At 39.1% G+C, this 66513-nt stretch overlaps 1 protein-coding gene across 2 annotated transcripts; it reads right to left on the bottom strand.

Moving 5' to 3' along the window:
* Positions 1–6060: 6060 nt before the first annotated feature.
* On the bottom strand, positions 6061–41172 carry TSPAN3 (tetraspanin 3). Of its 2 annotated transcripts, none has more exons than XM_081136133.1 (7): positions 40895–41172; positions 24762–24953; positions 24454–24528; positions 21997–22098; positions 20680–20832; positions 19359–19442; positions 6061–6919 (listed from the first exon to the last, which is right to left on the bottom strand). In XM_081136133.1, exons 1-7 carry the CDS (start codon positions 40955–40957, stop codon positions 6827–6829), a joined length of 762 nt encoding a protein of 253 aa, XP_080992259.1. In that variant the 5' UTR covers positions 40958–41172; the 3' UTR covers positions 6061–6826. The 2 variants fall into 2 exon arrangements, with proteins under 2 accessions (XP_080992259.1, XP_080992258.1); XM_081136132.1 differs by having other exon boundaries at positions 40424–41128.
* Positions 41173–66513: the final 25341 nt, after the last annotated feature.

Raw genomic sequence — 66513 nt, 5'->3', positions numbered from 1 at the left:
AAAAAGTCATTAAATTTTTAAATGTCTGACAGTATATATGGAGGTGTTTACTGCAGGGAAGCTGGAATCAACCTGAATGATCATCCATTGTACATTGGTTAATCATGGTATTAATATATCCATCCAGCTAACAAAAAGGAATGACAAATCCTATAGTCTGACAGAAACAATACTACACTATGTTGTGAAGAGAAAAAGTGAACTTTGTAAAACAGGACTAAGTTAATAGTAAAGCAAAACCACCATCATCACAAGTCTGTTTTTGTATATGTGGAAAATACAGTTGATCCTCAAACAATGGGGGTGGTTAACAGGAACTGACCCTAGCCACCCCCAGTCAAAAATCCACTTATAACTTTTGACTCCCCCAAAACTTAATATACTCCCTTGGTATCTATGGGAGATTGGTTCCAGGAACCCCTACAGATACCAAAATTCATGGATGCTCAAGTCCCTTATATAAAATGGCTTAGAACAGTGCATATAGTTAGCCCTCTGCATCTGCAGATTCCCAACCTCTGATCGAAAATACTGTCTTTGATCCTGGTTAGTTGAATCTGTGGATGTGAAACCCAGAGATACAGAAGGCTGACTGTATATATATTGAAAAAATAATCTGCATATAAGTGGACCAGTGCAGTTCAAACCAGTGTTGTTCAGGGGTCAACTGTAGTCTGGAAGGATATACAACACATCTAAACTTGCTTACCTGTGGGTACTTTTTTCTTTATAGATAACTGTATAGTTTACTTTTTTTAAAGTACTTTTATTCTTGTTAAAAAAATTAGAAATAATTTTTAAAAGACAATAAGACAAGCTCCAATAGATGAGAAGCAAAGCCACTACAGTAGCAATAGCACAGCTAGTACTAGGGAACAGGGCTCCTCAGAGAAACACTGATTCTAGGAATGGGGCATAGTTGGAACACAAGCAGCAACTTGAAGGGGTTCCCACTGGCCAAATCTGAAACTATCTGGGAATCAAAAACAAAATAAAACAAAACAGAAAAAGGACAATAATGAATTATAAACCATTGAAAATATGGGAATCCATCAGTCTATGATGAATATAGATACATAAAAATAAATCAATGTGTTAGAAGGTATGGAGGACAGAGTGATCAATGAGGAAAACTGTTTTACAATCATCATACTAAAGATGGAATCTAAAACAGCAATCATCACAGTAAAGATTGAATGAAGCCAGGATCAGTAATATTTGCTAAATATTGGGAGAAGTTTAGTGAGGAACAAGATATGTATATGGTCTTACAGTATGTCTCCAGAGACTGCTTATGAGCTGGAGTAAAATAGGAACTATCCATGGAGGAGGTGGGAAAAAATGTGACCAGGTATGCCAAGTATTAATTTGTTGCCTCTTAGCTCCAAACTCACCTTCCCTTTCCCTTCCTTGCCACAATGAGCAAAGCTAGGACTGCAAACTCCATTTCTCATTTAACAGCTGGCCAACAGGGGCCTCTGATGGGATGGCAAGGCGGGAGGAGACAATTTATGGCTTAAGTCCCCTCAGCTTTCTTCACAGCAGGACTCTCTGCTCCTACAGCTCGGTAGTAGGCACTTCCTGTGAGTTTATTCTGCAGCACTGGGCAGGGAGCTTGTTCTATGCCACTCCTGTGAGCTCTGACTCAAGTCTTACAGGGCTTGAGTTTCTAAGTTCCTTACTAGCCCCTCTTTCTTTGATCCTCAGAAGTAGCTGTTTTCTACTAAACTGCTTTAGAGTTTTGTTTTGTTTAACCCCTTTTAGTAGCTAACCAATCTTTCACACAGTTAACAATATACTTATATTAAATTTTTCCTGTTTACATTTTCCTCTCACTGGGCCCGGAATGATATACCAAGGTGATCTAAATTAATATTACCATGAAGAGAAGATGGCATTGTAGCCTCCTATTGTGACTGATGCCCACCCCAAGAGAACAGGCAGTGTTCCAGCCATGTGGAATGCAAAACCTAATCTAATCCAATTAGAGGAGTTAAGCCTCAAATAACTATCAGTTGAAAGAAGGGACTGTGGATCTCACTTAAGATTCCAAAATGGTGGTGGATTAAGTGGAAGCTACACTGATACTCTCCCAGGACCAAACTAGAGTTACAACTAAAATAGAGAAAAATCATCCTGAATAATCAACTGAAGACTAGCTGGAGAACACCATCATAACCAAGGACCTAAAGTGGAGGCCACACAGAGTGCAGAGGCATGAGAAGGCTGGCTGGACTCCCATAGGCAGCAGCTAAAGTTCTGGAGGGATATCTCAGCTGTGGTGGGTTCCCACTGAGAACTCTGGGGTCTAAACCCCAAGCTGGGCTCCCCAGCCCAGAGCACCAGAACTGAGAAAGGTACCCACATAACAGCTGGCAGTGAAAATTAGCAGGGTTTCTCTATGCCAAGGAGAGATGGCTGGGAATGCACACACCCTCTTAAAGGGCCAATGCACAAAGTTTTGTGTGCAGCCACTCACCTTGGGCTCTGGCAGAGGGAGGGCAGAGTGGACTAGAGCTGTGTGAGGACAATCCGGGGTTGCGAGCTCTGGGGATAGAGCTTGGAGGGCACCCATCTGGATTCCTGTGCTGGGTCATTCCCCCCATACTGCAGGGAATATCCTTCTCTTGCAGACCTTTACCATCCTGGCAGCTTTTGCCTGTGTGGGGGTGGAGTGGGGGGAGAATTGGCTCACTCTGTTGGAAAACCTCGAGCCCCACCCTGTGGAGTTTATGTCTTGCTGTGGTCTACAGACTGAGGCTCATTAAGAGAATAACAATCACCCTGCAGGCAGAGGCAGATCTCTGGGTGCTTTGAGTCTTTGCCTGATCTGCTTCTGGGCCCAGGTTTTGGAAAAGCAGACCTTAGTGCACATCTTGGTCCTTTCCAAACACACCCAGCCCCAGCAGAGGGAGCCATAAGCTATGGATTGCTGATAGCTCCAAACAGGACACCCAAGGCCTGTCACAAACAGCATGTGACATTGGCCTGCACCAGAGGCCCTCCACAAAGACTGGGAGTCCTAGCAGATCTACCTAATACATAAAAGCAAACCCAAACAGGCAGCCAAAATGGGGAGATAAAAAAACAAGCTCCAAATGAAAAACAAGAGAATTCTCCAGAAAAGCTAAATGAAATGGAGATAAAAAAATTATCAGATACAGAGTTCAGAATAATGACTATAAGAATGCTCAATGGTGTGAGAAAAGATATGGACTATGAAGGCAATTAAGGATGACATAGTAGAAATAAAAAATACATTGGAAGAAATAAAGAGCAGATTGAGGAAGCTGAGGATCAGATCACTGAATTAGAGGGCAGAATTGAAATGATAGTCAGAGAATCAAAAAGAAAAAAATTATTAAAAAATAGGAGGAAAGCTTGAGGGAGCTGTAAGACAACATGAATGTAACAATATTCATATCATAGGAGTACAAGAAGGTGAAGAAAATGACCAAGGGATAGAGAATCTGTTTGAAGAAATAATGGCAGAAAACTCCCCTAACCTGGTGAAGAAAAAAGTCACACAAGTTCAGGAGGCACAGAAAATCCCAAGCAAGAAGAACTCAAAGAGGCCCACACCCAGACACATCATAATTAAAATGCCAAAAATGCAAAACAAAGAGAGAATCTTAAAGGCAGCAAGAGAAAAGCAATTTGTTACCTACAAAGGACCCCAACAGCTGTCACCTGACTTATCAGAAACTCTACAGGCCAGAAGAGAATAGCATGAAGTATTCAAGGTAATGCAAAACAAGGATCTGAAACCAAAAGTACTATAACCAGCAAGGCTATCCTTCAAAATAGATGGTGAAATAAAGAGCTTCCCAGATAAAAAAGGGCTAAAGGAGTTCATCACCACCAAACCAGCATTGCAGAAAATGTTAAAGGGACTGCTATAATTAGAAGAAGAAATATATAGAGAGAAACATAGGCATAAAGAATTAAAATGGCAATAGATAAGTATCTATCAAAAATAACCTTAAATGTAAATGGATTAAATGCTCCAATCAATAGACATAAGGGAGCTGAATGGATATGAAAACATGACCCAAATATATGCTGTCTACAAGACCCACAAAAGAACAAAAGACTCACACAGGCTGAAAAAACACTTCTGGAGGACTTTAAAGGAGAGATCAACAGCAATACAATCGTAGTAGGGGACTCTAACACCCCACTGACTTACTGGATAGATCTTCCAGACAAAAAATCAACAGTGACTAAGGAAACAGTGACTAAATGATACACTAGGTCAGATGGATTTAATTGACATTTACAGAACATTTCACTCCAAAGCTGTAAAATATACATTCTTCTCAAGTGCACACGGGACATTCTCAATGATAGATGACATGTTAGGACACAAAATGAGTCTCTACAAGTTCAAGAAGACTGAAATTATATCAAGCATCTTCTCGGATACACTGCTGGTGGGAATGCAGACTGGTGGAGCCACTGTGGAAAAGACTATGGAGTTTCCTCAAAAAAATTAAATATGGAGCCCTGGCTGGTTTGGCTCAGGGGTTAGAGCATTGGCCCACAGACTGAAGCATCCCGGGTTTGATTCTGGCCAAGGGCTAGTACCTCAGTTGCAGGCTGGATCCCAGGCCCTGGTCAGGGTGCGTGCGGGAGGCTACTAATCAATGTGTCTGTCTCATATTGATGTTTGTTTCTTTCTCTCCCTCCCTCCCTCTCTCTCTTCCTTCCACTCTGTCTGAAAAGCAATGGAAAAAATACCCCCGGGTGAGGATTAAAAATAAATAAATTATATATGGGCTTGCCATTTCACCCAGTGATCCCATTTCTAGGAATATATCTTAAGAAAACTGAAACACTAATCAGAAAGAATTTATGCACCCCTATGTTCATAGCAGTGCAATTTACAATAGCTAAGATCTGAAAAGAGCCCAAGTACCCATCAGTAGATGAGTAGATGAAAAAACTGTGGTACATTTTCACCATGGAATACTATGCAGTTGTAAAAAAGAAGGATCCTTTACATTTTGAGACAGCATAGAGGGCCCTGGAGAGTATTATACCAAGCAAAATAAGCCAGTCAGAGAAAGACAAGTATCACATTATCCCACTGATATGTGGAATCTAATGAACAAAACAAACCGATGAACAAAATAGATCCAGAGACATAGAAGCATGGAACAGACCAACAAATCTCAGGGGGAAGGTGGGGTTGGAGGGGTGGGTGGGAAGAGATTAACCTAAGAACTTATATGCATATATGCATAACCCGTGGACAAAGACAACAGTGAGGGGACTGGGGGGGCAGGTGCAGTGTGGAGGGAATCAATGAGGAGAAAGGGGGACATCTGTAATATTTTTAATAATAAAGATAAATTTTAAAATAATAAATAAATAATAAAAGAAGGGACTGTGTTCTTCCCAAATGTCTATGTAAGCAATTTTCAACCGTAATGCTGCAATAATTTTTAAAACATGCAATACCTGACTAGTCAGGAGCACTGACCACTTTTCCCTTAATTGTCAAATAAAAAAGTGACAACAGTCAATACAAGAATAGCAGTCTGGTGTGAATGAATCCAAATTATAGCTATTTTTATTTTGTCAGATCAGCAAAAAATATATCTTTTGGTTTGCCGCACAATTTTAGTAATTAGTTTATGTGTGTCATGATATGAAAGAAATTGAAAATCACTGGTCTATGTCATAAGGTAAAAAACTATGGAAATGCTCCAAATTAAGTAAGAACAAAGAGACATGACAACTAATTCACAGACCGGATCCAGAACTGAAGGCCAAAAAAAGTGGAAATTATCTGCTTCTGTGTATGTCTGCTATACGAGGACTCCACATGCCTTGAAGGCAAGGACAACATCATCATTGTAACCCCAGCATCATGCACAAGTAGATTCTCCACATTTGTGAGATATATGGAACTGAAAAGCATCTGTGGGTTTTGAATGTCAACGCCTTTAGAATTTGGCAAGAGATATAATTAAAATACATGCAAATCATGATGAACTGAAGATGGCACCAATATATAAATCATTGAAGTACTCCCAAATAATTAAAAACTACATGTTAAGGGGTAATACAGAGTTTATTGAATTAGATTTTTCTATTTACAACTGAGATCACATCTACATGCTAGTCTACATGGGTACATTATTTCTAACAAATTTAGACTTACAATGAATGGGCTGGATCATACAGACACATACACACACACTCTAATTGTTTTAAAACAGTAGTGCACACATAATACTCCTTCTATAAAGCCAGCTTTGATTAAAAACCTTTAGTTTCAAAGATCAGTCTGATTTTGAAGATGAACCAAAGTACACTTTGTATGATTCCAAAATCTATTTCAGCCATTTTGTATAGTTGCTGTCCTACTGGGATATGGTATATATATTTTTAAAAGGACACTGCTAAGGGTCACCATCTGGTATTAAGTCCTCCTCCCCCAAAAAACCTTTGGCAAAGAGTTGTCCATTGTGGTCTTTAAGGACCCAGTGGTACTTCAGCAGCAGTCCCATTGCTGCTTGGAGGTAACAGAAGCAGTCCACGTCCTCTTTTAATTCTACCACACTATTGCAACTTGCAAATGGTTCTGAAATTAGAACATATAACACCATCCTTAAAAACTTAGGGACGTGGAGAATCAGCTAGAACAGGGGAAAAGTCATAAATGAGTAGGAAAGTAAGTGGGCACATGAAGAATCAAGCTGTTCTGTCTGACACATGTGCTTTAACTAAATGAACTCAGGAGGCCAAGAGCAGTGGAACTGCTCAATTCACCTTCCAAATCAGAACAAGACTAAAAAGCACAGGCTTGAGTTTTCTACTATGCATAGGTTCCGCTGGTGATGAGGAGCTCATAAGCAGGATCTCTATTCCTTCTGCACAGTACGATGCATGCACACAGCATGCCCAGCAGCTGTGGGAAGAAAACAATGGAAAAGAAAAGCTGAAAACCCTCATATAGCAAGTATATATTTATTTGTTGGCAATGAAGCTGTTTCAAAGTCCAGTGACCTCAAATCATCAAAAAAGCAACAACAAGAGGAAGAGAAGCAACACCTAATGAATATATTATCCCTTTAGGAACTAAGTACCAAGTTTTAGCTTCCCTCACATCTAAGAACAATTTGTGAAGACAGCAAAGAATCAAGGCTCTCCTACTACCATCCCCACTCCTAATCTAGAGCAATGCTGTACAAAAGAACTTTCTCTATCTGAGCTGTCAAAATATGGTAGCCACTAGCCACTGCAACAAAAGAATTGTTTTTTATTTTATTTAAATTAATTTAAACTTAAACATATGTGACTACTGGTTACCACTCTGGACAGCAAAGTTCTAGAGAGTAGAATGATCAAGACTATGTGTTGAGGAAATTTAATGGTGTTCTTTTCAGGCATATGGATTTGGAGGAGACAGGCTTTATAACAACCCACAAAATTCAGTACATGAGTAGCCCAAAAGCTCTATGGTAGAAAATCAGTCCCAATACCAAATAATAATAATAATAATAAATAATAATAATAATAATAATGATGTAGTATGGTTTTGTTTCTTTCACAATTATTTATTATTTTTTTAAATCCAGATTTGGCTCTGTGGTATTACAAACATATTACTTTGTAAAGGTCACTCCTCCATCATTTTATTTCAATAAGCCCTAATCCTTCTGTAGTAGCAAATTGGAACTGGAATACTAATAAAATCATGCCACGTTATTTTGGATAAGCAAGGGTGTTAAGTTAGATTTAAGAGAAAACAATTCTAGAATTTTGACTTGGCTTCTTACAAAATATAATATAAACTAACAAAATATAAACTAACAAAAGAGCTAAAGATGAGTAAGTTAATTTGCTCTTCTAACTTTTCATTGAGAGTGGAAGGTCTGTTATTTGATTTTAAAAGGCAGGGCCCTCTGTACATATGGGGTCAATCTAATTTCAACACAATGTACCTGATCCATAAACAGACGCTCACATTCTATCCATTCAGGGTATCTACTTGTTGCTTGAATCCATCAGTTTCATTACATCAGTATTATCTGAGTGCTTACTAGTGCAAAGCACCTTAAAGCATTTTAAAAGTGGATATTGTAGAAAGTTTACTAAATATCTTAAGCCAATTCTAGACATGTTTAGTACTTAATTCCTAAAGCAATATATTTCAGTTCATGGTACAGCAAAACATTCTTAGAACTGCTAAAAAATCAAACACGATTATGTTTCTAGACAATGTCAAATTGAACAATAAAAATGCTAAGCTCAGAAACTACTAATTTGCTAGGGAAAAAAATTATCCCTTCCCTCACATTCCTTTCAGTTGGTTAACTTCTACTAAAGGAGTCGGCATTCTGAAAATGGGGCCTGAAATAAGTATCATTTCTTTCCTCACTTTTATTTAAATTAAGTCAACTTGTATTGATTTTAAAACAATTTTAAAAGCTTGATAAAACCCTGCTCATGCTTGGGAATGAGCATCTTTAAAAACATTAAGTTATATACAGTAACTTTTTTTTTTGGTGATGAGTTCGAGTTCTTTATAAATTTTGGATATGACTCCATCTGATGTAGCACTGGTAAATCTCTTCTTGCAGTCAGTAAGTTGTCTTTTTGTTTTCTTGATGGTTTCTTTTGCTGTGCAAAAGCTTTTAGTTTGATGTAGTCTCCTAAACAATAACTTTTTTTTAATCCTCACCCGAGGATATGTTTATTGATTTGAGAGAGAGGAAGAGAAGGGGGAGAGAGAGAAAGAGAGAAGAGAGAGAGAGAGAGAGAGAGAGAGAGAGAGAACATCAATCAGTTTCCTCCCATATGCTCCCCCAACCAGGGATCAAATCTGCAACCTAGGTATGTGCCCTGACTGGGAATCAGATCTGCAACCTTTTGGTATATGGGACAAGGCTCCAACCAACTTAGCCACCCATCCAGGGCCACAATAACTTCTAATAGTCCCAATCTCATCACTAAGTATTACACACCCATTTCCAAAGTTTTGGCTATTCTGAAATGTCACTGAGTATTGAAATTTTCCAAATAACAGATTTTTGGAAATATCATACAAATATTTTAGGTCCAGTGTTATTTCTTGTAATGAAAGTTTGCCCTACAATATTCAAGTCATGAGAACTAATCTACACTTAGTAGATTATAACAACAAGCAAAACATGATTACTAAATACAGAGGCAAATAGTGATTACGAAAACCATTAAGGATTAAAATGTTCTATGATTCACTATGTAGATGGCATTATGATGAAATTGGTATTGTCATACAGGTTATTTTAACTGTACACTGGAAACATCCTCTTCTGAGAAAAAATTAGGAAATACCTATCAAAAAGTCACTAATACTCTGGCTCCTTAATTTCATGCCTACAATTTTTGCTGTAGACTTTGCACACACATGAAGAGGGTATTTACTAGTTGCAGTTTTTAATAGCAGGACTTACATAAGTGCCCTTTAATGTAGATTAGGTAAAGTGTGCCACAAAAATGAAATACTATGCAACTATAGCAAGATACTAATGTTTTTAAAAAGCAAGCTCCAATCAACAAGGAAACAGTGACCTTATACGACACAATAGATCAGCTGGATTTAACTGACATTTATAGAACATTTCCCCCCAAAGCTGCAAAATATACATTCCTCTCTCAAGTGCACATGGAACATTCTTAAAGACAGACCACATGTTATGACACAAAACAAGTCTCTACAAGTTCAAGAAGACTGAAATCATATCAAGCATCTTCTTGGATCACAACAGCATAAAACTAAAAATCAACTACAATAAAAACACTCAAAAACATTCAAACACATGAAGGCTAAATAGCATGTTATTAAATAATGAATAGGTTACCAATGAGATCAAAGAAGAAATAAAACACTTCATGGAAACAAACAAAAATGAACACACAACAACCCCTAATCTATAGAGCAAAGCAAAATCAGTCCTGAGAGGGATGTTCATAGCACTGCAGGCCTACATCAAGAAACAAGAAAAATCTCTAAAAACCTATCTGAACTTACAACTGAAAGAACCAGAAAGAGAACAACAAAAAAATCCAACAGTAAGTAGAAGGAAAGAAATAATAAAGATCAAAGAGGAAATAAATGACACAGAGACTAAAAAAAATACAAAAGATCAATGAAACCAAGAGCTGGTTCTTTGAAAAGATAAACAAGATTGATAAACCTTTAGCCAGACTCATTGAGAAATAAAGAGAGAGGACCCTAATAAATAAAATCAGAAATAAAAGAGGTGAAATAACAACTGACACCACAGAAATACAAAGGATTGTAAGAAAATACTATAAACAACTATATGCAAATAAATGGGCAACCTGGGCGAAATGGACAAATTCTTAGAAACGTACAATCTTCCAAAACTCAATCAGGAAGAATCAGAAAACCTGAATAGGCCAATAACAACTAATGAAATTGAAGCAGTAATCAAAACACTTCCAGAAAACGAAAGTCCTGGACTGAATGGCTTCACAGGGGAGTTGTAACAAACATTCAAAGAAGAACTAACACCTATCTTCCTCAAACTATTCCAAAAAATTAAAGAGTAAAGACTTCCAATCTATTTTTATGAGGCCAGCATTATCCTAATTCCAAAACCAGATAAAGACACTACAAAGAAAGAGAATTACAGGCCAATATCCCTGATGAACACAGATGCTAAAATCCTCAACAAAATATTAGCAAATTGGATCCAGTAATATTAAAAAAGATCACACACCATGACCAAGTGGGATTTATTCCAGGGATGCAAGGCTGGTACGATATTAGCAAATCAATAAATGTGATACATCACATAAACAAAGTGAAGGATAAAAATCACATGGTCATATCAATAAATGCAGAAAAAGCATTTAACATAATCCAGCACCCATTTTTGATAAAATCTCTCAGCAAAGTGGGAATAGAGGGATCATACCTCAACATAATAGAGGCCATATATAACAAACCTATAGCCAACATCATACTCAGTGGCCAAAAAGTAAAAGTGTTTAACCCAAGAACAGGAATAAGACAGGGTTGTCTGCTTTCACACACTCTTATTCAACACAGTACTAGCCACAGCAATCAGACAAGGAATAAAAATAAAAGGCATCAAATTTGGAAAGGAGGGAGTAAAACTGTCATTATTCCCAGATGGCATGATACTGTACATAGAAAACCCTAAAGACTCCACCAAAAAACTATGAGATTTAAGAAATGAATTCAGAAATGAATTGAATTGAAAAGAAATGAAGGATACAAAATTAACATCTGAAAATCAGTAGCATTTTTGTACACCAATAATGAACTCTCAGAAAGGAAAACTATAAACACAATCCCATTTACCACTGCAACAAAAAAGATACCTAGGAACAAACTTATTAAGGAGGTAAAAGACCTGTACTCAGGAAATTATAGGATATTGAAGAATGAAATAGAGGAAGATACAAACAAGTGGAAACACACAGAGTGTTCATGGATTGGAAAAATTAACATCATTAAAATGTCAATATTACCCAAAACAATATACAGATTCAATGCAATTCCTATTAAATTATCAACAGCATATTTTACAGATCTAGAACAAATATTCCAAAATTTTACATGGAACCCCAAAGGCCCTGAATAGCTACAGTAATCTTGAGAAAGAACAGAGCTGGAGGGATAATAATTCCGGATATCAAATTATACTACAAAGCTATGTAATCAAAACAGCCTGGTACTGGCAAAATAATAGGCATATAGATCAATGGAACAGAGCAGAGACCCCAGAAATAGACCTATGTCATTATAATCAATTAATATTTGACAAAAGAGGCAAAGGTATACAATGGAGTAAAGACAGTCTTTTCAATGAATGGTCTTGGAAAAACTGGACACACACATGCAAAGAAATGAAACTAGACACCTTACACCATACTTAAATGTAAATCACAAAACCATAAAAATCCTAGAAGAAAACACAGGTAGTAAAATCTCAGACATCTCACATAGCAGATTTTTCTCCAATACATCTCCTAGGGCAAGAGAAACAAAGGAAAAAATAAACATATGGGACTACATTGAACCAGAAAGCTTCTGCACAGCAAAAGAAACCATCCTCAAAATGCAAAGGGAACCCACTGTATTGGAGAACATATTCACCAAGGATACATCTGATAAAAGGTTAATTTCCAAAATACATAAAGAACTCATACAACTCAACAAAAGGAAGACAAACAATCCAATTATAAAATAAGCCAAGGACCTGAATAGGCACTTCTCTAAAGAGGACATACAGATGGCTAATAGACATATGAAAAAATGCTCAAAGTCACTAGTCATCAGAGAGATGCAAATTAAAGCCACAATGAGGTATCACTTCCCACCTGTCAGAATGGCTACCATCAATGTATCAACAAACAACAAGTGTTAGTGAGGATGTGGGGGAAAGGGAACCCTAGTATATTGCTGGTGGGAATGTAGAGTGGTGCAGCCACTGTGGAAAAATTAAAAAATTAATTCCTCAAAAAATTAAAAAAGAAACTGCCATTTGACCCAACAATCCCACTTCTGGGAATAATAAATCCTAAGAATCCTGAAACACCAATCAGAAAGAACATATGTACTCCTATGTTCACAGCAGCACAATTTACAACAGCTAGGATCTGGAGACAGCCCAGGTTCCTATCAATAGATGAGTGGATAAAAAAGTTGTGGTATATTTACACAATGAAATACTATGCAGTTGTAAAAATGAAGAATTTCTTACCCTTTGCAACAGTATGGATGGACCTGGAGAATATTATGCTGAGTGAAATAAGGCAGAAAAATACAAGTATCATATGATCTCACTTACATGTGGAATCTAATGAATAGAATAAACTGATGAACAAAACAGGTCCAGAGGCATGGATGCATGGAACAGACTGACATATCTCAGAGGAGTGGGGGGGGGGGGAGATGGGAAGAGATTAACCAAAGAACTTATATACATATATGCATAGCCAATGGACACAGATAATAGTGTGGTGAAGGCCTTGGGTAGGGCAGGACCTGGGAGGAAGGAGGCTAAGGGGGGGAAATTGGGAGACATCTGTAATACTGTCAACAATAAAAAAAAAAAAAATTTAAAAAAGCAAGCTCCAAAGGTTACACACCATATGAATCAATTTATAAAACATTTAAAATGACAAAATTTTAGAAATGAAAGACAGATTAGTGGTTGCCAGGTTAAGGGGCCAGAGGCACAGGAGACAGATGGGTGTAGTTACAAAGGGGTGCCAGATGGTACCCAGTGAGATCCTTGTGACATTGGAACTGTTCAGTATCTTGGTTGGTGGTGTTCAATACAGAAACCTACACAGGTCATAAAATTGTACAGAACTGAATACATGCACATAGACATGAGAAATCTAAATAAAGGTGGTAAATTGTATCAGTGTCAATACCCTGCTTGTGATATACTGTAGTTGGGGAAAAAAATGTTACCACTAAGAGATAATAGGGAAAGCATACAAGGGCTCTGTCTGTATTCTTTCTTAAAACTGCATGTGAATATACATTTATCTCAATTTCTTTTTAAAGGCAAGGTATAAAATTGCATCCTATAAGCTTCCATTTGCATAAAAATATATATATGATTGTCTAATCACAAATTACTTCTGGAAGGGTATACAGGAAACTGGTAACAGTGGTTGCCTTTGCAGGGAAGATGTGAGAACTGGGGTCAAGACTGAGAAGGAGGCTTACATTTTACTAAATTTGCATTATTTTTTTTTATTTTGTCAAATGGACATTTTCAATTTAAAATATCTTCAAAACGTTAAGATTAATTTCCTGCCCTGGCCAAGTGGCTCAGCCAGCTACAGCATCCTGCTGTACACCAAAAAAAAGGGGGTTGCAGATTCAATTCCTGGTCAAGGCACATACCTAGGCTGCAGGTTCGATCCCTGGTCAGGAGTATATGGGAGGCAACCAATCGATGTTTCTCTCTCATATCAATGTGTTTTTTTCTCTTTCTTTCTCCCCCTACTCCTGTCTCTCTCTCTTCCTCTCTCTCTTAAAAGAGCAATAAAAACATATCCTCAAGTAAGGATTTTAAAAGGATTAATTTCTTCCAAATAAAAATAAAAACTAAAAAAAAAGCCTTAGCTGTAACAGGGAATAAAAATTTTATGCTACTCTAACCATGAAATGGAAGTAAACTAAAATGTACTAACAGACCGATAGAAGGAACTCACATACTGAGAGTTTCCTTACACACATTTTACAGGTTTCAGCATTCCCAGCTTCCTCTTGTACAAAAAAACAGCCTTGACCACGACTTCAGTTGACTCAGATTGCCCAACTCCAGGAATCTGGCTAGCACTGACCAGTTCCAGTATGCTGACATTAACCAGACATATCAGGACCATCAAGGACACTGCCTGCACATCCACAGGCCTCTCCTCCTGATCTCTTTGTTCTGCTTTCTCTCTACCTTCCTATGAAAACACCTGCCTGAGCCCTGGCAGGTGTTGCTCAGTGGTTAGAGTGTTGGGCTATGCACCAAAGGGTCATGGATTCAATTCCCAGTAAAGGGCATGTACCTGGGTTGCAGGTTTGATCCCCGGCCCCAGAAGGGTATGAACGGGAGGCAACCAATTGATGTCTCTCTCTCACATCGATATTTCTCTCCCCCCTCCTCCCTCCCTTCTACTCTCTCTAAAAAATATCAATGGAAAGAATATCCTTGGGTGAAGATTAACAAAACAAAACAAACAAAAACCCTGCCTGCACTGAGATGCTAAGATGGGCTTTGGACAAAAGTCTCCCATCTTCTCTCGATGCTGGCACTGGAATAAACCTCTTTCCTTTTTCACCAGCATTTGTCTTACCAGTTTGGTTTTCGTGGCAGCAGGCAGTGAAACCTTGGTACTGGTTACATAGCTACTCAAAAATTAGCTCCCCAAACTTTGGTTTAAGTTTTTAAGGAAGAATTAATTGGAATATATATTTTTAAAGAATCTAGCCACTCAATTCTAACTATATGTGGCTTCCATCTGAAATGTTATTCACTTATGTGTTTTAACTCATTTTAATAAATAATTAGTAGTCAAGAAGCAGGAAGGAACAGAAATACAGTTTCAACCTCCTTCCTTCACATTTGGCATACAGAACAGAAAAAAGCACCATGGCCTTGGGAAACTGTTCTCTAAAAGCATGCTCTCGACCACTCCACTTGAGGACATGCTAACTTCATGAGGCTTCAAAGACTGACCATTCCCATTTTTCCCATATTGCCTGTGCAGAGAGCCTTACCCACAGCAGATACTTAAGAGCTTGCCATATCAAAACCTAGATGTTTTGTCCTTCATGAATTTCTGATATGAAATTCATAATTAATCATTTGTTAACTTAAAAGGATAACTACTCTCAAAAAAGTAAAATATCTTGCTGATTAATAAGCTAACAAGATAAGGCGTATAGTAAAAAAATTTTAAATCTCATTATTTTATATTCAAAAACCCTGTTATAATAATTACCTAGTATTTTGCAGATTTTTCTTTCTTGATCATTTTGGTCCTACCCAAACCAAGATCATTTAAGTAGACTAGTGCAAGGGTTGGCACATGTTTCTTAAAGGGCAGTACAGTAAATATGTTAGGCTTTGTGGACCAAGAGACAAAATTGATCTGTTGCAACTACTCAACTTTGCCACTGTAACACAAAAGCAGTCACAGACAATACATAAACAAGTGTAGCTCACCCAAAAAGAGGTGGTGAGCTAGATTTGGCCCACACAGATGGGCAACTCCTGAACTAGAGCCTTTTATTGGTAAAAATTAAGCTTATGAAAGAACTTCTTCTTAAATTCACCTTTATGCATTAGAACGTCAATGAAATGTACCGTAATAGTTAATACCACAAATCACACTAAAATCAAAGGAGACAATGCTTAAAACAGTTTTGATACTCAAAACACTATCAAAAATCAACTTTCAATCATTAACATTATTTCAAACCATATTTACTATGATAACTCTTAGAGCTTCCCCACTTTAGAACCTGAAGGAAAGTGCTAATATTTCAATGGTATTACACTGTATAACTTATTCAGCTGAAGTGTCAATTAACTGTCAGGTTTCATAACAGAATTTAGGAATTTTATCTTTTGAGAATCTTAATTCTTCAATTTGCAACTGGAGTACAATAGAGCTGTGGGTCAAGCTTTTGTGATAGTCATAAGTCATATTATCCTCACTCACCCGCATTTTCATGACCTTTAAAATGAAGGACACAGGAACTAGAGAATCTCCAAGTGCCCTTCTAGGTCTAACTTTCTCAGGATTGGTATACAAACACAAGAGCTTACTGATCTTTGAATTGTTTCTGCCTTTGCCAGGTTTTCTACACCCAAGGTACCAGGGCACATTAGATTTTGAATATCAGAAGTTTAGAACATTTATAGGTACTCTTAAAAAAAGAAAAATTAGGGAAACTTCTTTTATTACCTAAAATGAATGGTTTTTCCTTAAAATAAAAGTTTTTTTTTTCATTTTCAAAGCCACTAGAGGTTTTGAGTCTGTGAAAGCTCTGAATCCCTAACATCAAATATTTATCATACCTCACCCCTACTTCACTCCATATATAAAAATTAACTCAAAATAAATTAATAATCTAAATATAAGAACTAAACTATAAAGTTCTTAAGACAAAACAGGTAAAAATATTAAAAAAAAAAAATCCTTATCAGCTATTACTTAAGTCAGGGTGATTTAAGTATAAAATATGTGAACCCTGAGAAAAAAAGACAGCTACTAAAAGGGGCTCCAGTGGTTAACTAACTGTGCTCCAATTAAAAGAAATAAACAGCCTAGCAGCCATTTCTACACAGGGGCATCTCATGCAAACTGTGCTTCAGGGAAAAGCCTGCACTGAACTACCTGCCTCTGAACTGAACTGCCTGGCTACACTATGTTTCTGCCATGTGAGCTAGCCCTTATAAAAGAGTTCCTCAACCAATAGGACTGAGGCTTTCCCCATCCAATTAGAGCTGAGCAGCTGTATTTCCCCCATCAATATCTTCACTGACCAATCACAATGGCTCCATTCTGATCAATCAGGACAGTGCCTTTTGGACCAATCAAACTGCAAAGATTTGGAGTCCTCTTTTGCATGAGGATGGACCAATCAGGGGCCAGGGGTGAGATAAGCCAGCTCCCCTCTGGCTCTGGGAGCACACTTTTCCTTTCCACTGAAGATTGCATTTCCCTGACTGAGCTGAAACACTGAAGATATTTCACCAGAGCAGAGCAGACCAGAGCAGACTAGGAAAGAGCAGAGCTGTCTAGCCAGACAGGGGCCTGGCCCCAAGCTTGCCTCACAGCCAGGCTGTTTTCACAGTTATGCTGTATCACTATTGAGCTGTTCCACAGCCATGCTATATCATAGTTGAATTGTTTTGTACTGGATAGTTTCCTTCTTCACCACACCCCAAATTGGGAATTCCTGTTGGCATTGTATTGGTGCCAGTGAGCATCTCATGACAAATGCATATGAGAAGAGACTAGTTAGAATATTTATTAGTCCCCACTAAAAAAGTTAATGAAGAAATATCTGGCTGGTTAATAACCTTAACTAGATGAGGGACATAACTAAAGGGACAATTTTCATCAGTCTTCTATACACATGTTGCATATTGCATGATCAAAAATCACCATACAGCCCAGCCGGGCATGGCTCAGCGGTTGAGCATCGACCTAGGATCCAGGAGATCGGGGTTCAGTTCCTGGTCAGGCACACGCCTGGGTTGCGGTCTGCAGACAATCAATGACTCTCTCATCATTGATGTTTCTATCTCTTTCTCTCCCTCTCCCTTCCTCTCTCTGAAATCAATAAAGATATATATTTTTTAAAAAGTCACCATACAGTTCCAAAGCTTTCTTTGCTGCATGCTAACATGTGCAGCTTTCTTACTATACATAAAATTATTAAGAATGCACAGGTCAGGATTTCACTTAAGAAAAGAAGACTCCTTCAAGTTTCATTATTTTTACCTAAATAAATGTGTTTGTACAGACAATCAAAATATGAAACACATCCCTACTGATGAACAGATTACTGCTATGCCAAAGTAAATGTTAGGAAGGCAAAGATCAGAGCAAATAAAAAGCTAGGCTTTTTAATGAATCATTTCAGGGCTGTTTGAATACTAGCAAAGTAAACAATCACCCTTTTGCCCTTTTAAAAGACACTGCCCATTAAATACACTAGTTTCTGTTCAAATAGAGAGAAGCAATCCAAGCAACTTATAAACTAGCAATCAAATTGGTTTTATCTAACAATTAAAATATATTCTCTAGGCCTAAAGCATATTTCAAGAACAACTAAAAGAACGCTCTAAGAAACAGGTTGGATGCAAAGGATTTTCAATCATTTTCAAAAAGTTGGCTATTCTCAGTTTTAAGACTCTTCTAAAACATTCCTCTGATAGACTCTCTAAGATATACTGAATATACCTGACAAACTAGGCATGTAAGTAGTTGTGCTGAGCATAAAAATAGCTGTCTTTTTTATTTACAGGTAGGGGTGAGGGATAAGTGTGTGTGTGCGTGCGTGTGTGTGTGTGTAGGGAGGGGGTGGTCTGGCAGTAGATGAAGTTAAGCGATAATTAAGCAATTACTCCAGCTACTTTGCACATGCTGTTGTTAAGGGGGAAAAGGCTATTTTTACTGGCAGTAGTTGAGAAAACAGTTCCCTCTTCTACCAACAATGGCATGGTACACTTCCAGATATGTCAAGTGATGTCATGGACTCCTTGATGATTATCTGCCTTAAAAAACTAAGTTTTAAATACAGAAGGGGTTAGAACCTCAGTTTTTATTTTAAGGCCTTTTCTGTAAAGCAATATGATTGCTCCTATAAGATACTAGAGTTGTAGTACCAGTTCTTGATTTATGTATATAAACATATAAAACCCTTGAGGACAGAAAAGCAAGAACTGAAAGGAGAAAAAATATTTTTAAAAGACTAAAATAAAGCTATCCCCAAACTGAAATAAAGCAATACAATTCTTAAAAATTCTTCAAAGTTCTATTAAAATATCTCCCAAGAATACACTACGACAACAGTTTGCATTTTGAACAGGTCACTCACTAATCAAGTCAAGAAAATAAGACAGAGTCCTCTCACACATGGTCCCCAAATCCAGACCTCTGGTTTCCTGAAACCATTCTGGGTCTAGGTCTAAAGACAGGAAATAAAAGATGTTGGAAACTGGTGCCTGGTATCTCAATCATTTTCAAGTTATCTACATACACTTAGTGATTAAAACCATTCAGGGTTGACATCAGTACACTCTGATCACAATCGCTTGGCTAGCTGTGCTTACCTGAATAGCTGCAAATGCCAGCGCTGCCCAGATAACATGCATCATGATTTCTTGTAGCTTCTTCACAACTAGAGCCTCACACCCCTGCAACACACAAAGTCATCCTTATTAGATGTCTCTTTTAAAACTGAAAGCGACAAGGTCACATACTACTACTCTCTGGCAGAAATGAAAATGACAGAAACTAAAAGACAGAAAAAGAAGACAATGCATTTAAAAATAATTTACAGTAAAATAAAATAGCTTTAAAGACAAACAAAAGTCATGGAGATATAAACTACAGCATAGGGAATATAGTCAATAATAGTGTAATAACTATGCAGGGTGTCAGGTGGGCACTAGGCTTATTGAGGAGATCACTTTGTAAGCTATATAAATGTCTAACCACTATACATACATCTGAAACTAATATAATATTGTATGTCAACTGTAATTTTAAAAAATTTTGTTTTTTTAATTAAAAAAGACATAACTATAGTCTGAACATAATATAACTTAAATCATAAAATAAAAAAAATTAAAAGCAGGAACTCAAAAGAATATTTGTACACCCGTTTTCATAGGAGCATTCTTCACAACAGTCAAAAGGGGAAAGCAACCCAAGTGTCCATCCATGAATGAATGCATAAGCAAAAGGTGGACTATCTATACAATGGAATATTACTCAGCCTTTAAAAGGAATGAAGCCCGGCCGGGCATGGCTCAGCGGTTGAGCGTTGACCTAGGATCCAGGCGATTGGGCTTCGATTCCCGGTCAGGGCATATGCCCAGGTTGCAGGCTTGATCCCCAGTAGGGGGCACGCAGGAGGCAGTCGATCAATGACTCTCATCATTGATGTTTCTATCTCTCCCTCTCCCTCTCCTTTCCTCTCTCTGAAATCAATAAAGATATATTTTAAATAAATGAATGAATGAATGAATGAATGAATGAATGAAATTCTGATTCATGCTACAATATAGATGAACCTTGAAGACATTATGCTGAGTAAAAAAGTAAGCCAGGCACAATAGGACAAGTATTATATGATTCCTTGTATGAGGTACCTAAAAATAGTCAAGTTCATAGGCAGAAAGTAGAATGGTGGTTGCCAGGGACTGGGGGAGAAGAGAATGGAGAGTTATTTAATGGGTATAGAGTTTCAGTGTGGAAGAGGGAAAGAGTTCTGGAGATGGTGGTGGTGAATATATTCAATAGTACTGAGCTGTACACTTAAAAGGACAAACAAAAGAGGGTAAAAAAGAACTTCCAGGTAGAGATGATTCACAGAGAAAAACAGGTTACCAGGCTAGATTCAAGTTTTGGCCAAGAAACTGAACTTACCTCAGCATAAAGGTTGGAGGGGTGGGAAAGGCTGCCATTACAGCTGCTGGCAGTCTCTCTGCAGCAGCTAAGAGGGACACTCTGATTTTTGGTTTCTTTGAACCAGTCTGTATTTTCCCAGTCTGAGTAGTTGTGAATTCCACAACAGCGCAGCTTTGGAAAGGAGAACAGAGATATTACTCCTCACAAAATACATATACTTGTGTTGAACTTTAGAGTTTTGTGTACTGCAGAACTTAAAGTTACTCTAAACAGTGATATCCCTATAGAACTTCCTGCATTGATAGAAATGTTCTATGTCTGCATGTCCAACACGGAAGCCACTAGCCACATAAGGCTATTAAGCACTTAAACTGTGGCCAGTGTGACTAAAGAACTGAATTTTTCAGTTTAATTTAAATAGCTGCATATGGCGAGTGGCTCTAGCACCTCCATATGAAGAGCACATTTCCCACAAGAGGTAGTTTATAGCTAAGAAAAATCTTCCTATCTTACATGTGAAATACCTGGTTCTGAATTAAATACTATTTCCAATGACAGAGTGTTTAAAATATTTTGTCTAAAATGTCTGTGATTTGCTTTAAGATAATCTAGCAAAAGATATGTGGGAGTAACAAGATGAAACAAGACTGACAAAATGCCGACAAATTTGAAGGTGGTTTTATGTGCATAACGATGTACTATACTATTCTTTCTATCTCCGTATATGTTTCAAATTGTCCATAATATTTTTTTACAGTTTTGTCAGTTACCTTTTCTGGTCTTGCTTTTAAAAGATATATGAAGCCTGGCCGGGCGTGGCTCAGTGGTTGAGCATCAACCTAGGATCCAGGAGATCACGGTTCGATTCCCGGCCAGGGCACATGCCCGGGTGGCGGGCTTGATCCCCAGTGGCTCCCCAGGAGGCAGCCAATTGATGATGACTCTCTCATCATTAATGTTCCTATCTTTCTCTCTCCCTCTTCCTTCCTCTCTGAAATCAATAAAAACATTTTTAAAAAGATATATGAAGAAGATCTCCCACCTCCTTTTAAGTTGTCTAGATTCCCACCTTCCCTATGACATGTACCTCTCTTCCATTATCACCTCTCTGGTTAATTAATTTTATGGGGAAAAAGTCAGATGCATTTTTATCTTTGACTAGGTGATGATGGGAGAAAACCTTTCAAGGATGAAGATAAAAATATTGAATACATTATGAAGTTAACCATGACTGTGAAGGTACATGGCTAATTTACATAATAATAGCAGAGTAAGTTTCATGTTGACCCAACAGTGATTGGCCCTCAAAACCAAATTCACCTCAAGAGAGCTCACCTGTCTCTGTACATAATCAATAGCCCGGCTAGCAGCATCAGGATTGGTTCCATTGTAGGTCTTATATACTTTCTGGATGCTGTGGTCAACCTCATTTTCCACCTAAATCAAAACAAACAATTTGGTCCCTCTAAAATACTAGTAAAAGTAATATTAGTCAAGGCTCTAGCTAAAATACCTAAATGGTGTATCTGCAAAACTGCCAGATTTCTCTGTAAATTTCTTATTAGAAAAAATTTTCTCCTTTTCTGCCTCTATACAGATTCAAGTAAAAATTCAGACATTTTATATCACATAGATTAAGCATTCAAAGAAAAGATTGTGTGCAAGATGGTAGGCTAACAACCCACTCAAAAGGGAGAAAGCAGTTGAGCACTGACACAGATGTTCTAAATGATAAATAGACTGCCCTCTTTTTTCTTTTTTGTTAATCCTCACCAAGGATATTTTTTCCCCATTGATTTTTTTTTTTTTTTAAAAGAGAGTGGAGCCCGGCCGGACGTGGCTCAGTGGTTGAGCGTTGACCTGGGATCCATCCAGGCGATCGGGGTTCGATTCCCAGTCAGGGCACATGCCCCAGCTGCGCGTTGCAGCCAATCAATGGTTCTCTCATCATTGATGTTTCTATCTCTCTCTCCCTCTCCCTTCCTCTCTCTGAAATCAATAAAGATATATTTTTAAAGAGAGTGGAAGGGAGGGAAGGGGGAGGAAAGAAAGAGAGAGGAGCGAGAGAAACTTCAATGTGAGAGAGACACATCAACTGGGGCTAGGGACCGAACCTGCAATCCAGGCAAGTGCCCTTGACTGGGAATCAAACCCACAACTCTACAGTGAGCAGGCCAATGCTCTAACCACTGAGCTACACTGGCCAGGCCAACTGCCTTCTTTCTAAATATGTTTTCAGTGTAGTCTCAGAAGATCTACTCATTTTCCTTTCCTAAAGAAGGTAAAAATAAAATAAAAAACCACCACAAGATACTTTTGGGACAATTATTAGACTTGGCCAAATATGCAAAAGTAATCAGCAGGTAAAAAAAAATCAGTCCTTAGGAATGACACTTTCCTGCCAATTACTAAAGAGATAAGAAAGAAAGTGTCACTTAATAAAGTCTGTTTATACCCGATTCTCCTTACCCTTTTAAGATGATTAGACTTATTTGGTAATTGTATCAGTGATTTCAGGACACTATAAAATTGATAACCAGATCATAGGTAGGAGCATAACCCATTGCATTCCTTTTTTTGGCATAGCTGCCTGATACCTTATGTATCAACGATTTGAATATTACATTGGAATATCATGTCTTTGATTTAAAATCATACTTTATAATGACTCTATTATACCTTCATAACATGGCTCTAAAGTTCTGCCCAAAGTAATTAATTTAAAGCAGCCTGTTTAGCCTTAAATGGTACTATAGGTGGAAAGCAAAAGCAGGCAAAATAGAAAGGAAAGAGGAAAGAAAATAAAAGGAAATGACAAAGAAAGAGAGATAAGAAAGGAGTGACTGGCAACAGCTGCTTTGGTGTTTGAGTGGACAGGACACCTTGTTCCTCAGGATGGGGTAGAAGGTAGGATCACAACCCACAATTAACAGTTTTCTAAGGCATTTTTAAAAGAAGCAATGGAAAATGAAACAGAAATCAGGAAACTTGAATTTACCCTGTCATATAGAGAATCTATGGGCTGAGGAAATTTGAACAAACTTCTCATTTGACCAATTATTCATCTAGAGCTCATTCTGAGGAAATTTAAAGAAAACTAAATACATAAAAACTAGAACAGTAGAATGAACACTTTGCTATACAAAATGAGACTAGAGCCCAGCCAGCATGGCTCAGCAGTTGAACATCGACCCAGGAGATTGAGGTTCGATTCCCAGTCAGGGCACATGCCCAGATTGTGGGCTTGATCCCCAGCAGGGGCGTGCAGGAGGCAGCCAATCAATGACTCTCTCTCATTATTGATGTTTCCATCTCTCTCTCCCTCTTCTGTCCTCTCTCTGAAATCAATAAAGATGCTTTTTAAAAATGAAACTAGAAATCTTGACATATAGTTTCTAATGAACTTTAGATTTATTTTTAATCCTTACCCAAGGATATTTTTTCCATTGCTTTTCAGAGAGAGTGAAAGGGGGGGGGGGGAGAGAGCGATATCAATGGGAGAGAGACACATCGATTGGCTACCTCCCACATGCACCCCGAGGGACCGGAGATCAAGCCTGCAACCGAGGTACAACGTGCCTTTGGCCAGAATCAAACTCGGGACCCTTCAGCCTGCAGGCCGACTCTCTAACCACTAAGCAAAACCAGCCAGGGCTGAACTTTAGATTTTTAAAGCAGTGGCTAAACTGAAGTATGGCAAAAGATGTTTACTTTGTAAAATGAATTTGTTCTATTTCATTTGAAACATTTAAACCATCTTTTAAAACATATAAATTATAGTAGATAACATACCTTTGCTCTGTAAACATATCCCAAAACCACTACAACGACTTCTGTGACAAAAACTAAGAGTAGGATGATGACAAACTGCAAGGAAACATAGTCAAAAGTTAAATACAAATAAAAAATAGCACTAAATACTGTCTTGATTAAAAAAAAACAATTATCTAAGATAATTGCTAGAAGTTTAACACAAGTGCTAATTCTGTTCCTATTAAGAGCCAGTCTATGGAGTTTCATGCTCAATTCAAAGCAAGTAACACAAATGAAATATTCCCATATATATGACAACACGTGTGGTCAATGAAGTGCTCACTTACCGTGGCCAGTCCACAGTGGCTTTCCCGGATTGTAGCACAGCAGCCAATTAGCCCAATAATGAAAAGCAAAGCTCCTACAGCTATAATCACTACAGCAGGGATGAGAGTGTACACATCTTCAAAGAAGTGGTCATAGTCATCATAAGTGATGAAGACATAGGCTCCCACATAGCATAAAATGCCAGCTGCCCCCTGTAGAAAACAAGATTAGAATGCTGGTAAGTGTCTAAGGCCTGCCGGTAAAATGTTCCTACTATTTCTTAGTAGGTTATAATTCAGTAAGATTTCCCATCACTTTTAAATCTATCTGTACACTTTTTTCATAAGTTGAAAAGTCTCCTATTATTCATTAGTAAGAACATTTCTTTACTAAAGTTGAAAAGTTTTCAAAACTCCATCTACTTTTCAATAATTGCTGGTTCAGTTAGGGCCAAGAAACCATAAATCCAGTAATAAAGCTAAGAAGAATGAATCTCACAAACACCCCAAAGACTTATGTGTAGCTCAATTACAGTCCAATACAAATCAACGGGGTGGTAAGGGGGAAACCTATGCTCATCACAGTTGCACTCTACAAATGAGGAAATTAGATACAAGTGGCAGAGCCAGGATGTGACCCAGGCAATCTGACTCTGGAATCTGAATTTATAACCTATATCCACCCCCTTGGGAAAAGAAAATATAATAACAACTAGTAACCAGGCCAACACTCTAACCACTAAATCAAAACTGGCCAGGGCTGAACTTTAGATTTTTAAAGCAGTGGCTAAACTGAAGTATGGCAAAAGAAAATGTTTACTTTGTAAAATGGGTAACCATGATACCCATTTCCAAAAAACTTGCTGTCCTAGCCAAGGCTGTGAAATGGTAAAGTCAAAGGACTCCGTTACAATGAACTTTGTAAACTCTTAGGTCTGTTTAGTCTTTAGAATAGTGCCTCTCAAATTAATATGAATAGTAATTATCTGAGGATCTTATTAAGATGCAGACTGATTCAGTAGTCGGGGGTTAGGGCCTGAGATTCTGCATTTCTAACAAGTTCCCAGGGGATGCTGCTGCTGCTGATTCTTGGACTACACTCTGACTAACAAGATTATAGAGCACCAAAGGGAAAATGATGCAGTAGGTCATGGAAAAAATATGCCTTATTTCAGCTGCTCCAGCCACCATTCTCCATTTGCAGTTTTACATATTTCTTCCTCTAGCATTGTTGATTTTGCTATTATTGTGTATCAGCTCAATGATGACAGCTCAATGCCACTTGCTCATAAGGGAATGACAAAATAGTGTGAGGATAAGTGTTAAAACATTTGGTTTAAGGAGTTATCATTTGTAGAGCAATTTGAGATTTTCATAGGAAAATAATTATTTCATCATCCTTTAAAATTTAACACATAAATCATTAATTTTCAAACTACAAAACAGCTTCCACAATGACACTGGAAAATAATTCCTCCCAACCTGAAAACTCAGTTTATTTCTTAAGTCTATGATACCCAGTAAGCTTGGGCATTATCAGTAAATTTTCTTACACTAGGCCATTAGAATCATAGTCAGAAATGGTAGAAAAAGACTACATTTATATAGTGGAGAAAGTAACTTTTTTGAAATAACATGGACTTTTTAAAAGACAACTAGAATAACAGAGGCAATTTTTAAAAATATATTATTTTTATATGTTCCAGTCAAAAGGGTGGAATAGATGCAGGCCATGACCACATCAAAATTACAACTAAATTATAGAACAATCAACCTGAACAACCATTTGAAGACTAGCTAAACACAAATCCTATAACTAAGGATATACTGAAGAAGTCACATTGAGACTGGTAGCAATTGTGGAGACACAAAATGGCCTATTCCCACACCCATATGAGGCAGTTGAAAATCCAAAGGGATATCTCAGCTGCAGAGGTGGGCTGAGGATCCAGGAGTCCCAGCCCCAAGCTGGGCTCCCCAACCCAGAGCACAAGTGCCGGAAAGAGAAGTCCATACATGTGGCTATAAAAATCAGTGGGGATTCTGTCCCTCTGGGTGAAGGCTGGAAACCCAGGTGTCCTCTTAGAGGTCCTGCAGACAAACACTTGCTCACAGGCACTCACCTTGGGCTCTGGTGAAGGGACAGTAATTCAGGGAGTGCCAGAGACATACAGGGAAAAACTGAGTTGTATGGCTCAGGGCAAGTGCTGGAGGGATGGCTGCCACTGTCCCTGTGTTGAGCCCTCCTCTCTCATAGACAACAGGCACCGTCTTTTCTGTGTTGAGCCCTCCTACCACACAGCCAAATCTGAAACCTATTAGCCAGGTGAACACCACTCAACCCACCCTGACAACTCCTTGAGACCCAGCCCCACCACAAAGTTCCACAGGCCACAGGCAAATGGCAGTTAGTCTTGGTGTACCATCAGACTTTTGCTGAATGGCATCAGGCTCAGCACTGGTGCCAAATCTAAACCCTCATTAACCTGGTGAAAACCACTCACCCCACCCTGCTAACACCCTGAGACCCCATCTCACCCAACTTGTGAGCCCCTGGTTCTTTCAGAGGCTGATTAATGAGCAGAGGATCAAATTAGTAATTTGGAAGGCAAAGTAGCAGAAAACATCAATCAGAAAAGTAAAAAATAATAATAATAAATAAGGATAGTTTAAAGGACCTCTGGGAAAACATCAAGCATAACAATGTTCATATCATAGAGTTACCAGAAGGAAAAGAGAGAGAACAAGACATTTAGAACCTATTTGTAAAAATCATGAATGAAAACTTCTATATGCTAATGAAAGAAATATATATACAAGTGCAGGCAGTGCAGAGAGTCCTAAACAAGATGAATCCAAACAGGCTCATACAAAAACACATCTTAATTAAAATTATGGGGAAAAATTAAAGACAAAAACAGAAACTTAAGAGCAGCAAAAGAAAGGAGCTCCCATAAAACTGTCAATTTATTTCACAAAAGAAACTGCTAGGCCAGAAGTGACTGGCACGAAATATCAAAAGTGATGAAAAACAAGGACCTATAACAAAGACTACTCTGCCCAGCAAGGTTATCATCAAAAATGAAGGTGAGACAAACAGCTTCCCAGGCAAGAAAAAGCTGAAGGAGTACATCACCAACAAACCAGTATTACAAAAAATGTTAAAGAAACTTTTTTTAAAGGGGGGAGAATAGGAACAAATATAAATGATAAAATGACAATAGTTACCTACCTAACCTTAATCACTTTCAATGTAAATGAATTAAATCCAGCAAACAAAAGACATAGGATAGCTAAATGGATAAGAAAACAAGACCCATATATATACTGTCTACAAGAGATCTACTTCAGATCAAAAGAAACACAAAGACTAAAAGTAAAGAGTTGAAAAAGATATTTCATGCAATAAACTTTAAAACAATGGTTATAATAAGGGACAGAGAAGAACACTGCATAAAGATAATGGTGGATCACCCCAACAAGAGGAATTAAATCTTGTAAAGCACCCAACACAGAAGCACCTAGATATATAAAGCAAATATTGATGGATAAAAATGGAGAAATAGACACTAATACAGTCAGAGTAGAGAACTTTAACACCCTACTGTCAGAGCTGGATAGATCTTCCAGACAGAAAATCAACAAGAAAAAAGCAGACTTAAATGATACATTAGATGGGATAGATTTAATTGATATTTTCAGAGTATTCATGCTAAAACAGCAAAACATATATTCCTTTCAAATACTCATGGAACAGTTTCCAAAATAGACCATACATTAAGACACAAAACAAGTATCAATAAATTTAAGAACACTGAAATCACAGCAAGCATCTTCTCCAATGAAAAATGTCTAAAACTAGAAATAAAGTACAAGGCAAAAACTAAAAACACACAAACACATAAGCGTAAATAACAAGTTACTAAACAAGGTTAACAATGACATTAAGGAAGAAACCAAAAGATACCTTGAAACAAATGATAATAAATGCACAATAACACAAAATCTACAGGACACAGCGAAAGCATCCTAAGAGGGAAATGCATAGCAATACATTCCTACCTCAAGAAACAAGAAAAACCTCCAAAAAATAATCTAACTTTAAACTTAAAAAGGAACTAAAAAAGAAAAAAAGAAAAACAAGCAAAGCTAGACTCATCCAAAAACAAAGAAAGAGGACCCAAATAAATAAAATCAAAAATGAAAGGGGCAAAGTAACAATTGACATCACAGAAATACAAAAGATTGTTAGAAAATACTATGGACAACTATATGCCAACAAATTGGATAACCTGGGTGAAATGGACAAATTCCTGGAAACATGCCATCTTCCAAAAGTCAATATGAAAGAATCAGAAAACCTGAATACACCAATAACAACTAATAAAATTGAAGCAATAATTAAAAATGAACTCCCTGCAAACAAAAGTAATGGACAGGATGTCTTCACAGGCAAGTTTTAGCAAACATTCAAAGAAGAATTAACATCTATCTTCCTCAAACTATTTCAAAAAATTTAAGTGGAAGAAAGACTTCAATACTCATTTTATGAGGCCAGCACTATCGTAATCCCAAAACCAGATAAAGATACTACGAAGAAAGAAAATTACAGGCCAATATCCCTGATGAACATAGATGCTAAAATCCTAAACAAAATATTAGCAAATCGGATCCAGCAATGTATTAAAAAGACCATACACCATGATCAAGTGGGATTCATTCCAGGGATGCAAGGCTGGTACAACATTTGCAAATCAATAAATGTGTTACATCACGTAAACAAAACGAAGGGCTAAAATCACGTGATCATTTCAATAGATGCAGAAAAAGCATTTGAAAAATCCAGCACCCATTTTTGATAAAAACTCTCAGCAAATGGGAATAGAGGAATCATGCCTCAACATAATAAAGGCCATAAATGAAAAATGTACAGCTGACATCATACTTGATAGTCAAATATTAAAGCATCTCCTTTAAGATCAGGAACAAAACAGGGATGTCCAATTTCACCACTTGTATTCAAATAGTACTGGAGTTCATAGACACAGCAATCAGAAAAGAAAAAAGAAAAAGCATCAAAATTGGAAAGAAGGAAGTAAAACTGTCATTATTCCCAGATGGAATGATATTGTACACAGAAAACCCCAAAGACTCCATCAAAACACTACTAGGTTTAATAAATTAATTTGAAAAAGAGCAGGATACAAAATCAACATCTAGAAATCAATGGCATTTCTGTAAACCAATAATAAACTCTCAGAAAGAGAAACCAAAAAACAATCCCATTTACCATTACAACAAAAAAGAAAATATAATAGGTAGGAATAAAGTTATCCAAAGACATAAAAGACCTGTACTCAGAAAACTATAGGACGTTGAAAAAAGAAATAGAGGAAAATACAAACAAGTGGAAGTATATTTCCTGTTCACGAATTGGAAGAATTACCATCATTAAAATGTCCTTACTACTCAAAGCAATCTATACATTCAAAGAATCCCTATTAAAACACCAATGGCATATTTCACAGATCTACAACAAACATTCCAAAAATGTGTATAGAACCAAAAAAGACCCTGAATAACCAGAGCAATCTTGAGAAAAAACAACAAAGTTGGAGGGATCACAATACTGGATATCAAACAATACAATACTACAAAGTCACTGTAATCAAAACAGCCTGGTACTGGCACAAGAAAAGGCATATAGATCAACTGACCAGAAAAGAGACCCAGAAATTGACCCACACCATTATGGTCAATTAATACTTTACAAAGGAGGCAAGAGCATAAAATGGAGTAAAGACAGTCTCTTCAATAAATGGTGCTGGGAAAATTGGACAGCTACATGCAAAAATAATGAAACTTGACGACCAACTTACATCATACTTAAAACAGATAAAAGACTTAAATGTAAGTCATGAAACCATAAAAACCCTAGAAAAAAACATAGCCAGTAAAATCTCAGACATCTCACATATCAAAATTTTCACTGATACATCTCCTAGGGCAAGAGAAACAAACGAAAAAATAAACAAATGGGACTACATCAAACTAAAAACCTTCTGCACAGCAAAAGAAACCATCATCAGAATGAAAAGAGAACCCACTGTATGGGAGAACATATTCACCAAGGATACATCTGATAAGAGGTTAATTTCCAAAATATATAAAGAACTCATAAAATTCAACAAACAGAAGACAAACAATCCAAAGAGGACACACAAATGGCCAATAGACATGAAAATATGCTCAATATCACTAATCACCAGAGAGATGCAAATGAAAACTACAATGAGGTGTCACCTCACACCTTCGAGAATGGCTACTATCAAATCAACAAACAAACGCTGGTGAAGATGTGAAGAAAAGGGATCCTTAGTACTGTTGGTGGGAATGTAGCCACTAAGGAAAACAGTAAGGAGTGTCCTCAAAAAGATAGAACTGCCTTTTGACCCAGCAAATCCACTTCCAGGAATATGTCTTAAGAATCCCAAAACACCAATCGGAAAGAACATATGAGAGGAGGGGCAAGATGGCTACAGTGTAACAACAGGATGCATGCCCTTGCTCCCAGAGCAGACTGGTTTGACAGCTAAAATACTGCACAGGTAGCTTGAAAAAAAGAGAGAAGTGTAGCTGATTGGACATATTTTGTCTAAGGAGCACAGAAGAAACAATGTAGAGAGAGGTAGTCAAGGAAAGGTGGAATCATCCTGGAGCTGGCCAAAAGGCCCAAGTGATATTGGCTGCAAAGCCCCCTCCCCTTGTGAATGTGGGCTCTCATCCCCATGCAGCAATCCCAAACACAGAGCAGCAGAGACTAGAAGGAGAGCCTGCACAGTATCAGGCAGAGGGATCCAGGGGAACTCTGCCTGCTTGGGACGTTGGGTCCTCACCTTCCAAGTGAAAGAGCATGCCTATTTTGGGCACCTTCAGTGGGAGTGGTTCACCCTGGACTAACTGTTGGAAAAGCTGTAGTGTGGTGTTTGGCTCCGAAAAAAGGGGGGCCTGAGGGCTGCACCCAGCAGTGACTTTGATGGACCCTCTGTTTTTTCTGAAAGGCATTGTTCAGTACCCTAGATAGTAAACAAACTGTGTCATGGGGAAGGGAGAGAGGATTCTCTCACCTCACGTGTGGGGTTGGAACCCCTTCCCCCACCTGTGGAGCCACACAGACTGCTCCATCCTGTGGAATTGGCAGCAGAGCAGATAGAGGATTTTTACCCACACTGCAGAGAGTTGGAAGCAGGAGCAAAGCTGGGATTTTCAGCCCCAGCTTTACTGAGACCAGCCATGCAGAGAGATCTGAGTCCTAACAGGACTGACTCTGTAACCCCTTCTGCTTTGACTTGGGGCTCTGGTGATTCCTCAAGACCCCACCCCAACTAACTTACAGGTCCACCAAACTGCTTCCAGTGGTTTTTCCATACGAACAGCCTGTCTTGGCTCATGCTGTAGAATTTCCTAAAATTTCTCAAAAATTCACAAACCCCAAACAAGCAACATCTGGCTTTGGGGTTCCCCACACCTCTTGCTAAGTAGCCCCAACCCAAGCACTAGTGGCAGCCAGCTTCACTTCACAACTTAGCCTCCCAAAGGCATCTCCAAGCCCAGCACAAGTGGTAACCATCCGCAGATCACATTGTTGCTCATTCCAAGTGGCACCAGGGAGGGTACAGGCAGTAGCTGACCATGGCCTGGACCAGAGCCCCTCCCAAGAACCAATAAACCTGGTGGACAGCTTCAGAGCACACCACAAAACAACACCCAACACCTCCACAAACAACACACCCAAAGGGCAGACTCAGCAGGCACCAGAGTCCTGCTACAGCAAAATCTTCTTCCATAGGGTGAATCCCTGTACAGCATCTACTCCACTGTAGTCACAGCCAGCCCTCACATTCAATCAGCTTGAGGGTCCACCCCTCTCAATGACTTGCCAACAGCAATCAAGGCTCAACTATGACAGGAGAGTGCACATAACCACACAAGAGACACATGAAGCACCTGGCTCAGGTGACTAGGGAGACTGTGCCAATGCGCCACAAAGGACACCTACCACATAAGGCCACTTTACCAAGACCAGAAGACATAGCACCTCTATCTAATTCATAAAAACAAACACAGGGAAGCAGCCAAAATGAGACAGACACATGTTCAAAATGAAAAACAAAACAAAACTCCAGAAAAAGTAGATTAAATGAAGCGGATGACTAAATCAGTCATTTGGAAGATAAGGTAGCAGAAAATACCCAATCAGAACAGCAAAAAGAAAAAATGAATCAAAAAAATGAAGATAGTTCAAGAAGCCTCTAGGACATCAAGTGTACCATCATTTACATCATAGGGGTACCAGAAGGCAAAGAGAGAGAGCAAAAAGTTTAAAACCAATTGAAGAAATAATGACAAAAACTTCCCTACCTGGTAAAAGAAATACACAGAGAATACTAAACAAGATGAACCAAGACACAGCATAACTGAAACAGCAAAGGTTAAATACAAGAGAAAATCTTAAAAGCAACAAGAAAGAGACAGTTACCTACAAGGGAGCTCCCATAAGACTTTCAGCTGTTTTCTCAACAGGAACATTTCAGGCCAGACATGATTGGTACAAAATATTCAAAGTGATGAAAAGCAAGAACTTAAAACCAAACTTACTCTACCCAGCAAGGCCTCTTTGAAGGAGAAATAAAGAGCTTCCCAGACAAGAGAAAGCTAAAAGAGTTCACTGCCACCAAACCAGTATTACAAGAAATGTTAAAGGACTTCCTTAAAAAGAAGAAAGAAGAGACTAAAAATATGAATAATAAAATAACAATGACTATATCTCTATTAACAATTACTTTAAATGTAAATAGATTAAATGTTCCAAAGACATACAATGGCTGAATGGGAGAGAAAACAAGACCCTTACATATGCTGTCTAGAAGAGACCCACTTCATATAGAAAGACACACACAGACTGAATGTAAAGGGTTGGAGAAAGATATTTTATGCAAATGAAAATAATAATTTAAAAAGCTGGGGTAGCAATACTCATATCAAAGCAGACTTTAAAACAAAGGTTAAACCAAGAGACAAAGAATGACCCAGCAATTCCACTTGTGGGTATTTATCCAGAAAGACATACATTGCAGTGTTGTTTACAATAGCCAAATATGGGAGAAATATAAGTGCCTATCCATAGATGGATGTATAAAGAAGTGGTATATACAATGGAATATGACTCAGTGATAAAAAAGAATGAAATCTTGACATCTGAAATATGGATGGACCTAGACAGACAGTATTATGCTAAGTGAAATAACAGAGAAAGACAAATACCATATGATTTCTCTATAAGCGGAATCTAAAAGAACATAGTAAACAAACAAACAAAACAGAAACAAACTCATAGATACAGAGATTTTGATGGTCCCAGATGGTAGGGGGGTTAAGAGGATGCGTGAACAGGGGGAATTCTTTTTCTGCCTCAACTGATATATGATTTTTATCTTTCATTTGTTTATGTGATATATCACATTATTGATTTGTTGATATTGTACCAACCTTGCATCCTCAGAATAAATGCCACTTGATCATGGTGTATGACATTTTTAATGTATTGCTGAATTTGACTACTAGTATTCCGTTGAGGAATTTAGCATCTATGTTCATCAGGGATATTGGCCTGCAATTTTATTTCTTTGTAGTGTCTTTATCTGGTTTTGGATTCAGGGTAATGCTGACCTTGTAAAATGAGCTTGGGCATCTTACCTCCTGTGGAATTTTTAGGAATGGTTTGGGAAGGATAGGTATTATTCTTCTTTAAAGTTCGGTAAAATTCATCTGTGAGGGAGGAATAAACATTTCTATAACGTTTGTTGGGAGTTTTTTTAAATTACTGCTTCCATTTTGTTAGTTGTAATCAGTCTGTTCAGATTTTTTTTTTTCTTTCAGTTTTAGAAGATTGTATGTTTCTAGAAATTTATCCATTTCTTCTAAATCATCCAATTTGTTAGCATATAGTTCATAATATTTTCTTATAACCCTTTGTATTTCTATGGTGTCAGTTGTTACATCTCCTCTTTCATTTCTGATTTATTTGGGTCCTCTTTTTTATTTTTCATGAGCCTGGTTAAAGGTTTAACAATCTTGTTTATCTTTTCAAAGAACAAGCTCTTGGTTTCATTGATCTTTTGTGTTGTTTCTGTAGACCCTGCTTCAGTTATCTCTGCACTAATCTTTATTATTTCCTTCCTTCTACTCACTTTGGGCTTTGTTTTTCTAGTACCTTTAGGTGTAAGGTTAGATTGTTTGAGATTTTTCTTGTATCTTGAGGTAGGAATATATTGCTATGAATTTCCCTCTTAGGACTGCTTTTGCTGTGTCCCATAGATTTTGTGTGATTGTGTTCACATTTTCACTTGCCTCAAGATATCTTTTGATTTTTTCCTTAATCTCATAATTAACCCATTCATTGTTCAGTAACATGTTATTTAGCCTCCATGTGTTTGTATGTATTTGTTTTTCCCTGTAACTGATTTCTAATTTCCTACCATTTTGTTTGGAAAACATGCTTGATATTATTTCAATCTTCTTAAATTTATTGAGACTTGTTTTGTGGCCTAACCTGTGGGCTATTCTGAAAAATGTTTCTCAATTAAATCCATCTAGTCTAGTGTGTCATTTAAGGCCACTGTTTCCTTGTTGATTTTCTGTCTGGAAGATCTATCCATTGATGTCAATGGGGTGTTAAAATACCCTACTCTGACTGTATTAGTGACTCTCTCTCCATTTATGTCCATCAATATATGCTTTATTATTTAGGTGTTACGATGTTGGATGCATAACTGTTTACAAGGATTATATCCTCTTGCTAAATTGATCCCTTTATCATTAGGCAATGTCCTTCTTTGTCTCTTATTATAGCCTTTATTTTAAAGTCTATTTTATCTAAGTATTGCTACCCCAGCTTTTTTTTTTTTTCCAGTTCCATTTGCATGAAATTTGTTTTCATCCCTTTACTTTTACCTGAGGTTGGTCTCTTGAGGAGATCACACGTATGGGTTGTTTTCTTATCCATTCATCTAACCTATGTCTTTTGATTGGAGCATTTAATCTACTTACATTCAAAGTGATTATTGATAGGTATGTACTTATTGCCATTTTATTCTTTATAATTATGCTATTTTTTTCCTTTCTTCTTCTAAAAAAATACCGTTTAACATTTCTTATAATACTGACTTGGTGGTAATGAACTCCTTTAGCTTTTTCTTGTCTGGGAAGCTCTTTATTTCTCCTTCAATTTTTTTTCTCCATTTTTAAATGATAGACTTTCTGGGTAATCTTGGTTATAGGTTCTTGCTTTTCAACACTTTGAATATTTCATGCCAGTCTCACCAGGCCTAAAGTTTTTCCATTGAGAAATCAGTTGACATTGACAGTCTTAAGGGAACTCCCATATAGGTAACTGTCTTTCTCTTGCCACTTTCAAGAGTCTCTATTTGTTTTTAACCTTTGCCATTTTAATTATGATGTGTCTTGGTCTGGGCATCTTTGGGTTCATCGTGTTTGTGATTCTCTGCTCTTCCTGGACTTATGCGTCTTTTCCCTTCATCAGGTTAGGGACATTTTTGTCATTATTTCTTCAAATAGGTTCTTAATTCCTTGCTCTCTTTCTCTTTTCTTTTTGGTACTCCTATGATGTAGATGCTATGCTTGATGTTGCCCCAGAGGTTCCTTAGATTATCATCATTTTTTTAATTCTTTTTTCTTTTTGCTGCTCTGCTTGGGTGTTTTCTGCTACCTTACCTTGTCACCCTAATTGCTCTGCTTCATCTAACCTGCTGTTGATTCCTTCTACTTGTGTTCTTTGTTTCAGATACTGTATTCTTTATTTTTAACTTATTCTTTTCTATGGTTTCTATGTCTTTTTTAAAAAATATATCTTTATTGATTTCAGAGAGAGGAAAGGAGAGGGAGAGAGAGAGATAAAAACATCAATGATGAGAGAGTCATTGATTGGCTGCCTCCTGCACGTTCCCAACTGGGGATCGAGCCTGCAGCCCAGGCATGTGCCCTGACTTGGAATTGAACCCCGATCGCCTGGATCCTAGGTCAATGCTCAACCGCTGAGCCATGCCCAGCTGGGCTCTATGTCTTTTTTTTATGCTTACTATCTCTTTCAGTTTTCACTGAGTTCATCTATTCTTCCCCTAAGTTCTTTGAACATCCTTATAACCATTGTTTTCAACTCTGTATCTGGTAGATTGCTTGCCTCCAGTTCATCTAGTTCTTTTTCTGGGGATTTCTCCTGTTATTTCATTTGGGATATGTTTCTTTGTCTCCCCATTTTGGCTGCCTCTCTGTATTTGTTTCTGTGTATTGGGCACATTTGCTATATCTCCCAATGTTCAAAGGTGGTCTTATGCCATAGGTGTCTTGTGGATATTGCCATCATTCTTTTTTTAAAAAAACAAAAATGTTTTATTGATTTATAGAGAGAGGAAGGGAGAGGGAGAGAGAGATAGAAACATCAATGAGAGAGAAACATCTATCAGCTGCCTCTTGCACACCCTGAACTGGGGAACGACCCTGAAACCTGGGCATGTGCCCTGACTGGGAATCAAACTGGCAACCTCTTGGTGCATACATTGATGTTCAACCACTGAGCAAGGCTAAAGAAGAAATATTTTAATCCTTTTACACCTCTATTACTCTGATGATATCCCCTAGGTCATGTTCCTTAATTATACTCAATTTTTACTTTTTCTCTATTTGGTTTTTTTATAGTCATTGTAGGATAGAATAAGTAAAGGTAATCTGCATAACGTGGAACATGATTAAGTACTCAAATAACTTTACCAGAATAAAAATCTGAAAATTAAAAAGTACTGATTTACACTTGTTTTAGATGAGGCCTCCTGGGTCAGATCAAGTGACCCACCCAAGTAAGAATCCTGTCTGACCTTGGTACAAAGGTGCAGTTAATAACTGCTTCAACAGCATTCAATACTTAGTCATGTACCAAACACTACTAACCACCCTCCATAAATCATCATGGGTCTAGCGCTAATATACCTACATTTTAAGCTATGCCACTCCATAAAAACAGAGATCCAAGTTGTACATCCTTTCACTTGCCCAAAATTATCTTTCAAGCCACAATCCCTAATATTCTGGAATATGATGAGGAACTCTGTTTCCATTAGACAACCTTTAGGATTTTAGGAATGGTGGTTTCCTCTTTTAGTGTGTGCCTTTCCACAGAAACTTTCTTAGACCGCACTGTCCAAAATAATCTAGACTAAGTCAACGTAGTGTGGAGCCTACATATGTCAGGTATATACTATTTCCACATCACAACTCATTGAACAAACTGCCAACTGAATCAGGATATCAAGATATTAAAAGGTGCAGTTTAAAGATCTTGCCAAAGCAATTAAGCTTCAATACTTATCCACAATCAGCCATTATCACCTGATAGTGAGGATGCGATACAACAGAGTTAAAAATTGCCCAAGGGAATCTAAATAAACTTTTAATATGCCCTATGCAGGGAATGTTTATTCTTCCACTTATTCATTAAGGCTTTAAAAGGGGGGAGGGAGCCAGTATATAAGGATACACTTACTAGAACTGAAGAATGCATTACAAATTCCCAGGGAGAACCAGTTAACATCTGTTTTATGTACTTCCCCATAATGGCCTAATTTTTTAAACTGACAAGTTAAATAGTGCATTTTAAATGCTGATATAGGTTCTAAACAAGGTTAAAATCAGTATGTTTTAGAGAAAGTGACTCTAATGTAGCCTAATGATATCTTCTGCCTTTCTAAATCTTTTGAAATCACACTCTGCCCTAACACCATGAGCTCTAAGAATAGGACACCTTGAGTTTGAACGCAGGCTCTGACACACCTTGAGTATACTTTTAATTCAGTAACCCTTAATTTCCTCATCTGTAAAATAAGCATAATATTCCCTGCCAGATGGAGTCGATGTGAGGACAATCCATGTTAGGTGCTTAGCAGTGCCTAGGTATAATAAGCACTCAAATGTTAGTTATGATTACCAGCATCATCAAATTCCAATGCTTGTTCCTAAACTAAACATTTGGTGGGAGACACATCTAGTAATACTGTTTTTTCATAAGTTAGGTTGCAATAACCTGCTCTATGCTACAATTTTTTCCCCCTGCATGTCTGCTTCACTTCCTTATCACCGCTCACAAAACCTTTACTACCCTTGCTAACCTAGATAAAGGGTGTCTTTACTACTCAGTATGACTTTAGGCATGGCAAAAACCCACTATGAAATGCACAACGGAAGTTCAACATAGCCTTTTTCACTGAAGAAAGTACCAAGAGTACATATATTAACACAATTTCCAAAAATTCATGAGCAATCACTTAGAATTAACTGCTACTTAAGAGTAAATAAAAATCTATTTATTTAAAGAAAATGGCTCCTATATTTCCAATCTTTTATTACATTAACAATTCTAGTCCCTGAGCTTAAATAGCCTAGAATTCATCTGATAGATTATTCTTCAAAATCAAATAGTTATGCCCTTTAAAATCACAAAAAACTAAAGGGTACAAAGTCAAGTCTCTGCCTAAGTATCTTATTAATAATAGAGTGTTTCTCGTTTGAAGTTCACTTTTAAAAAGGCTTGTAACTCAAACTAAATTATGAGAAACACTAATTGGGAAAGAAGTCATGAACATAGTGATGGTGGGGGGGGGGGTTGTGCTGGGTGGAAGTGGGTAAAGGGGAGGAAATGGGGGACATCTGTAATAGTGTCAACAACGAATTTTTTAAAAAAGAAAGTCATGAAAACCCCAGTGTCACTTGGGAGATTTTGAATAGGTACTATATCAGTCAGCTCTCTTTCCATCACACCATAAATACCCTAAAAGACTCTAAGACAATGCATGTGTGTTTGTATAGGTGCTCTATTATATATAATTATCCTTTTATGCTACAACAGTGGGGATATAAAAAGTTTCATCCTTTTGGTGGGCAGTTGGGGGGGAGATGGGAGTTGTAAGAAGAAAAGGATTTTTTTCAAATTAGGTGTGTGTGAGGGAAGAAGTTGAATGGGGACATACAAAAATATGAGAAGTGGGAATGTTGGAATGTCCTGGGGACTGTGGAAAGAGAAGTCTGTCCAGGGCAGCAAGTGTTTAAGAATATGACCAGTCATAAGGAAGGAAAAGTGACTGAGGACATCAGCTACAATACCAGGAGGAGGTTGAACCTTACTTTACTGCTGAAATTTGTTTAGGGGTTTTGTTTGTTTTTTAAATAAAGTGATTCTAGGGAAGAATGCTTAATAAGATTTATTCAGGTGCAAGGTCCAGATGGACTAGAGGATACAGAGACTGATAGTAGCAACACAGGTTATTACAAAAGTCCGTAGTGAGATAAGGACCTCAACTAAGATGAAGTGGTTATAAACAACCCTTTCTTTGGATGTGTGTTAATTAAATTCATAAGCCACCTTTTATTAAAAGTGAACTTATCGCTTTTAAAATCTTGTGACCTCCGAATCATATTTAACCAAGGCAGAAACCAACAGTTTGATTTTCTTGGTCAAAGGATTATTTGACTTATTAAGTTGAAGCCATTCAGTTTTCAGGCTGCTAACCAGCCAACCAGTTCTCCGTTCACAAAGAGCTCTAAGTCAAAGTCCTCACCCTGAGTTGGCAGCGTCCCCGCATATGTGCACCGTTTGCTCACACGCCTCGGGACTGGCACTGGAGCTGCAAGCCGACAACGAAAGCGGAGCCTGACCCTTTGGAGGTCCTGAACGAATCTGCAGCGAAAGCTCTCGGTCCAGCAGGCTGCTCCGGGGGAGTACCGAAGGCTGGGCCCAGACCCTCCGCGAGTCCCCGGCCGGGAGCCAGCCGAGCGCTCAGGCCCGAACGCTGAGACCGCCTGAAACCCCCGAGGCTCCCTTCCTCGCCCTCCACGCACCGGGCCTTCTCCCGGCCTGGGAGGGACCTCACCAAGCGGCCTCTGGGCCAGACCCTCCCCGCCCCTCTGTCGCAGGGCCTCAACACCCCGACCCCAGGTCACCGCTGCAGTCCCCTCCGGGCCACTCAGGCGCCTCAGCCAAGGCCTTACTGCCCGCCCCTCACCCTTCTCCGCCCACCGGCTCCGCTCACCCAAAAGATGAGGTTGAGAAACACTAGCACAGTCTTGGAGGAGGTGATGCCGCACTGGCCCATGTTGCCGGCGTCACTGGGGCCCCGCTCGGCGGCGAGGCGGAAGCGCCCACCCAGCAAGGCCACAACGGCGAGGGCGCCTCCCGACTGGGAATTGCACGGGCTTGCGTGGCGCTCCCCACACGCCCGGCGCCGTTGTACAGCCCCGGGCCCCAGCAAGCCCCAGGCTCCTCTGCGCAGCCGCTGCAGTTCCCCCAGGACTCCCACGCCGCTCCCTAGCAACGGAGTCGCGCAGTCAGGCAGCTTCAACCAATCACTCCCTTCAGCGGGCTACAGCAACGCCGTGCCTCTTAAAGGAGCCAAAGACTCGGCCACTTTTGGCCTCGGCCACCGTTGGATACAGATGACTCGTTAGGGAAGTTCTATTGGACGAAACTCACTTCCCTTCTATAGAGCCACCTGTTTACTATGCCAGCTCACATAACGTTGTCTTTCCAACTGGCCCATTTCCCCTGTGAACCCGCAGGTGTTGGCATCAATTCAACACCAACAGGAATCCCCAGTTTGGGGTATAATAAAGAAGTGAACTTCATTCGATGCAAACAGCTCAATCGGGATACAGCACATCTATGGAACAGCGTGACTATGGAGCAGCTCAATAGTGTTATAGCTGTTATGGAACAGCACTGCTGTGAGGTTGACCCCGGCAGGAGGCTGCCCTGGGGTAAGGCCCCTCTTTGGCTAGACAGCTCTGCTCTGGGCGGGTTCAAGCTGGTCTGCTCCAACTCACCCTGCTGTGAGCTGCCCTAGCAAGAGACCTTTGGCGGTTCAGCTCCAACCAGGAAACCTCAACCTGCAGCCTCCAACCATAAGGGAAAACAGGCTCTCCCAATCAGTGGAAAACTGACATATACTGAGAGAAGTTCCTCCCCTGGTCCCTGGTTGGTCTGTTCTCATTTGAATAAGGACCCAAATCCTCAGTTTGGTCCAAAAACCACTATCCTGATTGGTTGGAATGGAGCTGCTCTGATTGGTTAGTGAAGATGCTAATAAGCTCTAACTGTATGGCTCCCATTGGACAGGAAAAGTTTCAGTCCTATTGGTTGAAATACAATTCCAGGAACTCCTTTATAAGGGCTGGTTCAGTTGGCAGAAAGTGCAGGCAGGCAAGTTGGTGCAGGCTGCGGGAAGTTTAATACAAGCTTCTCCCTGAAGCTGGTTTGCATGGGAGGCCCAGTTAGAAACAGCTGCTAGGCTGTATTTTTACATTTCAGCCCAGTTTGTCACCAAGAATCCTTTTTGGTAGCTGTCTTATTTCTCAGTGTTGACATCCCCTAAGGAGGCTGCAGACACTAATCTCTCCCATGCCACATTGAGACTTTCCTAAGCACTGTTTGAGAGAAGTGCAGTGAACATCCACAAATATTTATGGAGAACTTACTGTACCATGGTTCTAGGCTAACTCTCAGGAGAGTCATCAGAAAGGAGAAAAGTCTGGTGATAGGGTTGGCAAGGTAGAGATATGTTTGTATGGGAGTATGGTTGGGGCAAGGTAACACATCAAGTCTATTCCAGGGTAGAACATTTTTGGACCAACGCTTAGAAAAATTACAGAAATATCTTTTTGCATTGCAACATTTCACATTATTCCCCTAATTTTGGATCATCGTAATTAACACTTTTTGAGAGCTTAACCTCTGTCCAGGTCTCTACGGCTATCAGCTCATTACAACCTTAGGTGGAAAGTACTATGGTTGTCAGCCCCACGATGGGATAATTGAGGCTTAGAAAGATGAACAAACTCACCCAGAGCCACACAAAGTAGATGGTCTTGTGCAGAAACCATGTTCTTAGCCACACAGGGAAACTGTCTTGCCTGTCATTGCAACCCTGCACTCCGTGATAAGACTCTTAAAGATGCCCATTTAGCCCCAGCCAGTGTGGATCAGTAGTTAGAATGTCAGCTTGCACACTGAAGGGTCGCAGTTTCAATTCCCAGTCAAGGGCACTTACCTTGGTTGCAGGTCCGATCTCCAGCCAGGCTTGGAGTGTGTGAGGAAGGCAACCAGTAGATGTGTCCCTCCCACATCAATGTTTCTCTCCCTCTCTGCCTCCCCCTCCCTTCCTCCCTTCCACTCTCTCTAAAAATCAATGGGGAAAAAATCCTCAGGTGAGGATTAACAACAACAACAGAAATGCCCATTTACTTGTCTTCAATCATCTCATTCTCTCACAATCTCCCTGGCTAATCACATTCCTCGGGCACTCTCAGCAATATCTTTCCATCTCAGCATCCGATTCATTTTCACCTAGCAACAGCAGGCATTTATTCACTCATCAAACTTTTTGCAAGTGCCACCTCTGTACTCACTGTTTTGGGTGGTGGATATTTCATAGTAAGCAAGACAAATTCTTGTTCACTTGGAGCTTAAATTCTGGTAAAGGAGGCAGACCTCAAACAAATAAGTATGTTTATGGCATGATATTGAGTAGAGGAAGGGGATAGAGAGTGATGAGGGAAGTCCTCTTTGAGGAGAGGACATCAGAGAAGACCTGAAGTGAGGGAGCAGGCCATGTGAATATTTTAATGAATAAGAGCTTATAGGTGGGAATAGCATGTCCAAAGGCCCTGAGGCAGGAGCATGTTCCTACAAAAAAGGAGCATTGAAGAGCCTGGTGTGCTGGAGGTCAGTGAAGAGCAGAGAATGAAGTCAGCAAGGTCAGATTACCAAGGGCCTAGTAAGCCACGTGTGATGGGAAGATACTGCAAGGCTTTGAGCCTACCATCTGACTTAAGTTTTTAAAGTACCATTCTTGCCATACCATGCATGCCCTAGTTAAAATGTAAGAAATCAATTAACCATTCATGGCTCTCCGTTATGATTCCTTTCAAGTGTCTATCTTCTTGCTGGTCCCAACCCTCTACAAATTTATTCTCTGCTTTACTGTTAATGCTTCTCCTCCTTCCCTAAAACACTTTTTCATCCTCATCCCAACCCTTCCCATTTCCCGGAGGTGGCCTTCATTGATGCATCATTTACTGGATCCCTCCTTACTTGTGCCTTCCCCTTGGATGCATCTTCATCTCTACCCTCACCCCTTATTAGAATCACCTGGGTCACACAGACAGCTTTTATATAGATGGGCCTCAGGGAATTGGTCATTTTAAACAGCACCCCAGCAGGTGCTTCTAATGTGCTATGGGTTTGCAAGCCACTATTCTCTTAATAAACATGTTTAAGTCTCTCCATCCAAAAGGAAATCCCTCTATCTCACTCCCTTCTTCCCTCCTCTCAGCCAAAGTTCCTGAAAGATCATCTAGTCTCACAGGTCTCAGCATTCACTGTGCACACGAACAACCTGAGAACTTGTGAAAATGCACAGTTTGATTAGAAGATCAGGCTGGGGCTTATGGGAAATGACTCACTCTCTGTAGCAAAGGACTGGACTTCTGGTCTTGACCCTCTTGCTTCTAACTCACTTTTAAAATCAGTTATGTCCCTTTGCCCCACAGCGCCACTGAAATTGTTCCTGCCAATGTTACCAATGACCCTTCTCTGAGGCAGCATATATAATGGTGAAGAGCACAAACTCAGGAACTGGATATATTGGGTTCAAAATATATGCCTCCTCCCCACTTCCTACCTCATGACTTCTCTGTGTCTTGTTATTTTCATCTTAGGTGAGGAACAATGATGATAACACCTGCCTGGCACTGCTGTCGTGAGAACTGAGTTAACAGTGCCTAGCATATAAGTGCTTTGTAAGTGTCAGTTGTTCTCATCTTACAAGACCTCTCAGAAGCATTTGACTTTATGGACTTCTCCAGGCTTAATACTCTCTCCTTCCTTAGCTCTCTTAGTTCTCTGCCAACCTCTCTGGCAGCTCCTCTTTCTTGCCCCCATTGGGTGATGGTGTTTCCCAGGGTTCTACTTGGACTCTGATGTTTCTCAACCCACCTGGAACTTTCCTAAGAGCATCATCTTAGGTCTTTTTCTCATTTTCTACCCATATATCCAAACACTTGCTTCATAGCTCCACATTTATTAATTCATTCAACACATTTTTTGTTACCTATGCCATGCCTAACTCTGTGCCAGGTGCTGGAGATACAGGAATGAAGTGGTTAGACCTAGAGTATGATCTCAGGGAGCTTGAAATCCAGAGCAGAGATTCAAAACTTAATTATGCAATTATTGATTGAATTGCAATTAAGATAAGCAATACAAAAGAAAAGTGTGGGCTGCTGTAAGTGTGCAGCTGGGATCCTCACCTTGACTGGGGCAACTCATGTGCTCAGGACTCAGCATGTCCCAAGCTGACCTCATTGATTCCCTGGAAACTGCCACTACTCTGTCTGTGTCCCTTTGCAATCATCTTACCCCAGTGTCATGACCCACACTCTCCTTCACTGACCCCCTTCTACCCACTGGGAAACTCCTTTTTTTCTTGAAAACTAGCTTTCTGGGATAACTCCTGGAAGTCTCAATTACTACTGTCCAGTACTCAAGGAGTCCCACTTTACCTTACTGGCAAAGTTGGACCTGTAAGAAAAAGAGTAAATGAGGGGGTGACTTCCCTCCTTAGAAATGGAGACCCACTATGTGTCCTGCTGTACACTTCCCTGGGGAATGACAGGAGAATGGGCTACTCCTGCCTTCTTTTACTGACCTTTGGCTTATAACTTTACCAAATAAACCTTGTTTTCCATCTGTACTGTGAGAAGTAAAATATATTCTGATCCATATTGTGTGACACAAAATATCTATCTTTTGCAAAAAAAGAAAAGGATTCTTTTTCTTTTTATTATAAAAGTAATGCCTTCTCATGGCAATTAGTGTCTTAGACAAACTCTGCAGCTTAATTTGGGACATTATTGTAGTAGTAGTAGTAGTAATATACTATAGTGGGCATCTGCCCCTTTTTTTTAGCAATCCCATGTGTAAACATCCTACCTATTTGGAAAGATTCATTGTATGAATCTTGGGGCAATCCCAGCCCAGAGCCAGAGAATCCTTCTCCCTGCCTTCTCTGAGCTAGATGGTGATTGACATTGGTGAATCAGATTATCCTGCCCAAAAATCTGAGCCATTAGAGAATGACATAAAAACATAGGGATGCTCAGAGACGGTGTTAATGATGACAGTGCAGGCATCTAGCAGCAATGATGGCTGTGAGTGCCTGGGTGGCAATGCCAGCAGCAGCCGGCTAACCATGCCATTGGCCTTGACTTGACCTTGGTTAGGTTCTCCTATTAAACCTTCCTTGGCTTCAGCATTCAGAAGGATGCAGGGAACTACCTAATGTCCTTACAATAAACTTTTTTTCTGCTTAACAGAGCTAAAGTCAATTTCCATTATTTATAATAATCTTCACTGATATGATGATCATTACAGAAAAAATTAAAAATTCCGAAAAGTAGAGGGGAGAAAAATACTCATTGTTCTATATACAGGGAGGAAAAAAACTATTAATATCTTCTACTTTTTAACTATATGCATATTTTGACATAATTGCAATTATATAATAATATAAAATTATATACTCTAAGTTGACTTTTAAATTGTATAATTTAAAAGATGACAGGAGAAGGGGAAGATGGCTGCAGTGTAACAGGAGGCTGTGTGCCCTTGCTCCCAGCCACAGACTGGATTTACAGCTAAAATACTGCATGGTGAATTTGAAAAAATAAAAGAAGTATAGCTGACTGGACATATTTTGTCTAAGGAGCACTGAAGAAACAATGTAGTGACTCATAAGAAGAGGGGAGTTGAAGAAGAGGGAGCCCCCTAGAGCTGGTGCTTGGCAGAGAGGCCCAAGTGGTATTGGCTGCAAAGCTCCCTCCCCTTATGAATGTGGGCTTTCATCTCAAACCCAGAGCCGCAGAGACTGGAAGGAGAGCCTGGATAGCATCAGGCAGAGGGATCCAAGGGAACTCTGTCTGCTTGGGAGGCTGAGTCCGTACCTTCCCAGTGGAAGAGCGCACCTATTGGCAGCCTCAGCAAGAGAGGTTCATCCCAGGCTCTGACTGTTGGAAAGGCTGTGCTGTGGTGTTTAGCTCCAAAAAAGGGGGCCTGAGGGCTGCACCTAGTGATGATTTTGATGGACCTTCTGCTTTACTGAAAGGCATTGGGCAGAGTCCCAGACAGCAACTTAACAGTGTGGCATGGGGAAGGGGGAAAGGATTCTCCCCCCTTGAGCACTGAGTTGGAACCTCTCCCTTCACCTGTAAAGCCTCAGGGACTGCTCCATCCTGTGGAGATGGCAGCAGGGCCAGTTGGGGGATTTTTGACCCACACTGTGGAGAGTTGAGAGCACAAGCAGGGCTGGGATTCTCAGCCCCAGCTTTACTGAGATCAACCATGTAGAGAGATTGGAGTCCTGTGAAGGGCTGATTTTTTAACCTCTTTTGCTTGGACCTGTGGTGCAAGGGCACCAGGTACTTGCAGAGCAGAGATTTTTTGGACAGCATCCCACAGCATCCTCCAGGAAGGATTATATTGAGGAGACAGGTGAGTGAGAGCTGGGGTTTGTGACTGCATTGTGGAGAGGCTGACATGAGCTCCCAGTGAGTCCCAGGAAGGAGGGGTGGAGCATGCCTTTCCCTCTTGCAAGCTGGGAACTCCACCCCCAAAAGGAAACAGTTTGGATCAGCTCTCTGAAGCCCCAGATACCCAGCTGGGTGCATTTTTGTGGGGGTTGGGAAAACAGCTCACAGCAGTACATTCCAAGAGTAAGACCCTCAGAAGCTATTGTCTGGGACCAGGAGAATATGCTTAGGCACCTCTTGTGGGCTGGGCTGGCAACATTCTCAACTTTTGATCAATCCCACTGAGCCCAGGGCAACTAAAACTTCTGCAGAAAAGGTAGCAAGCTGTATCCAACCTGAACCTGCACCAGGCCACCTTAGGGAAACTAGAGTAGGAGGATATGGTAGAGACTGAGGAGTTTGGCTTTGAAACAGAGATTAATTTCCACTCATTGAGTGCCTGATGGCATGCTCTCTAAGCAGGGGTCCCACTAGCCCTAGCTACTCTAGCCTTGCTCCATCCTAAAGACTCTCTTAGGAAGACACTGGAGGAAGGCCAGGCAACCTCAGGAGGAAGGTGGAATAGCTGACAGGTGGAGGCAGTCCTCAGAAAACCTCAGACCAGCTATAGCTACAACAGGATGCCGAGAACCAATCTTGGATAGCTCCTGACATTGGCTGACACAAAAATGCTTCCCTGGAGGCCTGAAATCAGTATATAAAGCAGTGAGCCTCAGAAAACATGATCTGCCTAGATGAACTTCACTTGGCTGGCTTTTTTGTTTTTGTTCTTTTAGTCAATATTTTCTTTGTTCTTTCTCCGTTATTGCTTTGGTATTATTGTTGTTAATATTTTTCCTCTTTTCTCTCTTGTTTCTTCATATCTCCTATTGGCTTCCCTTTCTTACTCTTTATTTTTTATTTTTTCTTATTTATTCTTTCTTTCACTGTACCTTTCTCTCTCTTCTTTTTACCTATACATAACTTTTTGTTTTTGTTTTTTTCTTTTTTCCTCTGTCTTATTATTTTTACTGTACTCCTTTTCCTACTCACTACTCTTATTCTTTGCTTTCCCTTCTTTCCTTTCAGAATCCTTCTTCTGCCCCCTTTCTCTTCCAGTATTCTCTTTATTTTTTATTTTGAATTAGTAATATTACCTTTTTCTGGTTTATTATTCTTGTTCTCTTTTCTCTTTCTTAATTCTCTTTTCTTTTGTGGTTGTTTTCGATAGTGTTGCCAGGATCTTTTTGTAAGTTTCAGTTTATTTCCAGTCTGCTTAGTTTGGTTTTGTTTTGCCCTGTCAGCACCTGTACAACAACTGACACACCATGATTTTGACTAAAACTTAAGAGTAGGCCAGCCTGAGAGGAGGGTCCACCCATAAATAGGATGACAACAATCAAGAACCAATTGCAACAAGAGAGCCCAAATAACCCACAAAAGGGTCACTCTTAGAGCGTACTGCTCAGTAGTACAAGACAACCACACCATTGGGTCCCACAGAATATTAACTACAAAAGCCCATCAAATGAAGACTGGCAGTCATAGCAAGTATATATAATACATATATACAAAAAAAAAAAGAGAGAGAGACAACTAAAATGAGGAGGAAAATAAACAACCCCTAAATTAAAGAAAATATGGAATCTCCAGAAAAACACCTAAACTAGATGGAGGTAAGCAAGTTATCATACATAGAGTTCAGAGTAATGGTTATAAAGATGCTCAAGAAACTTAGTAAGAACTACAAGGAACTTGGAACTACAAGAAACTTAGTGGAACTACATCAGCATAAGAGGCATAGAAATTATGAATAAGAACCAGGCAGAAATGAAGAATAGTAGATCTGACATCAAGAATATGCTGGAAGGAATTAAAAGCAAACTTGATGAAGCAGAGGATCTAATAAGTGAATTACAATACAAAGTAGGAAAAAAACAACCAGAGCAACAAAAAGAAAAAATACTTAAAAAGTGTGAAGACAGTTTAAGGGAATTTTGGGACAACATGGAATGGTATGACATCTGCATCACAGGGGTTCTAGAAGGAGAAGAAAGCAAGCTAGAGATAGAGAATCTGTTTGAAGAAATAATGATACAACCCTTCCCTAATCTGGTGAAGGAAATAAAAACATAAGTTCAGGAAGCACAGAAGGTATCAATCATGATGAACCCAAAGAGACCAAGACACATCATAATTAAAATAGCAAACATTAAAGACAAGGAAAAAATGTTAAGGAGAGCAAGAGAGAGACAATCAGTTATCTAAAAGGGAGCTCCCTAAGGCTATCAGCTGATTTTTCAACAGAAGCACTACAGGATAGAAGAGAATGGCCTGAAGTATTTAAAGTAATGAAAAGTGAGGATCTAAAACCAAGACAACTATTCAGCAAGGCTATCATTCAAAATTGAAGGTGAAATAAAGAGCTTCCCGGGGGGGGGAGGGGAAGGTTAAATGAATTTATCACCACTAAACCAGCAATGCAAGGAATGTTGAAGACATTGCTGTAAGAAGAAGAAATAGAGAGAGAGGAACATAGCCATAAAGAATTAAAATGGTAATAAATAAGTACCTATCCATCATAACTGTAAATATAAATGGATTAAATGCTCCAATCAAAAGACATAAGGTAGCTGAATGGATAAAAAAAAACATGACCCATATATATGCTGTCTACAAGAGACCAACCTCAGAACAAAAGATATATGGAATGAAAATGAGGGGATGGGAAAAAAATTCCATGCAAATGGAAAAGGGAAAAAAAGCAGGGGTAGCAATACTTACACCTGACAAAACAGACTTCAAAGCAAAGGCTGTATAGAGAGAAAGAAGGCCATCATAGACTACTAAACAGATCGATCAAACAAGAGGCTATAACCCTGGAAAACATATACATTCAAAATATAGGAGAACATAAATACATTAAAGAGATTTTGGAGGACTTCAAGGGAGACACCTTCAGCAACACAGTTATAGTAATGGACTTCAAAACTCACTGGCATCATTGGATAGATCTAGAGAAAAAAATCAATAAGGAAAGAGCAACCTTAAAGGACACACTAGGTCAGATAGACTTAATTGACATTTATAGAGCATTTCACCCCAAAGCTGCAGAATATATATTCTTCTCAAGAGGACATGGGACATAGTCTAAGATAGACCACATGTTAAGACACAAAATAAGTTTCTATAAGTTCAAGAAGATTTAAATCAGATCAAGCATCTTCTTGGATCACAATGGCATGAAACTAGAAATGAATTACAAAAAAATACTCAAAAATATTCAAATATATGAAGGCTAAATAGCATGTTTTTAAACAATGAATAGATTACAAGTGCAATCAAGGAAGAAATCAAAAACATCCTGGAAACAAACAAAAATGAACACACAACAACCCCATATTTGTGGGACACAGCAAAAGCAGTCCTGAGAGGAAAGTTCATAGCATTATAGGCCTACCTCAGAAACAAGAAAAATCTCTAATAAACTAACCTTAAAACTAAACAAATTAGAAAGAAAACAACATGAAAAACCCAGAGTAAGTAGAAGGGAGGAAATAATAAAGATCAGAGTGAAAATAAGTGACATAGAGACTGAAAATCTATAAAAAAATAAATGAAACCAAGAGCTGGTTCTTTGAAAAGATAAACAACATTGGTGAACCTTTAGCCAGACTCATCAGGAAACAAGGAGCCAGGCAGAGAAAGACAAACATCATATGATTCCATTTATATGTGGAATCTAAAGAACTTCATAAACTGATGAATAGAGTAGATTCAGTGACAAGGAAGAATGGATCAGACTGACAAATCTTGGAGGGAAGAGGGTGGGAGAGAGAGATTAACCAAAGAATTTATATGCATATATGCATAACCCAAGGACACAGACAATGATGTGGTAAGGGACTAGGGAGGGCAGTGAGGGAGGGGTGGAAGGGGTCAATGGGGAGAAAAAGGGACATCTATAATATTTTGAACAATAAAAAAAGAGAAAGAAACAAAGAGAGAGGACCTTAATAAATAAAATCAGAAATGAAAAAGGTGAAGTAACAACTGACACCACAGAAATACAAAGAATTGTAAGAAAATATTATGAACAACTATATGCCAACAAATTGGACAACCTAAGAGAAATGGACAAAATCCTAGAAACGTACAATCTTCCAAAACTCAATCAGTAAGAATCAGAAAACTTGAATAGACAAATAACTAATGAAATTGAAGCAGTAATCAAAAAACTCCCAGCTAACAAAAGTCCTAGACTGGATGGCTTCACTGGGGAGCATTCAGAGAAGAACTAACACCAATCTTTTTTAAACTATTCCAAAAATTCAAGAGAAAGGAAGGCTTCCAGCTCTTTTTATGAGGCTAACATTATCCTCATTACAAAACCAGATAAAGACACTAAAAAGAAAGAAAATCAAAGGCCAATATCGCTGATCAACATAGATGCTAAAATCCTCAAAAAATTTAGCAAATTGGATCCAGCAATACATTAAAAAGATCATACACCATGATCAAGTGGAATTTATTCTGAGGCTGCAAGGCTGATACAATTTTCACAAATCAATAAATGTGATACATCACATTAACAAGATGAAGGATAAAAATCACATGATCATTTCAATAGATACAGAAAAAGCATTTTATACAATCCAGTACCAATTTTCCATAAAAACTCTAAGCAAAGTGGGAAAAGAGGGAGATACCTCAAAATAATAAAGGCCATCTACCACAAACTTGCAGCCAACATCATATTCAATGGCCAAAAACTAAAAGCATTTCCCTTAAAAACAGGAACAATACAGGGATGTTCACTTTCACCACTCTTATTCAACATAGTACTGAAGTTCCTAGACACAGCAATCAGACAAGAATAAAACAGAAAAGGTATCTAAATTGGAAAGGAGAAATTAAAATTGTCATTATTTGCAGTTGACATGATATAGTACATAGAAAACCCTACAGAACTGACCAAAAACTACTAGAGTTAATGAATGAATTCATCAAAGTTGTAGGGTACAAAATTAACATCCAGAAATTAATGGCATTTTATACACCAATAATGATCTCTCAGAAAGAGAAACTAAAAAATCAATCCATTTTACCATTGCAAAAAAATAAATAAATAAGATACCTAGGAGTAAACTTAACCAAGGAGGAAAAGACCTGTACTCAGAAAACTATAGGAAATTGGAAAAAAAAAAATACGAGAGCCCTAGCCAGTTTTGCTCAGTGGTTAGAGCATTAGCCCACAACTGAAGGGTCCTGGGTTTGATTCCAGCCAAGGGCATGTACCTTGGTTGCAGGCTCAATCCCCAGCCACGACCAGAGCCCATGCACAAGGCAGCCAGTTGATGTGTCTCTCTCACATCAATGTTTCTCTCTCTCCCTTCCACTCCCTCTGAAAAGCAATGGAAAAAATATCCTTGGGTGAGGATGGAAAAAAAAATAGAGGAAGATATATATAAGTGGAAACATATTCCATGTTCATGAATTGGAAGAATTAACATCATGTTCATGAATTGGAAGAATTAACATCATTAAAATGTCCATACTACCCCAAGCAATCTATAGATCTAACATAATTCCTGTGAAATACCAATGGCATATTTCACAGATCTAAAACAAATAATAATAAAATAAAAAAATGTATATGGAACCAAAAAAGACCCTGAAGAGCCACAGTAATCTTGAGAAAAAAGAGCAAAGTTGTAGGGATCACAATATCGGATATCAAATTATACTTCAAAGCTATTATAATCAAACGGCCTAGTGCTGGCACAGGAACAGGCATATAGATCAATGGAATAGAACAGGAAACTCAGAAATTGATCCAAGCCATTACACTCAATTAACTTTTGACAAGGGAGGCAAGGGCATATAATCAATTTAAGACAGTCTCTTCAAGAAATGGTGCTGGGAAAAGTGGGCAGATACATGCAAAAAAAAAAAAAAGAAAAAAGAAACTGGACCACCATCTTACATCATAGACAAGAATAAACTCAGAATGGATAAAAGACAATTATAAGTCATGAGACCATGAAACTCTTAGAAGGAAACATATAGTAAAATGTTAGACATCTCATGTACCAAAATTTTCACCTTTCACCTCCTAGCACAAGAGAAACAAGGGGAAATATAAAAAAATAGAACTACATAAACTAAAAAGCTTCTGCACAGCAAAAGAAACCAGTCTCAAAATGCAAATGGAACCCACTGTTTAGGAGAACATATTTGCCAATGATACATCAGATAAGGAATTAATTTCCAAAGTATATAAAGAACTTATACAACTCAACAAAAGGAAGACAAATAATCCAATTTTTTAAAAAATGGCCAAAGGCCATAAATAGATGCTTCTCCAAAGAGAGCATGTAGATGGCGAATAGATAAATTAAAAAGTGCTCAAAGTCACTAATCACCAGAGAGATGCAAATTAAAAATACAATGAGGTATCGCCTCACCCCTGCCAGATTGGCTATCATCAATTAATCAACAAACAAGGGCTGGTGAGGAAGTGGTGAAAAGGGAACCCTAGTACACTGCTGGTGGGAATGCAGACTGGTGAAGCCACAATGGAGAAAAGTATGAAGTTTCCTCAAAAAATTAAAAATGGAACTGCCATTTGAACCAGCAATCCCACTTCCAGGAATAGAGCCTCAGAATCCAGAAACAACAATCATAAAGAATATATGCACCTTTATGTTCATAGAGGGCTATTTACAACAGCTAAGATCTGGAAACAGCCTAAGTGCCCATCAGTAGATGAATGGATAAAAAAGTTGTGGAACATTTACACAATGGGATACTATTCAGCCATTAAAAAGTAAGATCTTTTACTCTTTGAGACAGCATGGAGGGACATGGAGAGTATTATGCTAATTGAAATAAGCTAGTCAGAGAAAGACAAATATCACATGATCTCACTCATATGTGGAATCTAATGAACAAAAAAAACTGACAAACAAAACAGGTCCAGATGCATGGAAGCATAGAACAGACTGATGAATCTCAGAGGGAAGCAGGGCTTGGGGGGCAGGCAGAAATTAACCAAAGAATTTATATACATATGTGCATAATCCATGGACACAGACAATAGTGTGGTGATGGCCTTGGGTGGGGGCAGAAACTGGGTGGTGGGAGACAATGGGGGGAAATGGGGGATATCTGTATACTCTCAACGATAAAGATAAATAATAATAACAAAGAAATAAAATATGACAAATATTCACTGTAGAAAAGTTGAGAATACCCTCTAGAAAAATTTTAAGTACAACCCAAAGATAACTACTGTTAATAATTTGGGCTAGGATCTGGGAAGATGGCAGCACTGTGACAAGAAGTAGAGCACCCTTTCTCCCAGCCATGGACTGGATTTACCTCTAAAATACCGCATAACCAGCTTGGAAAAATCAGAGAAATATACCTGAGTGGACATATTTCAAGTAGGGAGGACTGAAGAATCATCATAGAGTCTGGTAAGAGAGGGGGCTGTAGAAAGGAGTCGTCCCCCCTGGTGTCTGGGCTGGGTTTTGAGGCCCTAGGGCTAGAGGCTGCAAAGCTCCCTCCCCTTGGGAGTGTGGACTGGCATCCAGAAGCTGGGATCTCAAACCCAGAGCAGAGGAGAAGGGGAGGAGAGCTGGTGCACAGAGGGCAGAGGGACCCAGGGGAACAGTGTGCCTACAAGGAAGGGACTGTGCCTTCTCAGTAAAACAAAGTGTCTAATGGTGGCAGATGGGACAGGACACTTTCACCCTGGGTGCTGACCATGGGAAAGGCCATCCCACAGTGTGTGGCTCCCAAATAGAAAGGGGCCAGAGGGCTACACTGAGCAGCCACATACAGGCATCCTCTTCCTTCCTGTAAGGCATGGTGTAGAACCTCAGAAAGCATTTGATCTGTGTAACACGAGGAAGGGAAAGAGAGCCCTCAAACTGACAGAGAGGGGTCCAGAGTTGCCAGAAGGGTGCACAGGGACTTCAGCTGCCAGAGCTGCCAGTGCGGTGTATAGGGGTTTTTTTTATCTTCTCTGAGGGGAGTCAGGATAGCATGCAAGGAACTGCCCCAGCTTTACTGAGATCACGTGTGCAGGGGAGCTGCTTGAGGCTGACTTTGTGACCCCTCCTGCTTGGTACTTACGCACAGGGGCAACGGAACCTGAAAGGGTGAGGTCCCTGCCTATGTGTTGCTTTTTTGCATTTTTGAGTTTTTGATTGCTGAAGGGGTGTCCACCTTCCTGGCTTGCACTGGGGAGACAGGCCAGTGAAAGCTGGTATTTGAGTCCACAGAGTGGAGAGTTTGAAATAAGCACCCCATGCAATCAACCAACCAAATCTGGGAATAGAGGGGCAGAGTATGCCTACATCTCCTGCAAGCTAGAAGCACCACCCCCAACAGGAAAGGGACTGGTTCAGCTCACTGGAGCCCCAGATATCCTCCACAGGGCACAGTCCTAAGAGGAAAGGGAGAATGGCTCACAGGATGACAATGCAAGAATAAGCCTCTCAGGGACTATTGTTTGGGAACTGGAGGAAAGGCTTAAAACCCCTGCTGGGGGCTGGGCAGGCAAAGTGCTCACCAGAATGTTTGTGTTTTTTTAAATTGAACTCTCTGAGCCCAGGCCTCTCAAACTGTCCATACAGAAAAGGCAACAGACTGAATTCAATCTGAACCTGCAGCAGGCCATTGTATGGGGAACTAGAATTGGATGACAGTGTAGAAACTGAGAAGTTGGCTTTGAAGTAGAGGCTAACTTCCCCATAGTGAGTGCCTTATAGCGAAACCTTTAAGTAAGGGGAGCAATATCCCAAGCTACACTAGCCAGCCTGCACCCTAAAGACTCTTCAGAAGACTCTGGAGTAAGACCAAGCAACCACAAGGGAGGGTGGTGAAAAATAGCTGACAAGTGGAGGTGGTCCACATAGAACCTCAGATCAGCCAACAACCTAAAGACACCAGAGCCAAACCAAGACAGCTCCTAACATTGGCTGATGCACAAGTACCTCCCAGGTGAACCAAAATCAGCATACAAAACAGTGAGCCTCAGACAACATAAGCTGAAAAGACAAAACTCACCTGATTGATTTTTCTCTCTCTCTTTTTAGAAAAAAAAAAAAAAGACAAAAGTAAAAGAATTTCTCTTTCCAAATTTTTAAATATTTTTCCAATTTTTAAATTAATTTTTGAAAAAAATTTTGTTTTCCTTTGCTTGTTTTTTGCTTTGTTTTGTTTCATTTTTGGTTCTATTTCAAGATTTCCTTGATATTCTCTTAATTGTTGGGATATTATCATTATAACCAATAAGTTTATTGCTTTTCTCTATTGTTTTCTCCAAATCTCTTATTGAACTCCCTCTCTGACTTTGCTTTATTTCTCTATCTCCTTGTTCTATTGGCATAACAATTTTTTATCTCTTCTCTTCTTTCTTTCTTCTTTCTTTTTTTCTTTCTTTCTTTCTTTCTTTCTTTCTTTCTTTCTTTCTTTCTTCTTTCTTTCTTTCTGTTTCTCTCTTCTGTCTTCCTGTCTTTTGTTTGTTTGTTTCTATTTGTCTTTTTATTGTCTTTTTATTTTTTATTTTTCAACTATTTTCCTATTCCTACTCTATCATTAATTTTTTGCTTGCCCTTCTTTCAGAATCTTTTCTCTGCCCCTTTAATCTCCCAGTAGTTTCTCTATTTTTTACTTTTTATTTTATTTTGTTTTATTTTTACTTTACATTACTATTAGAAATAATATCCTTTTCCCTCTCACAATTTTTTCCTTTTTTTTGCTTTAGCATTTGTGATCTCACTTTACTCTCCCAATTTTACTTTCACTTGGGATGTTTTCATTGTGATTGTCAGGATATTTTGTAAGATACAGCTTGTTTTCAGGCAGGTTGGTTGTGTATTGTCTTTCTTTGCCAGCACCTGTACAACAGCTCACATAATGTGGTTGGGGCTGAGACACACAGCCAACCAGAGAGGAGTGTCCACCCAAGAACAGGTCAATAACAATCTAGACCCAATCATAACAGGAGAGCCCAAAGAACCCACAAAAGGGACACACCTTGAGCAAATAGCTCAGAAGTATACAGAAAACACACCTCTGGGATCCACTGGACATACACTATAAAATCCCACCCCGCAAAACTGGGAGATAGCAAATATATCTAATATACAGGTACAACCACTAAGAGCCACTAAAACGAGGAGACAAAGAAACAACCCCCAAACTAAAGAAAAGGACAAATCATCAAAAAAGACCTTGATGAGATGGAATTAAGCAAGTTATCAGAAACAGAGTTCAGATTAATGGTTATAAAGATGCTCAAGAAAATTAATGAGAACAACAAAGCACTTAATGGAAACGTCCAGGAACTTAGTGAAACATGAAAAAAAGAGCTAGATATGATAAATAAGAACCTGGCAGAAATGAAGAATGCTGTATCTGATATCAAGAATACACTGGAAGGAATTGAAAGCAGGCTCAATGAAGCAGAGGATAGAATAAGTGACTTAGAAGATAAGGTAGAGAAAAGCACTCAATCAGAGCAGCAAAAAGAAAAAACACTTAAAGAGCATGAGGACAGTCTAAGGGAGCTTTGGGACAATATGAAGTGAAACAACATTCACATCATAGGGTTACCAGAGTGGGGAGGAAAGTGGGCAATGGATAGAGAACTTGGTGAAGGAAATAATGACAGAAAACTTCCCTACACTGGTGATGGAGAAAGCCACACAAGTTCAGGAAGCACAGAAGTTTCAAAGCAAGAGGGACCCAAAGAGACCCACTCCAAGAAACATCATAATTAAAAAGGCAAATGTTAAAGATAAAGAGAGAATATTAAGGGCTGCAAGACAGAGACAAGCAGTGACATACAAGGGAACCCCCATAAGGCTGACATAAGATCTCTCAACAGAAACTCTTTAGGCTAGAAGGGAGTGGCATGACGTTCTCAAAGTAGTGAAAAGCAAGAACATGCAACCAAGATTGCTTTATCCAGCAAGGCTATCATTTGAAATTGAAGGTAAAATAAAGAGCTTCCCAGACAAAAGAAGGCTATAGGAGTTCAGTACCACCAAACCATCATTGCAAGAAACGCTAAAAGGACTGCTCTAAGAAAAATAATAAATATTGAGAGAAAGGTACATCTTGAAGGGGAAAAATGGCATTAAATAATTATATATCAATAGTAACCTTAAATGTAAACAGAATAAATGATCCAATCAAAAGATATAGGGTAGCTGAATGGATAAGAAAACAAGACCCAAATATATGCTGTGTACAAGAGACCTACATGAGAGCAAAAGATTCACACAGGCTGAAAGTGAAGGAATGGAAACAAACATTCCATGCAAATGGAAATAATAATTTTTTAAAAAGCTAGAGTAGCAATATTTATTTTTGACAAAATAGACTTCAAAATAAAGACCATAACAAGAGACAAAGATGGTCACTACATAATACTAAAGGGATCAATCCAACAGGAGGAAATAACCCTTATAAATATATAAATATATAAATATATAAAAAAATTCTTGGTGGACTTTAAGGGGGAGATTGACAGGAACATAATCATAGTGGGGGACTTTAACACCCCACTATCATAATTGGACAGGTCAACAAGACAAAAAAATCAACCAGGAAACAAAGACCTTAAATGACTCACTAGAGTCATTCACTAGATCTAATGAATTTAATTGACATTTATGGAACATTTCACCCCAAAGCAGCAGAATACACATTCTTCTAAAGTGTACATGGAACATTCTCAAAAATAGACCACATGTTAGGACACAAAGCAAGTTTCTACAAATTCAAGAAGATTGAAATCATATCAAGCATCTTCTTGGATCATAATGCTATTAAACTAGAAATCAACAACTATTAAAAAACTCAAAAATATTCAAACACATGGAGGCTAAAAAGCATTTTATTAAACAATGAATGGGTTACCAATGAGATCAAGGAAGAAATCAAACACTTCCTGAAAAAAAATGAAAATGAACAGACAACAACCCAAAATCTATGGGACACAATGAAAGCAGTCCTGAGAGGAAACCTCATAGCAGTACAGGTATGCCTCAAAAAACAAGAAAACGCTCTGCTAAACCATCTAACATAACAACTAAAAGAACTATAATGAGAACTGCAAGAAAAGCCCCGAGGAAGTAGAAGGAAGGAAATAATAAAGATTCAAGCAGAAATTATTGACATGGAGACTAAAAAAAAATACAAAAAAATCAATGAAACCAAGAGCTGATTCTTTGAAAAGATAAATAAGAATGATGCACCTTTAGCCAGACTCACTAAGAAACAAAGAGAGAGGAGCCAAATAAATAAAATTAGAAATGAAAGAGGCGATATAACAACTGACCCAACAGAAATATAAAGCATCATAAGAAAATATGATGAGTGGATAAAAAAGCTGTGGCACATTTACACCATAGAATACTACACATCTGTAAAGAATAAGGATCTCTTACCCTTTGGGACAGTATGGATTGACCGGGACAATATTACACTAAGTAAAATAAGCCAGGCAGAGAAAGACAAACATCACATGACCTTACTTATATGTGGAATCTAAAGAACTTAACAAAATGATGAACAGAGTAGATTCAATGACATGGAAGCATAGATCAGACTGACAAATCTCAGAGGGAAGGGGGGGTTGGTGGGTGAAGGGGGAGAGATTAACCAAAGAATTTATATGCATATATGCATAACCCAAGGACACAGACAATGGTGTGGTGAGGGACTGGGGAGTGGGGTGGGGCACGGTGGAAGGGGTCAATGGGTAGAAAAAGGGACATTTGTAATATTTTTAACAATAATAAATAATAATAATAATTTGGGCTATTTCATAAAGAAAATGCTCTCTGCATTTTTACAAAGCTAAGAACATATTTATTATTCTTAATATTTATGCAACTTGAGACACTTTAAAAATTCCTAAAGGTGATATGAATAGGTTCTAAGGGGTGAATATACCAATTAAAAAGCCTCAGTGGAGATGGGTCCAAGATGGTGGGTATATAGACACTGAGCTTGCCTCATCCCAAAAATACATTGAATTACACCTATAACAGAGCAATTCCTCCTGAGAGACAACTGAGAGCCAGTTAAACAGCTCTTGTCCAACAAGCAAGATGGAGTGATCACATAGAGAAAGTATGGAAACGATGAGATCTCTCTAAAAGCTGAGAGAACAATCCAGGACTGGAGGAACTGGAGGGCACCAATGCTTAAATTTCCCCTGCATGGATAATGGACAGGAGCTCATCCAGGTTCTCTGGCTGACCTGTAGGGCATCCACAGTCATCCCTCCTGGAGCTAGATTCAGCAGGAACAGGAATTAGCCATAGTGTGCAAATAAGGGGCTGGTGCCCAAGGAAATTGATCCAGTGGGTAGGCAGAGTGCTGTTGCATACACCCATTGTGCTGAGCATATACACAGGGCTCCCCTGACTAGAGAGAGTGTGGTGCTAGCAAAACACTGTGATGCCTGCATGTAGGAATGCCTGCTCCAGAGAAAGTGTGAAGATAATGTGCCTGCCCTACCTAAAGAAAGTGAAGAGCTAGCAAAACATTGCAGTACCCACACACAGGGCTGCCCCATGTAGGGTTAGTGTGGTGCAAGGAGCTGCACTGCCCAAATAAACAATCTAAATTTATATTTTAAAAAAAGAAAGAAAGAAAAGAACAAACAAAATCCGAAGTATGTAGAAGAAAGGAAATAATAGAGTTCAGAGAAAAAATGAACAAAATAGCCTGGCCGGGTGTGGCTCAGCAGTTGAGTGTCGACCTAGGATCCAGGCGATCAGGGTTCGATTCCCGGTGAGGGCGCATGGCCGGGTTGCGGGCTGCAGCTGATCAATGACTCTCATCATTGACGTTTCTGTCTGTCTCACTCTCCTTTCCTCTCTCTGAAATCAATAAAGATATATTTTTTTAAAAAATGAACAAAATAGAATATTAAAAAGATCAATGAAACTAAGAGCTTGTTCTTCAAATGGATAAATAAAACTGACAAAACTCTAGCAAGATTCATCACCAAAAAAAGAGATAACAAAAATAAATAAAATAAAAAATGAAAGGAGATACAACTGGCACCGCAGAAATATAAAGGATCATTAAAGAATACTATGAACAATTATATGCCAACAAATTAAACAATTGAAAAGAAATGAGTAAATTTCTAGAAACATACAACCTTCCAAGACTAAAACAGGAAGAAATAGAAAATCTGTGCTGAAACACAATAGGAATCATTATTGTTTTTAGTGTCATCAAACGTGACAAAGTGACCACATGAATAATAGAATTATGTAGCTTGAAAAACATTTTTCCAGGAACTGGGAAAAGAGTGAAACAGAAGAGAAACAGCTGACAAGCTAACTCAGGAGAGTGGCAAAGAACATGAGTCCTGGAACAAAACTGCTGAAGTTTGACTCTTGGTTCTTACTCCTTGGTTGTTTTGTGACCTTAAAGAAGTTACTTTAAACTCTCTGGGCCAGTTTCTCATGTGTAAATTGAAGAATGATATTTGCTAATACTTTCCTTCATACTTTTGCAATTATCTTCAAAATGGGGGTGGGTGGTAAGAATAATACCTATTTCATTGAACACGATTTAATTCTTCCTCCTTTATTTAGGTCTTCTTTAATTTCTCTCAATAACATAGTATGTAGCCTTATACACTTTTCATTATATTTGTTCCTATGTATTTGTTGGTTTTTTAACCTTACTGTAAATGGTATCATTTTTTGAATTTCACTTTCTAATTGTTTATAGCTGGTTAGTAGAAATACTATTGATTTGAGATATAGACGTGTTTCCAGAAGCATTGCTAAATTTAATGTATTGTTTTTCTCTACTGTTTGTTTTCCTATTTCATTTATCTTTATTATTTTCTTTCTTCTACTGTACTTGGGCTAAATGTTGTGTTCCTTTTCTAGTTTCTTACTCTGTAGAGAAGTGGGGTCCTCTTCTGTTTCCATCACCTGTTTTTTTCCACTCTGATCAATGGAGTATATGAAAAACTGTGCCCTACATCATACATCATTACCAGGTCTCCTGCTCTCTTTGCTCCTACCTCAGTGCTTGACTTTGAGTGTCTTCACCTTTCAGGATGCTAAGTGCCAACCCCAGGTGCCCCTACTTTCCTCCCTTGTATTATTTTGGGATTATAACCTCATTTAGTTGCAGAAAGATGGAAGGACAGGAATTTGAGAACACTGTGCTGGCTACTTCAGAAAGCATCCCATTTACAGCAAAGTGGAAGTGGCACAATTTTCTAGTTGTTAGATAATTTAGGTCTCTAGACAGCAGAATTAAGTGTATATCTATTTTCCTTTATGAGAGTATATTGTTTTATTTCCTAGTTGAAGCACAGGCAAGCAATTGTTTTGCCTTTCAGATTCCAATAATTAATGGTCTATTAGTTTTTATTTTTATAATTGTTTTTGCATTTTTGTATTTTTCTTGTGAGAATTGCAGAAAGCTGTAATAGAGGCTATTCTCAAAACACTATTTAGAACAAGATGCCCCCCAGAATGATCTTTCTGAAATGAAAGTCTGACCATGCCTTACTCTTACTTAAAGGATTTTAGTAATTCTCATCTACTGAATAGAGACAAAACTCCCAACTTGGCTAAAGAGCCCTTTGTAACTAAGTGCCTGGCTGAGACTCTGGTCATACTAAACTACATTCAGTTCTCCAAAACTGCCCTGCCCTCTCTCCCCTCCCAGCATCGGAACATGTTATGCACTTGCCTGGAATGCCCTCTCTCATCCTCCTTTACCTTGAAAAGACAGCTCATTCTTTAAGATCCAGCTCAGCAATCACCTCCAGGAAGCCTCCTTGATCTACTCCCTCAAGCTGGATTGAATCCTCTTCCCACAGCTTTCCCCCATCCCATTATTATATCAAACCACTTGCCACATTGGCCTGTGATGGTCTGTGCTCCTTTAGAGAATGGACTATTTTTATGAATTTCCCTGACACCCCACTCAAGAGGACCTCAGTAATGGTTTGTTGATTGAATAATGTGGATCCTTCTGAGACAGGAGCTCTTATCAGATGTGATTCTAGTGTTATTAAGGCCCCAGACATATGAAGATGCTGGTGCACTGAAAAGACAAGGACAGGCCCATGTATTCTAATAAGACCTATTGTCCCCTGCTAGTTCTGTCAGTGTATGTGTGTAGATAAATAAACTTTGCTTCCCACTCCTCACCCTGTGTAAGTCAGTTGTGCTCTTTTTCATGCTCCAGGCCCTGCTCTAACAATTCCAGCCTGTTGCACTGAGGGTAGAGAAGAAACAGGGTAAGGAACCAGTATGAAAGCTGCTCCTTGACACTATCAAAGCTGAGAGAGGGCTATTCCAATCAATGAAAGGAGACTGGCCTTGGGGCCAAACTATCCTGGAATCAAATATCCTGTCTCTGCACTTACTATGTTACCTTGTACAAGTTACCCAAACTCTCTGAAGCGCAGTTTTCTCACCTGTAAAGTAAGGTTAACAATATGTAACTTGCAAGGTAGTTGTGAGAATGGAATGTAGCAACATAAATGAAGTGTCAGCAAAATATCTGGCACATAATAGATGTTCAAAAATTCTTAACATTTACTAAAGGGGATAAAGTTTTATCACAAATACAGCCTGTGGTCCCAAATTATCCTTGCTCATGACTTGTCTTCCATAGCACTCTGGGCTATCCTCGAGGGCAGCAATGATGTCCTATTCTTATGTGTGTCCCTGTTCCCAGACCAAGATCCACAGACAGGAGGCTGCAGAGAGTATTTAATGATTGGAAGAAATGAATGAAGAAGGGGCACTCATCTCCTGCTATTCTGATGGGGAAGACAGTGCATGTGCACTCACATAAAACTGTGATAGGCAGTCAGACATATATGAGCCAAGCCAAGGACAACTGACCAAGTACAGAATGTCACCAGGGTGAAAAGCCCCAGATGGCTAGTAATACACGATTATAGGGTGGGACCTCATTCCTAGGGTGACCTTTCCTCCCCTAGCATATCACTGGTCATGTGGTTTAGAACCCTTGACCTTTCCTTCCAGTTATTTATATTTCAGCTCCAGGCTTGGAAAAGCAACAAAATCAGACAAGCAGTGCTACCTACCACTGACCTCAGGACCAGCTGCATTGGATAATGACCCCCTGCCTTGGTGCCGACCAATCAGTCATTGGAGACCTAGACCCTGAAGGGACACACCTGTAAAGCTGCTGAATAGTCTATTGAGATCCTCCCCTGGGACTTCATCTAAAAACTCTACCCTTAAAACCCTTAGGCGGGAGGACCCAGCACGCTATCCCTCCTGGGAGCACACCTGCACCTTTCCCTTCTCCTCCTCAGGCATGTTACCTTTACCTTCCTCATTTCTAAGCTCCAAGGCCCTTCTTTTTGCCTCTGTAACTTGTTTCTTAAGCCCATTTCTTGTGCCACTCACTTCTTTCACCTCTGTGATTTTCTCAATAATGTTCTCTTTTAGTTTGAGTCTTGACTCTGAATTCTTTCCTAGCCAGAACTCAAGTACTGAGGTTACTGAACCCAGGTCTGGTCTGACCCCATGGGTCTAACACCTGGTGCCATTCATGCCACCCCCAACAAAGCAATCACTCCTTTCAAGTATATAGACACAGTCAACACCATCCTAGTATAAACCAGAAGCAAAATTCCTTTGTGGAAGAGATGCGCTAGCTCTAATTAGTGGTCCCATAACCTGGATGATATTTCTAAGATAAAACAAAAAAAGGAGGGAGAGAGAAAAATGACAGAGATAGACAAACACTTTGGAGTTCCTTATAAGAGGAGATAATCTATAGTAAAATGTGAGATGTTAGAACCAGGCTGTAAAGTTGAGAAAGGCATTTCAGCCCTGGTCAGTGTGGCTCAGTTAGTCGGAGCATTATCCTGTACAACAAAAGGTGGAGGGTTTGATTTCTGGTTGCAGAGTGGTTGAGGCCCTTATGGAGGCAACAGATTAATGTTTCTCTTTCTCATTGATGTTTCTCTCTTTCTCTCCCTCCCTTCCTCTCTCTAAGATCAATTTTTTAAAAAAGAAAAGAAAATGCATTTCAAAAGATGTAAGTATTGGAGCAGGAATAAAATTACAAACACAATGTGTAGAAGAATAAAATAAAGAAGTGAGAGAGACAGAGAAAAGAGTAAATGGGAAGTGTGATTCTGAGAAGCAGGCCCAAGAGAGGCCCAAGAGAGGCCCAAAGGCCTAAGTGGGCCAGGTATCCATCAAGCAGTAAGCATGGGGTAGGACTGAGATTGGGAAAGGTACTGTCCATGGGCCGAGGTTAAAGAAAGGGAGGCAGACTGAGGCTTTACCCTGACAAGCTTGCACTCTGGATCTGCTGGTGGCAGCCCCGCATTGCAGTGTTCCTTCAAAAACTCTCAAGGAATTCTGGGCAAGCTCAGGGTGAGCTAGAGATATACAGGTAGACACAGAGTGGTGTGGCTTTAGGGCAGGATTTTTTTTACACTGAATACCTGACCGATACCACTATCCCTGTGTTGGGCCCACCAATTCTACCAAGACTGCTCTAGCCTGACCATTACAACTTTCTAAGGCCCGCACTGCCTCAGAAATGGCTGTGGGATCTGCTTGCTGGTGGTGGCCAGCTGGGGCCTGCTTTATAGTCTTTCAAAATTCTAAGAAATTCTCAGGGATTACCAGAGACACAGAGGGAGAGGCTGAGTTGTGTGGCTTTAGAGCACTGGAAGTCTTCCTGAACACCTAATAGTCACCGCAGTTTCAGTGCAAAGTCCTCCCTCCACACAGCCAAATTTTAATCACTTTTGGCCTGATGAACTCCACTGGCTCAACTCTAATGACTACCAGAGAACCCACTCCATCACAAAGGTCCATAGGCTCTAAACAAGTGGCAGCTGGCCTTGAGACAGGCTAGTAAGCCAGGACAAGTGGAATGGGGAAGCTGAGACCAATAGCTGAACAAGCTGGCCAAGCAATTTACAGCCAGATACATAAGGTCACCTGTGTATAGATAACATCTAGGCTTCAGTTGTATATCAGCTCCAGGCCCAGAAAAGCAGCAATACCAGGTG

Source organism: Miniopterus schreibersii (assembly GCF_964146895.1).
Source record: "Miniopterus schreibersii genome assembly, chromosome: 1".
NCBI lineage: Eukaryota > Metazoa > Chordata > Mammalia > Chiroptera > Miniopteridae > Miniopterus > Miniopterus schreibersii.
This window is presented reverse-complemented; position numbering and strand designations above follow the sequence as displayed.

Bases quoted from the DNA above. Each gene is read 5' to 3' on its own strand.
- TSPAN3 (XM_081136133.1), bottom strand. From the start codon at position 40,957: ATGGGCCAGTGCGGCATCACCTCCTCCAAGACTGTGCTAGTGTTTCTC. The intron at 24,529-24,761 runs GTAAGTGAGCAC...GTTTCCTTGCAG, and splicing joins GCCACTGTGGACTGGCCACG to TTTGTCATCATCCTACTCTT. The intron at 22,099-24,453 runs GTATGTTATCTA...GTTTTGATTTAG, and splicing joins GATATGTTTACAGAGCAAAG to GTGGAAAATGAGGTTGACCA.